Here is a 55141-nt window from a genome sequence, read left to right as displayed (position 1 = left end):
GCAAATATTTGATTATATATTTTCATGTGGCAACACTGAAGAAATGACATTTTGCTACAATGTATGAGTGTACAGCTTGTATAACAGTGTAAATTTGTCAAAATAACACAACACAGCCATTAATGTCTAAACCGCTGGCAACAAAAGTGAGTACACCCCTAAGTGAAAATGTCTCACTAATTAACATTGTAGCAAAGTGTCATTTCCTCACGTGTTGTCACATGAAAAGATATAGTCAAATATTTTCAAAAATTGTGAGAGATACTGTATCTCCACAATGAATAATGAATAGCAACATTGACAAGCTCAGTGTTATTATTTTCAAAGATCAGCAGTCAGAGTTTACCCCCACCCCAAGCACCTTATTTCTAACAGCATCACAGCTCAGCACATGTATACATGAATACATAACTTTAAGCAGGGAAATAGTAAAAGGCTAACTAAGTGGGGGTGAATTTGAACAAATCATCCTAGTGACTCTGAATGTAGAGGCAGACAGTTGACAAATGTTTGGCTCCAAAGTACATTTTTATTCATTTTCTTTTACAATGTACAATATACAAAAATATAGAGTACCCAAAAAATTCACAGTGTCTAAAAGGCAGTGATTAAAAAGTCTAAGGGCTATATTCAATCTGTATTGCAGAGAATGCATTCACGCTAAATGCTGCATCCCTTACAAAAAATGCATTTTGGAATATGTGTGAAACACAAAAATTGCCATCTGATGTATATGTTGTATGAATTATGTTGTATTTTAATATGTGACAGACATTTGTAAATATATTTGGAACAGATACGTGTTTGGAAATATATAATTTGGAAAAATATATTTCACAAGTAGTTTAGATTTTTCTAATTTTTTTGGTACAGAATGTCAGCTCAATTAGAAATTAATTTAAATTTTTATCTCACAATCTGTAACACTTTAGCGATAAAGATTGGACAAAGCCCTAAATTCCCATATCCAACAGCCACGTTTGTAGTCGTGTCAAATAGCAATAACTTGTGAGCAGGACTACAATACCCATCTGACACCACCACCTGGTTGATTGCATAATATGGTCCCGAGCCCACTGATTGGTGTTTTTTCCAACATGCAACAGTAGTATACGTCCAATCACGATGACACAAAGTGAGGGTGTCCGGTGAGTGTCCACAACAATGAATGTACAGTAATATCTGTTTTTTTTGTTCATAAAAAATTGCAATCTCACAAGCATACACACACACACAGCACCTTTCACCCACTGAAATGAGGATACTAATTTTGACATTTGAGGCTAATAGACACCATGATAGCTTAACATCTGTGTGGCTACATTTCTACATTACAGGGATACAGAACATCTAGCCTGGTCCCAGGTTTGTTTGTGCTCTTGCCAATGTCACTGGTCATTGTCAAACCAAGTTTGCATGATAAGCTGGCTTGATAGAACAAACATGGTTGCACTCAAGCTACGGGGAATCTAGGTTGGAGAAAAACTCAAATCTGACTAAACACACCTTAGAGTATCAAACCTCCGTCTCTGTCTTTGTATTCACATACATACGCATTTTTACAACTAGAAGCTTAAAAAAAAAACACCTATACAGTATACATTTTACACACCATACTAACATAAGGTTTCATTGGCCCTAGCATGGAACAACATCTATGAACAAAATAATTCTTGAGCTTTGCAGTTTTCAGAGACACAGCACTTTGTATTCCTCAAATAAAGAATGAATAGGTAGAGAACATTTACAGTACACAAGGCCCAGCGTCATTTAAAGATATAACGTGTATTTGTCTCACGTATGTAAACCATGAAGAACTTTAAAGTGATAGGGGATACTCACTACTTTCACAATGATACTCTCAATGTTTATAGTAACAAATATAACAATTCTTCGCATACAAAGGCATGCGTCCACGCGCGCGCACAATATCAGATTCCGTAGCTAGTGGGACTATCTTTTGCAGATGATTGCAAAAATGTAATCGAGTGAAAGCAGTGCTCCGTGAAGCAGTATTTAGATACAGGTTATGTCCTTATCTGCAGTCATGCATACTGTGCAGCACGCATTTCATCATCGCAACACGACAAACACACGATAATGAAAAAGGGCCTCCCTTAGGGCGCTCCCAAACGTTGATTTGTTTCCGATGTATTTGTCCTGCTTCACATTAGGCTTTGTTATCCAGAAACTCTACCACGTTCCCAATTAGACTAATCAATTCATCCAATTGAAGGGGGTGACGGTGGCAGCTACTGCAGAGTCTTGTCATTGCATGCATTTTCATTTTTGGGTGCAGATACTTATGGGATGTTATCCTCTTAACAGGCCATTGATACGGCAGGTTCAGCATCCTGTTCCCTACACAGTGTCCTCGTTCTGACAATCCCGTCAGGGCATTTGGGAGTCTTCCCACACTGTTCTCGGACCACCCTGTTGAAAAACCAGCCCCCACTCCCTCTTTCCCATTTTGTTATCCAGAACTGTGGGCGCACCTGAACGATTATGGAGGGTATATCCTCACAAATGTGTCAAAACAGAGGCTGGAAAAAGCAAGAGCGGAAGCAGGAGCAGGACAAAATAGTGTGCCCATTATTGTCGCAAAGTTTTGCATTTAGCTGACTGAAATACTAGCGATTTCATGAAGTCGATTTTCAGAAATACAAACTGTCTTAGTCAGCATGTACAGAGTCCTTTGGGAATGATTGACTCTGGTATTCATAGAGGAGAATAGCCTGAATAGGCAACAGCGTGTCCTTCTGTATTTACCTTTGATCAAATGTGAAGTCTGTAGATCGTTTTGATATTTCATATGGCATGGTTTCACAGTCAACCATGAACTACAGTTTTCTGACAGATTCCACAAGTAGTGAATCTCCATATTGGACCACAAGGCTGCTACAGCCCAGCTCTCTCATAAGACTCCAACTCCCAGCATTCCACTTGGTCCAGTCTACTTCCTCTCCTTGAGCTGAGTTGCTGTACTGTGCAGTGAGTAAGAAAACAAAACACAGTCATAAAACAGTAACATCAACAGAAACAATGATACGAAATGAACCTGGGATGTCCTGTGTCAACTGTGGAACCGGTTTAATTCCCAACTATCAACGAGTTCAGGTGCAGGACAGTTCCCATAGAAAATAGTTGGGGAAGAGTCATAATGGATGGTGGGGCATGGAGTTGTCCTGTCTCAACTGTGATGCATGTAGTTCCTGCAAGGTGACTCAGGGTGGAAGGAATGGTCGTATTTGCCCAGGGGTGCTGGGTAATAGGTGGTGGTGTAAACGTTATTCTGGGGGAGGGATGGAAGGGGCGAGAGGGGCGAGGTGTAGAAGTTGCAGCTCTCATCCGGGAGAAGGTTGTTCTTGTTCAGTGTCTGTGGATTACAGAAGGGAACAGGGCTTGGTCAGCAGGAGGGAAATGGGGGGGGGGGGGGTAGGATTCAAAAGGGTTGAGGCACCACCTTATCTCATCTAATGACAAGGCTCACTTATGTGTCCAGTTTAATGGCCCTCTCGGCATCAACCTGTTGACAGATCAGGTGAAATCCCATCTAGACAGACTTTATTCCGTGCCTACAAACGTCTCATTCAATCAAATTCGCACTGAAGCATTTATGCAGTAATTATTTTGTGCACATTCAGCCTACTGGCGGCTTTCTGTACAAACCAACAAGAGACCACATCCATAACGGGCGGTTTCACATTTCAGAATTAGAAATTTGTGGCCATGGGATAGATATGAAAATAAATGCACTGCATTTCCATTACATGACTAAGGCGTGTTTGAATGAATCCCAGCCTAATACCTGAAACCTTTTCAACACGTAGACAATGTCAATCACACACGGTTAGGCTAACGATTTCTTCAGGGGCCTCAGACGGAGACAGAGCATGGAAGAGGTGCCAATCGATGGTAACCGTGGCGAGAGGCAGAGATTGAAATAGGAATGGTGTGGGGGAAATTTGTGCATGTGCGTGCACATGTGTGAGAGGAGATGGATAGTCAGCAGACGTTAGCTAATTGGTTTAGGCAGCGCCACGATTAATTATACACTGCTGTGTAAGTCTTGACCTCCTTTCTGATAGGTTACCAGGCTAATGGAAGATGTTAATACAGGAGGCAGACAGATGGTCCGTCCTCTGGATGGATGAGGAGGAGGGACGGACAACGCCAGTGGCTTATACAGTACATCTCTGCCCGTCCACCTAAGGGCAATCTGGACCAAAATCAGACGAGCGAGTACTAAAATAATCTGGACAATGACCTGTAAAGTTGAAGTCTTGGTATTTAAAGTAGAAATGCATACGAACCGTAACAGATTTATTTTGAATTCTGTTTGATCAAGCCTGTTTGGGGCAAATGGATTCAATGGAGTAGTTCCCAAAGTTCAAACCCTGTGCATCTTTCATATTTGATATAAACCCTGAATCCCAAATCTGACTTGAAATATAAAAAGCTTTTCTCTAGCGGACTGTTAATTTTTTGTGTACACCTTAAGTGGAAGAAGGATTTCACCTTGAACTCCATAGGGGTGTACTTCTCGTTCTTTGGTGTGGTGTTTCCCTTGTAGCTGAGGTGGTTCGGCGTGGTCGGGTGGATGACGGCCGACTCCTGGGGGGGCTTGTGGACCCGTTGGTAGTAAGCATACAGCAGGACCGACAGCCCCACCGCCGCAAAGAAGCATGACGCTCCCGTGGCCATCAGGTGGACCAGAGAGAAGGCTGGAATGGAGGGGAGAAAAAAAAACATTGGGTCAAATATTTTCTATTTGGATTGTGCTTCAATATGTTCGCAAAAACTTACCCGTAATCACCTTTATTTAAGAAGCAAATCTACGTTAAAACTACAGTATATTTAATATTAGTTAATGTACTTGGTGTTTATTTGAGCTTGCCACAATCAGTTGATAAATTGTACAGTTCCAGAACTTCACACCCTGCTCTTCTGAAACTGTAGCCTCAGAGCACACCATTTTTTTTTAAAGGTTACAAATGGTATTGAACCCATGTCTCCTAGGAACAGCTCAAAAACGTATTTGTTAGACTCAAAAGGACACAAACCGCACACTTATTTTTCGGAACGATAGCTGTGTGAAACCAGGATGGCGTTCAGTAGTTTCTGACGCAATGGGAGCGGGCGGGGTATAAAGCATGAGTGGCGCAGAGGGTAGAAAGGGGTGACGAGGTGTCAACCCCAAACCCCTTAATTCACTTACTCCCACAGCCCTGGTTCTTATTCTGTCCAGGTAGAATGACTGCAGAGAAAAACAGAGAAACAGAAGGAGTGAAAGAAAGAGAGAAAGAAGGGGGAAAAAAAGAAAGGAGAGAAAGAATAGTTTGCAATGCAGATCCAATACAGAGTCAAAACTCCCCACAATCAACAATCACAGCCAGTGGTAACAGTTCACTTCAGTGTATTCATTGACTCAGCCTCAAATGACTATTAACTGTGTCCTGGTTAAACAGGACCTGTGTGTGGTGTTGGGGACTGACCTGGCACCTCGTGGGGCTGGCAGCGCCGGTTCTCTGTGCTGTTGCCTTGACATTGGCTGGGGACAGCCTCCCGGTCCGCACACTCCCTGCTTCGGCCCTGCCGCCCCTCCTCGTCACACTCCCCCCACTCCGACCAAACCAGCCAACCACCTGGAGGGAGAGAGGCGAGAGAGGGATGGAAGTGAGTATGTAGTACAAGTAAGGCTGCGTTAAAATACAACACCATATTATAGCTACACAACGCAACTTTTGGATGACATTACTCATGCCCCGTTGTTTAAAATGACGCACTGGCGTTTGCTCTGTGCTACGCCGTTCATGCTAAAACACTGGATTTAAAATCCCATTGGCCTGCAGGGACTTCAGTGCTACGTACGGCTTGAAATGCCGTAAACATGTTCATCTTTGTGTGATTATGACTGAATGTTGTGTGTCCAGGCGTAAGTGGGGGCTGGATCGGTGAATGTAAACGAACGAATGCTCTTCACCTTCACACGTTTGGGTGTTGCATAGGGCCTCTTCGGTGTGCAGACCGATGCAGATATCTCCGCCGTTGGCAGGGGCAGGGTTGCTACAGGTGCGGGTACGCTGGTAGTGCCCACCACCACAGGTGGCAGAGCAGTGAGACCATGACGACCAACACGACCAAGCTCCTTTCACTGTAAACACACACACACACACAGTTCACTCCAAAACTACAAATAATTCCTAGACACTGAATAAATTTTTTATAACCCTTTATTTCTGTTTTCATCCTCTCGAACACGGCCAATGTATTGCCCCTGGGCAGAGCTGGGAACTGTAGTGCAGTGTGGGTTGTTGAATGTAGCTAAAAAAGGGATTTCCAGTCTGCACCATGAGCCATACCTGGGCAGAGCTGGGCGTTGCAGTCCTGGTACTCCACTGGGGACCCGTTGCAGACACTGGGGGAGCTCTTGTCAGGGTTGCCGCAAGTGCGCTTGCGGGTGCGGAAGCCTTTGGCACACTCCTGGGAGCAGGTTGACCACGTCTCCCACTGCGACCACCGGCTGCCACTTAGTTGCCGGCTCAAAGGTCGACCGCCAGCTCCGCCATTGATCTTTGCCAAGTCTTCAACCAGAGCTGAATGACAGAGAGATATAAGGACACACAGAGCGATCAGAGCTTCATTTAGAAGTCCAAAATATGCTTTGCTAATGGCACGGTGGTAAACATGTTCTGTGATCTGATCTGCTTGTGGATTAGCCCAGGGGCCCTGGAGAGGGCGGTACATCTGGCAAGTGTATGTGTTCGCCTTGCCTCGATGCACTCTTGTGACTTCTTATGGTGGCTGGGGTGCCTGTGAGCTCAATCAAGGTAGAAAGCCAGATAGTGTATTCCCTATGGCATGTAGGGATTCCTGAATAAACATCCTGGTTGAGCAAGCATTGTAAAAAGCAATATTACACCACTGGATGGGTTGGAGACATATCTTGACATTGACTGTACCAAACCCGCTTGGGACCTTAATCACAAATTGGATATCACAAAATTGGGTAGAATTAATGGATAAAATGTGAATAAAGTGTTTGACAGTCTTCTGTGACCAACAGTTTAGCAATTAAATAACAAAATTGTATGTGGATTTAGGTGTGCAGAGGCTTCTTTTCAGCCAATGGTATAGAATGTAGGGTAAGAAGACTGTAGGGTAAGATTTGGGTTAATGTGTCCAATATGAACTAGAAAAAACACACATGTAATCTAAATTATGTAATGACTTTAATAATTTATAAAAGGCTTTCTCTTTTCTGTCTGTGTGGTTTGAAACCAGGTCAGCAGTAATATTTCATAAGGACCATGTTAGGGTTAGGCCTGATGTATCCACTTGAGTTCAGACAACTCCCCTGTCAAAGTATTGTATATATACAGTAAATAGTATGTGAATGATATACTGTATACTATATACAGTTCCCTCTGTATTGGGACAATTAGTATATTTTCTTTTGGCTCTGTGCTCCAAAAGTCTGAACGTGAGAACAAACAATTACCATCACGTTAAACTTGAGATTTTTTGGTTTTAATTGAGGGTCAATATTGGTTTCACCACTTATAAATGGCACCAATGGTAAGGTGAAAATTATGTTGACCGATGTATTTGGTTAGTCATACATGTTTTGGCATAAAGAGCAGTCCATTGTTGATTCTAGGCTTTGCGTTTGCGTCTACATTTGGTGTTTCCTATTGGTGCCTGTCAACATTAGAACCAAAGCAATGTCAAGGAAGCCATTATGAGGCTGAAAAGATTAACCAACAGTTGAGGACACCATTAACCCCTCAGACCTGTGTGGTGGGAAATAACACTACGGCTACTATTCAGCCTGGTCTGAATGTATTTAGTTAGTGAACACTGGACTATATTTTTCTTTGTCTAAGGGAAGTTAGTTAGTAAACACTGGGGGTTATATTCAGCCTTGTCTCAGGGTAGTTAGTGAATACTGGCTTTTTCAGCCTTGTCTCAGGTTAGTTTAGTGGCCTGTTGATATACCTTTGATGTTCTGGAGCTCTGCTTGGTAAAGTAGGTGAAGTTATTTAAATTACTCCTTGGGATGGCTTACCCAATCCCAAGGAGTCTGTTACTGGATACGACCGACCAGGCAGCCCCACCCGAGGAAGCACAACATGGGTCTCCCCAGCAGGTAACTTTAAAAACCAGAGGCCCTGCATAATACAAGATGTCAAGCCGCTTTCCTGTGTGCCAGGAACTAGTTCTTCAGAACGGGAGAAGAAAGTTGTGTGTGACAGACTTACGATCGGTCTCACAGGTGGCAGTGCCGTCGTTGGGACAGATACGGGTCTCCACCTTCTTCTTTCCCAGCTGCAGTTGGTGTGGGTCTGGGAGCAGGGCTCTGCAGGTGTAGCGGGTCCTCTGCTCCTGGCGGGCCCCATCCTGGGTCACATTCACCGGCATCCAAGGGGTCCAGGGGGTGTTGCGGCGGACCTCGGGACAAGCCTCCAAGTTACAGGCCTTGTATTCCTACAAGAGAAGTGGTTGTAGGTTGAAGTCAGGGGAGAAGAGGGATGGGAGATTGTAATTGCTTCAATAGAAAGATTTACAATATGAGGATGTGTGTATGACTTACCAGAGCACAACCCGGGCAGGTGTTCCCATTCTCACAGGTCCTGACTCTGGAGTGGACCCCTCCTCCACACTCGGCACTGCACTTAGCCCAGGAACCCCAAGAGGTCCAGACTACAGGCAGCGGGCATGGGCTCTTGTCATTGCACAGCCTACACACACCCCAAACACACATTACGATTGGTGTGTCACTGTTAAAATAGATTAACCACCTTTCTACAATAATGTGAACCAATTTAAAGGACCATTGAATGCTGTGCTATGTAACATACTAAGGTTTATGCTTCAAAACATACCAAAAATATGTTTTAAATGATATTGTTAAAAATAAATTCTATTAAAAGAAATACCTTAAAAGATCTGTAAAATGAATAAGACCTCACATTTCAACTACATTTGTCAGAATATAATTCTACCAGATTAAAATGAAATTAAAATGTTTTGGTTTTCCCTAGTGCTGTTATAGAATGAATATAGCCCTCTGTTACTGTTAGAATGGGAGACTAGCAGAGTGTGTCCCACATTCCTCCCCCAGTCTCACCTCTCCTCCCTGCCCTGTCCTACACATACGCGTCCCCCATGCCGCGGTGAGGGGTTGTTGCAGGTGCGCTGGCGCACTTCGAAGCCGATGCCACAGCTGGTGCTGCACTGACCCCAGGACGACCACGGAGTCCAGCCTCCATTCCTAGATGGGAGAGACACGGAGAGAGATACAGAGTTAGATACACACAGAGAGAGACCGACACAGAGAGACACAGACATACAGAGTTAGATACACACAGAGAGAAACCGACACAGAGAGACACAGACGTACAGTGGATATAAAAAGTCTACACATCCCTGTTAAAATGCCAGGTTCTTGTGATGTAAAAGAAAGAGACAAAGATAAATCATTTCAGAACTTTTTCCACCTTTAATGTGACCTATTACGAACTGAAATCTTTGAGGGGGCAAAATTTAAAATAAAAAACTCACAATTACCTGGTTGCATAAGTGTGCACACCCTTAAACTAATGGTTTGTTGAAGCACCTTTTGATTTTATTACAGCAATCAGTCTTTTGGGGTAAGAGTCTATTAGCATGGCACATCTTGACAATGGCTAAGAACAATGGCAATATTTGGCCACTGTTCTTAGCAAAAGTGCTCCAAATCTGTCAGATTGCAAGGACATCTCCTGTGCACAACCCTCTTCAGATCACCCCACAGATATTCAATTGGATTCAGGTCTTAGCTATGGCTGGGCCATTCCATAACATTCATCTTCTTCTGGTGAAGCCATGCTTTTGTGGATATGGATGTGTGCTTTGGGTCGTTGTCGTGCTGAAAGGTGAACTTCCTCTTCATCTTCAGCTTTCTAACGGACGCCTGAAGGTTTTGTGCCAAAATTGCCTGGTAACTGTTCATAATTCCCTCCACCCTGACTAAGGCCCCGGTTCCAGCTGAAGAAAAATAGCCCCAAAGTATGATGCTGCCACAACCATGCTTCACTGTGGGTATGGTGTTCTTTGGGTGATGTGCAGTGTTTTCCCCATCGAAGATCTCAGTTTGTTTTTCAATTGAACTGTTCACATTATAGGTCACATTAAATCACATATGATTTATCTTTGTCTCATTGTTTTACATCACAAAAACCTGGCATTTTAACAAGGGTGTGTAGACTTTATATCCACTGTACATAAGTTAGATACACACACAGAGAAACCGACACAGAGAGACACAGACAGAGAGAAACAGACATACAGAGTTAGACAAACAGAGAGAGAGAGAGAGAGAGAGAGAGACAGACACAGAGACAGAGAGAGAGACACATGGAGAGAGAGAGAGACTCAGAACATCTGGGAAAGAAAGCGGCATAACACCTGCTGTTCATACATACTGTCCGTGCCCCTCTTTGAGAACAACTTTAATCACTAAGACAGAATGTGTCTAAAAATCAAATTTTTTGCACAATAAAAAATGTCCACCATAAACCCTGAATGCAGGAGAATAGACCGTCAAGAATAGAACCAGCATTACTGAAAGTCTGTCATCATGCTGACTGAGCTAACGCATACAAACATTCCCCAATTTGTTTGAGTGCTTCAGGCTGATGGAGCTTTCCTTGTAATTCAATTGGTTGGAACGTGCTATACTGGAGGTGGCAGTCATTTTGTTTTCAAGTCTCTAGATAAATCCAATTACTTTTCTCTAATAAGGGAAACCTCTATTACTAGACGGGGAGAAGGGTGTCCTTGAGTTCTCTCTGAGAATACGACAACACTGTCTGGCAGATGCAAGGTAAAATGAACCCCCTTTACATTTGTATCACCACTGAACGGCATTGCTGGGGAACTGAAGGGAAATTGTGAAGTGCACTTTATATGAATTGTGATTTGATTCTGAAGCACCACTGTCTTGTTCAAAGTTCTAATTCACCTTCTAATCAAAACAGGGGAATAAGGGGTTTAAATGACTAATGTGAATTTAAAAAAAACAAAAACCAATGCCTTCCAACACCTGAAAGCAATCTCTGGTTACCTAATTTCTCCGTCACGACAATTGGGTGGTGGGGGGTGAGTTGTTGGGATTCATTTGGACCTTGGGTGCAACGGTCAAACAAAGTGACATAAATGCTAATTCCACTTCTGGGAGCTCAGCAACCGGCGGTGGATAACAGGTCTTTAAAACAGTGACGTCACTCCACCTGGAACAGTTGGCCACCTGGATGACAGGTCTTTAAAACAGTGACGTCACTCCACCTGGAACAGTTGGCCACCTGGATAACAGGTCTTTAAAACAGTGACGTCACTCCACCTGGAACAGTTGGCCACCTGGATGACAGGTCTTTAAAACAGTGACGTCACTCCACCTGGAACAGTTGGCCACCTGGATGACAGGTCTTTAAAACAGTGACGTCACTCCACCTGGAACAGTTGGCCACCTGGATGACAGGTCTTTTAAAACAGTGACGTCACTCCACCTGGAACAGTTGGCCACCTGGATGACAGGTCTTTAAAACAGTGACGTCACTCCACCTGGAACAGTTGGCCACCTGGATGACAGGTCTTTAAAACAGTGACGTCACTCCACCTGGAACAGTTGGCCACCTGGATGACAGGTCTTTAAAACAGTGACGTCACTCCACCTGGAACAGTTGGCCACCTGGATGACAGGTCTTTAAAACAGTGACGTCACTCCACCTGGAACAGTTGGCCACCTGGATGACGGGGCCGTTGCAGTTGGATCCACCACATTGCGGGATAGGACTGTTGCAGGACCGCGAGCGACACACACAGCTGGTGCCGGCGCCCTCGCCGTCGTCGTGGTTACACGGTTGCCATGGTGCCCAGGGGCTGAAGCCGCCGTCCTGGGTCAGGTTCCGTACCTGTGATCGGAGTGGGAGGTCAGAGTCGAGGTCAGAGTCGCAGCGGGCCGATCAGAAAGGGGGTCAAAGTGACGGCTCGTGTGACGACGAACCGGTCAGACAGAGGTGTGGACGTGTGTGTCTCTCGTGTGTGAGTGTAGTTCGGTGATTGATTGTGTGTAGGATTGTGTAGGTGTGTGTGTGGTTGTGTGTGTGCGCACATGGTTTTGTGTGTGTGTGTGTGTGTTACTATTTACCGGACACTCAGTGATATTCTGACTCCACTGGCTCATGTTGGAGCTGTCCTCTATTGTCGTGCAGCGCTTCTGCTTACGGTCCCAACCGCAGTAGGGGTCTCTGGCATCCAGGCAGTGGCTAAAGGACCCCAAGGGCCCAAAGAAAGCAGTAAGTGTATGTCAGCAGTGAAAAAAAACTCACTGGCTGACTACTTGTCCTGTAACACAACATGTTAGCTTAAATTAAAAAAAACGAACAAACATAACCCCGCATTAGCTTAAAGCTAACGCAAACAGCAGTCGCCCACACACTTTTTATAGCAACAAAACTTGTCAGTTTAAAGCTAGTGCAAACAACTCTCCCATTAGACAGTTTCAATAGCAAGCTAATTTAAGCAGTTAACTCAAAACTCAATAAAATGAAGCTGTCAGACTCTGTGTGGGGAACCCCTTTGCTGTGAAGCTTAGGAATGCGGTTTGATGACGTGTTTTGACATGCACAGGTTAGAGCAGCCCCCTTTACAGTAAAAGGGGTCATTCTCTTCCTGTTTGTTTATCGGAGTTGGAAAAAAACTGGTCCTGTTGATCCAGCGATCTTAGAAGGCTTAGGAGAACCAAATGCCTGTGTGTGTGTGTGAGTGAATGTGTGTGTGTGCATGTACTGTATGAGAGAAATTTGATGGGCTTGGGAGTAGACACGTTTCCCTGTGAGACCCAAATCAAAACAGGCGTGCGTTAGTTTGGGCTTTCAGCCCAGTGAAAGGCTCTTTTCTCCAGGTTCCAAGAGCCTGTCTTTCCGCAGTAACATCGTTGACCAATGGTGTGTGTGTGTGTGTGTGTGTGTGTGTGGGGGTGGGGGTGGGGGGGGGCTGGGTCAGAGAGACGTACCCCCCAAACCCCCAAGCTGTCAGTCAAAACCCTGCCTCCCGCCGAGTGCTCCAACTCTGGAACAATTTATCACACGGCAGCCCACTGACTACCAGGCAAGGTCCTACTCCGGAGAGGGATGGAGAGACGAGAGAAAAGCAGGGAGGAATAGAAATGTAACAAGGGAGCAAGAAGGGTCAGTGAGAGAGTCGGGTCTGGGCCAAAGAGAGAGACGGGTCTGGGCCAAAGAGAGCGATGTATCAGGAGAAATAGATAGTATAAAGTAACACAGTAGCTGCTCTATTAATATCACATTACAATCCCTCTTGTCCCAGAATCTCTGCCATGATATGCTATATTGACAGAGGTAAGGCTTGCAAAAACAGCAATATGCTGGATTTTAACCACATGCTGCTGGGGGACGTCCACCAGAGACTGCAGCTTAGACCACACCATCCTAGGCTAAAATCCTCTCTTATTCCTTTCTCCACTTCAGACTAGCAATTTCAGCGATGACACTACTCCCCAATGCCGGCATGAAATACTGACGGTAGCGTTGAGCTGTAGCCTTACAGAAGAGCGCACGCGAGACTGGCAACCCCAAAGAGGATTTGTTCCCAACTCGTCTCTCTTAAAAAAAAAATCCTCCATGAAATGACAATTTATCCTTAAACAAAAACATGCAATATTATCCTTCTTGAATTGTGAATGGAGAATAACCAGGAGAGTGTAGTTAAGGTTTTTTGGAGCGCTTTGTCTTTACTCCCCCCCTGCTCCCCTGGTCAACACTTGTAGAATGTGATGCCATTCAAGATAAAACCCATTACGAAAATAAGAAGTGGAAAATAAATTCACAAGAACCAGACAACACAGGACTTATTTGTATTCTGCATAGAGAGCATGACCAACAACACCCTCCCCTACTATAAAGACCTCAGAGATCAGTTCCTGATAATCTGCACTAATATCAGCTCAGCACGTAGCCAGAGGAGTGGGTGACATCCACCGCGCTAAAGCACTCTGCTGACAGGCCGACACCTACAGGCGGCAGTAGACCATGGTCGTCCAACGAGCGACGGGGGGAATGCACGTGTGGTTTCTGACAGGAAACAATCCTACCTCAGTTAGCCACGAAAGTCTGGAAGTAAGTGATTTTGATGACACGGGCCCAATTTTCAGGGACCCTTTTGGCCTCCACTGCGCCCCTTTTCCAACCAGTGGCCAGAAATCTCAGACTACATCTCCCTCCACCCCAGCCTCGCCTCCCCGCTTCCTTCACTCACTTTCCCATCCTGCTCTCCTCGCAAGGAACGCTATAGGAAAGACATCAGTGGAGCTCTTTGAGATATGAAGAAGGTTCTTATGCTAACTATACCCCCTCAGCTGAGTACTATAATAGATTATATTATTAGGCTACCACACTAAGTGAGCTGCTTGCCACACCGAGACAGGGCTCTTACTCATCCATTATGCACGTCACACAGCGTTTCCCTGTGTGGCTGCAAGTCGAGCCGACAGCATCGACGTTTGCCATGTGTATTACTGTTATTATCGATCGCCAGGGGGTGGGAAGGATGCAGTTTCTCTGTGAACTATGAAACAAACAGCCTGCAGCTCGTAACTCATGTCTGCGAGAGCCGTAATGTCTCCACATGCTGTGCGGGTGTAATGAAAGACAACGTAAGCCGGGGAAAGACTGGGTTCTTTTATTCGTTTGGAAGACAGCAGGTCACCTAGGCGTTTCTGACATGGAGGTTGCGTTTACTGGCCGCTGTGGCACCACGCAAGACACTAAGAAACACGATACAATTCTTTTCCCCATCTCAATATGATGTCACACAGTATACATGAACATGTACGACAGAAATATGTCTGGAAAGCAGGACTAGGAAACATTCAATCCCTACTACCACTTCAACTGTGGCCATGTGATGCAATGTGATGCATCCGTTTCCATTCAGATGAGGTCAGTTCACTATTTTTCCCCAAACAACCCCAAAAACCCTGGCACAACCCTCTCTACACGCCACCCCCCTCCTGCCATCTGACAGGTGAACGTGATGGATTGCACACAAAATCTCAGCTGGCACTGCAGCGCTGGCCGTCCCAGACTCTCAGCCCCACCCAGTGGCTCCAACCCCCCACTAGTGCTGAGAAACAGGGGAAGCTCACAAGGTGTTAGCAGTGATCTAGCAGAGGTCAGGTTTAATTAGAGAAAGCTGGATTGGTCACCTACAGCTGCAGCCAATTATACTGGCCCCCTTGCACTACAACGGAGTGGAATAGGGCAAAATGATCTCTCTTTTTTTTTTTTTTTACCCTTTTCAAAACTGCTTGAATTACCAGTTTTTATCCTGCAGGCACCTGTAACTCACCACAAGTGAGATCAATTACACGGCGAATGAGAATCATTGCCTCTAACCAAAATTAGAATAGAGAATAATTTATTTTGGGATTTATTTTTACTTTGAAGTGGGAAATTTTGCAAGGGTTTCGAACTATTTGACTGATTTTGAATACACATGGGTCAAATGACACGACAGGTGTGGAATTATTCATGTACAACTGACTGGCAGAAGTGTCCTGGCTTATTTATGTTAGTAAGGTGTTCTTCTGCATCTCTGTTACACACTATATATATTATACATTCTGAGGGGTCAACGCATACGATTGGTTCAGGTCGGCCTACTATTTAAGCTTCGGAAGGGCGGAGCTTCTGAAATCACATAGCAGTCAAATCACACTGCTATCATTGGCTCACATCATTGGCTGAGTCACGTCATTGGCTGAGGTGGATATAATGTGAAGTTGTAGTAGTCATTACAGCCAAATCCACAATTTCTGCACATAATAACCTGCTGGATGAATCACATCCTGCTACACTGGAGTGCAGGAAGTTCTGGCATCTTTCTATTAGGTCACATGTTAAAGTGTTACGTGTTAAATCTTGTTGTCGTCTCCCCTGCCTGGCATTCTGGAGAATGGGTATTAGCCAAAACATCTTAAAATGGTCCCACTGGGACCCAAGGTTTTTACTGGAAAGTCCATTTGAAGAATCACATTATGCAGTTACTTCATTATAAGGCAGGTGTGTTATTTTTAAATCGGGGTTAGGTAGCCTAACGGTAAGAGTATGGGGCCAGTAACAAAAATACCCCTGGACAGCACTGTGTGATGCATCCTGCAACTTTGAATGAAAACACTTTGCATGGCAGTCGTCTCCCGATGCAGCGGGATCCCTGCTCTACTCTGGATGGTGAAGACAGGATCTCCACCAGTACTCATGCTCTATGTTATGTTCTAAACAGTTTTAATGCATGGAAATTCTGTTTTCCCAGAGGTGTGCTCCAAATCGCTTTGCGTCCCGGATGGGGTTTCATTTAGGTTTGGCCCAGACGTCCTCCTGCAGTTTAGCAACTACCAGACATATCTAATGAGCACCAATGGAGCTCTGCCCAGCCAGACTTTGGGTGCTACTATTTAAAGCACATTGCCACCACTATTTAGCTGTTCTACCATAGACTTCCTCATGCTTCACAAGTAGGAAAGTCTGTTTTTTGTTTTATACTCTGAAACCTACTAACATGGAGACATTCATGTTGACGGAATCACAGTGAGGTTTTGATGTGCTTGTCTGGAAATGGTTTCCTTACCGCTCTGTTTTGTAGCCGGAGCATCTTTCAAGTGGAATCTTCAAAACCCTGTCTTTCAGCCCCACAAACAGCGACCTATCGCTGTGGAGGATTTGCAGGCTCCTGATTGGCTCAGTCTCATCCTCGGGGAGGAGCCTCATCTCCTCCAAATAACACCCCCGCATGCTCTTATTGGTCGTGGAGAGGGCTTTCAGGATTGTGCCGTATTCTAAACGGACAAACAGAAGAAATTAGACCTTTTTTGATTAGACAATTTTTTTCAGAGGCCTTTTAATGTTCTACTCATACAAGAAGCGCCAAATATACATATAAATTCACAGATAAAGCGACCTCACACAGACCAAGCCAATGGTTAGTCCGCTAGAACCAGTGAAATTAATTTCCGGTTATTGCCCAAGGTGTACATGGACCGGCTGTTTTCCTAATCTTTCATATTTCCCCCCCCCATCCACCCCCACCCTCTGCACCTCTTCCTCCCCCTGCTGACTCACCCGTGCCGATGTACATGACATGGTAGAGGGTGTCGCGGCCCTGCACGATGTCCACCACCAGCTTGGAGAAGCGGATGTTGTCCTGGGCCAGGAGGGGATCAGTGGAGACGGGCTGCACCACGTCTGACATGAGGAAGAGGCGCTGGGCGTCCTGCAGGCTGCGCTCCGTCTGGTTCTCCCCTGGGCCCCGCTCCTCCAGGGTGCCACACTGTGAGGACGTGGAGGTTCCAGCTCAACTGAACAGCCCAACACGGCCTTAACATTCTAACTACATTATTAGCAGATGTTTCGTTAAGCCACTGAAGTGACCGAAAGAGCGAGCCGATCACGTGCGGTCTTCCAGGCCAGTCAAAATACAGCACACCCTGCCACTTTCCGAGAACAGGGTTGCCTACCCCTGGCTTGGTTAGTGATTATGTAAAAAAACAACAACAAAAAAAAGGCTCCAAATGTTTAAGTAGTCCCATACCTGGAAGTTGGGAATGGGGTTAGGGGTGGAAAGCCAGCTGGTACGGGGGTTCTCCTGGTAGCGGAAGGGCCCGTTGAAGGCCTGGATAATGGAGCTCAGGTTGAACGCACACACGGCAGACGCGGAGATACTGTTTCTGTGGGGGTGAGAGGGATCCTTTGAGCAGAAGCTGTAGGAAAATCCGTTAAAAAGCTCTCGAAAAAGCCACCCTGTGCTCACGAAAAACCACGACCGGCAGCTTTTCCATGAGCAACTGACAGCTTTTGCCAGTCACTTAGTCATGAGATGAAGAACTGGGACTTATATACCAATTGGTCCGCAGCAGTCAATCTATCAAACCAGAAAGAATAGAGTTCTGTCAGATACAGGAATACACTGTTCATAAAGAACTGTAAGACCTACTTCCATTCTTAGTTAAAAACAGAGCATAATTGAGTCTACAATTAGAGTCATTTATCTATTAAACATAAGTCATTATCGGTTTGAATATACGGTAGAATAATTGGATGATAATTGCATAATGACAGGATAATGATATTTCATTATCTTCCTGTGTTTGCACAGGCCTGGTTGTCTTTTCCTCCTTCTACAGGGCCAGAACAATGATTACTCCCTTGAACCCTTTATACATGAAATCCTTATAGCCATTAGATTCAAATGCAAATTCTAGGCATTTATTGTACAATGAGTAGAGAAAGACTGCCGAAAAAACGACAACCGATAAAAGGCAGAATATAAAATATGCTCTATAGAACGGGTCTCCCCATTTAATCAAATATGTCTCAATAGCTTTGACAGGATACCTAGGAGACTGCCAGTCTGATGGCCAGGGTTAAATCCAAGCCCGTTTTAAAAGATTCTACGATAAAACCTGGCGAAACAGATCCGGGCACGGTTGAGACACCACTTCTTTACCACATCCACCCTCTGACAACCTGAGAGCGTTTCTACTGGGTGTTCCCCGGGGGGATCTCTGCGATCCCCATCACCACAATACCTCGCAACCTGACGTTTGTCTGATCAACTGAGGTACTGTGTCTCGCTCAATACAGCGGTTTTCTATCCTTTTAGCCCTGATTGAGCCAAACAGACTGAAGAGCGCTTGTGGCAGCGAGATAAGCCAGAACGGATGCCCTCGGCCTTTCAATAGGACCATTGGTATAGGTAAGGAAAGTGCTTAACAACGCCAGAATAAGAGGTTGATGGAGGGAACAGAGATTTAGTGTGAAGATCACTGGAGATCAAGTGTAGCCCAGCTGGTTGAGCGTGCCGTTTGCAATGCCAGAGGCTGCGGGTTCGATTCCCTCGCTACTGTAAGTCGCTCTGTATAAGGACGTCATCTAAATGACTAAAATGTCAAATGAAATCGATCTATTGAGCCCTGTAGAGATCCCTGCATTAGAGTTGTGGCGGCACAGGGGGAAGCAAAGGGAACAACTGACTGAAAGTGGGGGAACCTCTGGACAGGAGACTATACACAGATGACTAAACCTGTGGAGGCTATTGCAATGTGTGCCAGTTGATGCACACGTGGTGGAAAAGTGTTTTTTGATGCACTAATGAGATCATGTCTAGTCCTAGATATACCGTTGGGTGATGTTCCCATTTAATGGATAAAATTACACATTAAATTACATGCTAAATGCCACGATAAATGCTGATGAATTACTGTGATGAGTGCACCATTTTTTTTTCATACAGTAGTGGTAACATCATGTGACTCTCTCCATCCCACCATGCATGTCTACTACCAGTTTACCCGTGACCTTGTACACCTGACTCACAACCTGACCTGTAACCCCAGTGACACTGTCCCCTAGTTGTGAGACGGGACAGCCCAAATAAACACAACAAGACAACGCAAACTATATCAAAACGGCTCTGACAAACGGAAACGGTTTGCCACAATCAATTTCCTTTCCAGTCGGAAAACGGCTGAGGTGTTTTGATGTTCCCACGGAAACATTCTTGGCTGGTTGTCCTACGGGCCTCAATCTCCCCGTGGACTCAAGCATCTCTCCCAGACGCTGTTCTGCTTTGTTGAACGGCCAAGGGCCCCGTTTGGCCAGACAGCTTGAAATTACGAGGGAGAATTGCCTCACCAGGTTGTATTCCCTTTCTAATATGTTTCTTAGCCTTCGTAAACTGGTCAGGCTCAACGGGACACTGTTAAGCCAATGTGTAAATAAAGTGAAGAGAACAAAAGCGACTAAGGAGATTGGTGTGTTTGCCTGTGTGTCTTTTGTGTGTATGTCTTGTGTGTGTGTGTGTGTGTGTGTGTGCGCACGCAGTTAATACTGTCTGGTGATGGAAGATGATGTAATGTATCTACTGAAACCCACTCTGGGCCATTCTAAATGATTTTTGATTGCCATTTATTTATTTGGTAGATTTTCTCCTCATTTCATAACCCAATTCCCAATGATGTCCTTGGCTCCTTGCATAACCAGAGCAGGTGTGGAAGAGTCAAAGATTGAAGCATGTCTTCCGAAGCACATCCTGCCAAGCTGTTCTGCATCTTATCACACTGCTTTCTCAACCAGGAAGTATAAGACAGCATACACAGGTGGGGTTTTAATGCATTCCCTGGACAACAACCACGTGTCAGCCCGCCAGTGCCCAGCCCACCACAAGGAGTCACTAGAGCGCAACAAGACAAGCCCTGTCTGAAATTCCACCCCTCCACCCCGGGTAGCCCTGGGCCAAATTGAGCCAAATTGAGCCATTTGCTGGACCACTGGGCACTGTTGGTATGAGGCGACCAAGATTCAAGCACTTGGCTGGAGTGACCCAGCTTTTCTCTGAGTCAGTGTCCCTCATTCATGAAATGTGCGGACGATCAAATTTGATCTTAAAATAATCATACAATCATTTCACCGACAGAGCTGGTACTCATCAATATTATTTTTGTTGTATCCTTTACGATCAAACCCACGTCTGGTTGGAGACCGCGTAAACCAACGTGAAAAAATATGATCACTCTTGATTTGCAATGAGACCATCATGATCATGAAAAACAACAATTGTAACAGACTCAGTATTCAAACATATCACAATATTAAATATTGTATCACTACCGTAGGCTATAACTGTATTATTTATTTCACTTTATTCTGTGTTCTCTCTTCTGTTGTTCATGCGTTTGTAAGGTTTGAAATGCCTTTGTGTATGTAATGCGCTAGACAAACATGCTTTTTCTGAGTCACTCAGGCTGTACCTACATACTTTGCCATCATAAATGGTCGTTATAATTTCGGTGGCTGGCATCTTGATCAGCTAACAGGTCTTAAATTGACGAGTGAGAGGATAAATAAACCAGTGGTTCTGGGTCGAGCAGTTACCCTAATGATGGCAGAGCTTGCTCTTTTAAAGGAATTTGGCTTTGGGCTGACACGCGAAAGTGTTCCGTAACAGCGCAGATTTTGTCATGGAGAATGACCAATGGTTAATTAGCTGTTTCAGTCTACAATTGTTGAAATCTGTCAATTCATAGGTTGCTGATCGCCACACCTGCATACATTACGGGTGTGTCATATGTAAACAAGGACCGGTGCAGCGCATTTTTGAATCCATGACTTTATCTGATTTATCAATCGGATCAAACTTAGAGATGATCGTAAGCCTCACCCAATGTTCAAATCAGATCTTTTCTGAGAAGTTTTCATGAATAAGAGCCATTGTCTTTAAAACACTGCACCCACTCAGGGGCCATAGAAGTTCTACTTGCAGATGTTTAGCGGGAGTTTAGGTGTGTGTGAGTATGTATTCGTGCAAATTGTCTGGTGTTTGTGGATGAGATGTGGTGTGCCTGCGCGCGTGTGTCACTCACACATTGGTGGTGAATATCCCGTAGATCAGGTCCTGCTCGGGCAGATAGAAGGTGCTCTGCAGCTCGTTGTAATAGAACGGGATCTCTCCTGAGCGCGAGCAGTTCAAGCGCGCCTTCATAAACGTGGTCCACGTGTCCTCCAGCAGGAAGCGGCCGCCCACGTCGTTCTTGCAGACCCGGGCCACCCGGGAGAACACGGTCCGACCGCAGTCGTGTTCGACCGCGTTCTCCCTCAGGAAGAAATACGTGAAGAGTCCCACCTCGTAAACTGAGACAAAATGGGGGTCTGGAATAAAAACAGGGGGGGGGGGGGTGTTGAGGAGAGAGATGGGGAGAGATGACAGCGGGGAAGTGTGGCGTTAGACATGAGATGTGATATTCCGTCTCCAACCAGGTAAAGCAGCAGCAGAAACGTCAGCCGTTATGTGCAATGATGGGTAGCGTTCTGTTTCTTTCAAAATCCCACCATCATTAACACTTATCCTCTGTAATTCCTTTCCATTAGTTGCCCCTCCAGCCCATCTGACAGTTCTAATACGTTGCCGCCGTGGAAAATGATCCAAACTCATGAAACAAGCACCGATTATGGATTCTACAGGACCGGCACTGAAAACTTGATCAGTAGTTGGAAAGCCGAGCAAGTAAGTAGGTGTGGATCAATTTCGAAATGGTTAAATTACAAAGTAAACCTAGGTGCCATGTATTCACTCCAAGTAAATCTCACATTGTTGGTCCCACTGATTAAAATTGTGCATTTCTGTAATATTTGTGACTATGAACCATGAGTATGACAAAACATCTTTTTACAGATCTAATTGTGTGGTTAAAAACTTAAAAATAGCAACAAGGCTCCTCCTGGGTTTGCAGTGTCCTGAAGAAACTGAACACAAGGGGGTTTTGTTTTGTTTCTTTTATCTCAGCTGTACTGTGCAGATAGTTAGGAGGCAATAGCCCAGTAAACCCTGGTTAGGGGCAATATTCAAAAACAGCCTGCAGAAGTAAAATCAGGCTTCCATTTAAATTCCAATTTTAGAGTGTTTACCATTGAGCCACTTGGAGTTGTACTGGGCGGTGCGGAGCGGAGGCATGTTGCCAAGGCTACGATAAATCACAGGGTCGCGACCCGAGAAGTCAATGACGGTGGCGGCGTACAGCTCCCCCTTCTCCGTCACCATGGCAGTGGAGTTGTGACGCGGGTCGTAAGGGCACCTCGCCACCCCGTTCACCGTGTCCAACACCCTGCTGAGGTTCCCGATCTGGAAGGGAGGATTGAAGAGGGTGTTAAAGGTCAGAGTCACCCGCGGGTACCATGTGTATCGTTTTGTGTCCAGTGCGATGGAAGTTAGGGGGAGTTTGCAATGCTAGTGCTAACTAGCATAAACACAGTGATTGGAGGTATACGGTGTCTGCAAGTTGGTGAGCATGCTTTATCAACTCCACCACGAAAAGACCAAATGAGGGAACATCTTTTGGAAGAATGGTGTTCCATCCCTCCAGAGTTCCAGGGACTCGTAGAATCTCTGCCAAGGTACATTGAGGCAGTTCTAGTGGCTGGTGGTTGCCCAACACATTACGGAAACACTTCATGTTGGGTTTTCCTTTAATTTGTCACCTGTCTCTCTCTTTCTCTCTCTCTCTCTCTCACACACACACACACACACACACACACAAATAAATATTGCTTAGATCTGTATTTTTTTACATTTGCTGTCATATAAAGTATATTTTTTATATACAGTGTCTTTGGAAATATTCACAATGATGGAGCCCACTGTGCTTCTGGGAACTTTCAATGCTTTAGTAGTTTTGATTACCATCCCCAGATCTTTTCCTTAACACTTTAGACAAATCTCTGAAATCTACAAAGAGTTCCTTCGACTTAATAGCCTGCTTTATACTCTGACATGCACTGGGAAGTGTGGGGCCTTTTTATAGACAGGTATGAACCTTTCTGAATCATGCCCAATTATTTGAATTTGCCTGGTGGACTCCAATCAAGTTCTAGAGATGTCCCAAGAATAATCAAAGAACACTGGATACATTTGAGCTCAATTTAGTGTCATGGCAACGAGGCTGAATGTACAATTGTGTTTTCACCTTGTCATTATGGTGTGGAGACTAATGGCAAAAAACCCCAATGCAATCAATAATGAATTGCGTTTAATTCAACAAAATGTGTAGAGAGGTGTCAGAATACTTTGTGGTATTCACGGCAACACACCGCTAAACACGGCTGTGCCGAGAGTATCAGTCCTGCGTAGTCATTTATCACCGACAGCAGCCTGACTGAAATACAAATCATAACAAGCAGTTATTTAAGAGACGATTTTTAGATCAGTCTGCCTGCTACGTATGTGATTGGTGAGCAGGTGTCATGCTGCCATGGTGCATGTCTGGAAAAAGAGTGAGGTCTGCTTTTTTCGCTTCTTCATTCCTCCTCTACTTCTCCTCCCTTATCCCTTCACACTCTCATGTTAGACCCCACCCCTCCACTCCCCCTCTCACTCTTACGTTATCCCCCCCCACACCCCACCCCAGAACTCCCCCTCTCCCCCTCATGTTTGCCCCCACCACTCCACTCTCCCTCCCACCTGTCGGGTCGTGCAGACGGGGGTAAATGCGTTGGTTCCGCAGGTGAAGATCCGCCGACCGGTGATGAGCAGGACCCGGATGTAGTTCTGACACTCATCCTGATGGGAACACAGGAGGTCAAAGGTTACAGGACTGGGTTCCAGCAGCTGTTCTGACTTATTTGTACAGCCACAACAAGACAGCGGACTTGCCTCAGTCTTTCCTTTGCTTTGACAAGATCGTCTGGTGTCATCGTCTGGCCCCCATTCTACTGCCTAGGGACGAGAAAAGGCCACATAAACTCCCGTGCCAAAAGGAAAGACGTATGTGTGTGCTAAGACATTAATAAGGTTCACATTTAGTGAAATCACTGAGATGAGTGTTAATTCATAGAGGATACGGCAGGTCCGGTTTATATGATGAATGGTTGTTTGCAAAGCTTATGCCAGGTGATAGACACAAATGAAATGAGGCACAGGGCTTGAACAGGAAAAAGTGATGAAGACAAAACATGTTGCGGGGGTCATTTGCATAATGAAATGAACTGCCCATGTGAGTGTTTCGGGGAGAGATGCTGTGACCTTCTCTTTGCTCCCATTAACAAATGACTCTACATTGATGCCCCCGAGCTCTATCACACCAGTACAAAACTTTGTCTACGCAATCAGGGCGACCCAAATACAACACGCACCCCCCAGTAAGCAGAAAACAACATCCGCCTGTGGTTCCCCAACTGTTATTCTGCATATAATTCTCCCCACAACTTTCTACATTGCAGCAGAGTGATGAGAGTAATCCAGCATAAGAATACTAGTGTGCGACTGGAGTGTCATCGCTTTTTATAGAATTTAATTACAGCGAAGAGCGCTGAGTCAGTGCAAAGCCGAATCAGCAATTTCAATAGAGAGGCAGACTTTTTTTGTGATTCAAGTTTGAAACTGCAAATCAAGGTTTGTTTACGCCGTAATTCCAGATCATAAATAACATTCCACGTCTCAAGATCTCAAAATTGCAATTTAATTCAGTCAGCCGCAGTATACAACTTAACAGCACGTTCCAGGTTTTTACAGTTCTACTTAAAATAGCCTTGTGGAAGCTCACTCCTAAAGTCACTCCCAGCAAGTCTTTCCCTGGGTCGCCCCTGGCAACCGAGCACCCAATAATTCTTAACGCTGGGGACAAAGAGTGAATGAACAGCCAAACTGAAAACCTTCCCCCGTGTTTACATAATGGCATTGTGGCCTCTGGTGCACTGGTCCATTTAAGAAGTTGGTTCTCAGACGCGTCTTTCACGGTACGCTCGTTCCGATAGGTCGACCAGCCACATGTCCCACCCCCCCAGCCCGCTCCCTGTCCATCCATTGAGCCTAGCTGATGAATGACATCAGAGTCTCATTGGGACTTTCAGTGGCATTACTGCTGGAGGACAAGAGCCCTTGCTTAGGTACGTGGACGAATCGTGCAGACATGCCCAGTCTTTTATGACCTTTTCATCAATACCCTTCACCTATGAAAGGCACGTCTGACATAATGGTATATTGATAATGGTATACTGAAATTGTAAAACAGTATGTTATATTTAATCCTCTGTGAATTCATGGTCTCTCATATCCATGGATTTAATTTGAGTATGATTCCTAAGCAGGGCTTGATGCTCCATTCAACATGGAGCCCCTGTATTGGAGAGAACCATAGGACATTAGAAACAACGGCCAATGGGCGCAAACAACGGACGGAACTACAGACAGCGATGGACAGACGGGTCATCGGGGGGGAGGGGGGGGGGTTGATGGACGGGGGTGAAGACAGAACAACGGACAGATCCTCAGATAGAAGGGCGTTTGCGTGTTCTAATCTACGGCACAATGGCCGTATCAAAACAGCTAATTCAAATTGATTTTCTGGGGTCTGCTGGATGGGTATCATCCCAAGAAAAGCAATGATGAGGCCCCCGAGGACAGATTTGACGGAAAGTTCATGACTGACATAAAATTGATCCACAGCTATTTGAACAGCCATTAAGAAACGACGAGAAGGGAACCAGGGGAACGAGTGGACTCAACGGGGAGAGAAAGAAAGAGAGAGAAAAAAAGAGAGGGAGAGAAGAGTAAGAGGGGAAATGGGGATAGAGAGGTAAGGAGGGGGAGAGAGAGAAGGGGTGAGGGGGAGGCACAATGACATCATAACACTATGCATCCCTTTCCCTTGTCAACCACACCTAATTAACAACACTTCAAATGGCTTCATCCTGATTCTATTACTCTCTTCTATTGCACATCTTCGGTGTTCTCCGTTTGCTTTAGCGACGTACACACACGAATCCCGCGCCAGCAAAGCCCTTCGAATGTGTGCGTCAGGGCCGAGTTCAACTGGCGAGATCTCGTTGCTGTGTCGTGTTACTACTGGCAGACACCAATCAGCTCTATAGTAATCCGCCACGATGTTGACATTCCTGGCCGGAGCCCAGTGAGAACACCATCTCTACTACGAACAGGCCTCCTGCACAGCCTCTTACCTCCACAGAGGCCTATGTAAAGGAGGTCACGCTCCTGTCATGATTAACTTGGCCTGAGACCTGAAGGCTTGATTATGGCAAGCAAAAGAACAGCCTAGTCCTGCGAATGGCCAACAGCTGCTCCGGTGTGTCTTATCATGGATCCACCATTTCAGGGTCTTATATTGTGGACCAGTATGGAATTTGAAATAGAGTCCTTTAATATAGACCGCATGGAGAAGACGCCATCATTCTAAAATGTTATTTCTTTCTGGGGCTCTGACCGGATCTTATATTTCAGTATTTATGGAGTAGTTATTATAAGGTGAAACCAGTTTAAAAGGGTAAAACATAATATGGATTTACGAAATGTTGAACATCTAATAGTCAAACGATAGCATAATAGCCAGTTATGTAGCGTTACGTTTTTTCTATTTTCTGTTGATTTTGTAGTGGAAAGCTGAGCAGGTCAAACATTACTGGTCAATCCCCATTACCCATAACTGTCCCTCCTCACACACAATTCGTCACGCATGGATTCATCGCTGATGTATGACAAATGGTCAAACCTGTTACGTCAGCACTGTTACTACATTTGTCACTTGAATGTAGCTGGCTGTTCAAAGTTGACCAAACTGGTAGAAATGACCCTTAACCAACCACACCGTCTTTGCCTATGATTTCAATGTACGTCCTAATTCATGTAGTATGCAATCATAGTGGGGGATTGGTTCTGCTTACCTGTAGGAGAGAAGCATTGCTAAGGCTCAGTCTGAAGAGGTGATTTCTACAGGCAGAAGACCCAACATGGCGTCACATTTCATATCAGAAGAAAACAGGCAAAAGTCAGAATTTAAACATGTCCGTTTGTGTGTGTGTGTGTGTTACCTGGCTCCCACAATTAGCTGGTTTCTGGTCAGGTCAAGGGCCAGCTGGGAAAAGTCCTTCACCCCGGGGTAAGAGAACTGTGACATCCAGGGATTCAATGCTGGGAGGAGGCGAAACAACCGTGTCAACATTCGGTAGGTGTGGGAACTGACGCCAAATATTTGCCGGCTCAGGCCCTGCTCTTGCAGAAGACGTGTGACATAACCTCTTGACTTTGCAAGAGGCCTCAGACCTAACCAGCTTCTGTAGATATACCTGCGTATTGGTTATTTCACCGATAAGCAACAAGATAAGTCAGCAGAGAACCAATTCTCATCTTCAACGATGACTTGGCCGAAGTCACGGCGTCGCAAGAGGACAGGACGACACGGAATCACGTGAAAAACAGAAAACCTGTTAAAATTAGCGTCACCTGAGTAACAATGAGTAGCATGTTGACACATCTGTATTATATCAAGGTCAGTGCAACTGTGAGAGCGGACAACTCAAAACCAAAGGCAGATAATCTCTTCCTTGAGCCCTGTGCTGAAGTGTGTGGTGACCCTTATCAGAGGCTAAGCTACCCTGCTTTATTGGACGGATAGAGTATGAGAGCTGGAGACAGGGGGAAAAGAAAGAAATATAGGCCGTTTTGGACGAAAGATGTCTCCAAAGCAATCAAGGCTGGGTTTGTTTTAGTGTTTCTGATCTTAATGCAACCTGACACCCAACAACCAGCCGGATCTCGGGGTTGCACCAATCAAAAAGACTGCTTGATGGGCGAACATAAAGTTCATCCTGAATGACTTCAGTGGGAGAGACAGAGAGACAACTTCAAAACAAATTGGGGAGGTCTGAGACGCGAGCAATGAATGACGTTACCAAGCTGGATCACTGATTTGTGGCTTCAGCAAACCTAGAGGATTTCATTAAAGTTCACCATGTTTTAACAGCTTAAAACAATTGTCACTGAAGACAAGAGTGAAAATCCTAATATTGTATTGAGATAAGATGTATTCTAAAGTGTGAGAGTTTAAAACAGAAACTCCACCACTGCTCTGCAAAACAAAACTGTTAATCACAGCCATTATTGTCTAAAACTTCAAACTGTTAAAACAGACCTTTAGTTCTCTGCCCGTAAAATACCTTTATAAATGCTCCCTCAGGGTAGGAATAATGACAAGTCATCTATCTCTTTTAGGATGAGAAACGGTGCGCTGCATAAAGGTCGGTCCCACTGAAACTCGCACAAGACGGCAACGTTACGTTGAGAAAGAAAATGGAACAAAAGTTCTAAGAGCATTCACTTTACACTATTATCACCCAGCCAGTACAAATGGAATTACTACTCAGAGATTTTGTTCTATGCCACCTTGATGACGTTAGTGCCACACAGAAATGACCGTTGGTTACATTTCAGTATTCAGACACTTCAGTTTAATCAGAATTACCTGTCAAAAGAAATATATACATATATGATTGGGTATATAATTAATCACATGTATTCTTTAGTAAAAGACTCATCCCATTTTTACAACCAAGCGGTAATATGATGTTTGGCAGACAAATGATGCTTCTGGATAATCATAGGTTGATTTAACATGATAATTTTCTCCCAAGACGACACGACCTGCATACAAAATATCATTCTGAGACATTTTGTTCAAATTTACCAGACGCCAATGTCACCAAAAGGAACAATTTCGTTGACATCCCTTGCGCGAGGACAAGGTTTTCCCCAGTTATGGCTTAGGAATTTGAACCAAGGATTACTGGCCTTTATGCTATAACCAGTATGTCATCTGCATCCCCTTGTCCCATTTTTAGGCATTGTGATACCAACTGGACCAAATGAATAGAAAACCAAAGTTACAGTTGTATCAAACATCAATTCTACTGGTGTGAAAACATGCCAAGAGACATTAGAAATGGAAGGGAAAGTGGGAAATAGGGTGGAAAGCCAAGTGGTCTCTCAGACTCTATCCTTAAGAGAGAGCGCGTATAAGTATGGTAATTTAGTAGCCACGCCTGGTCTGGGGATCAATCAGTGACTATGGACCTAACTCCGTCCCTTGGTTCGGTTTAACTAAAAAAAAATCTCAGTGCCACGGCAGACTGTATTCAAGGGCTCTGTCCCTCTCTCTCCCACTCACTTTCTCACTCCCTCACTCCCTCCCTCACTCCGCCTTTCAATTTTCAATTCACAAGAGATAATGGAAACCTGAAAAGAGCTGACTGTGGAGGGTGAAAAGCGAGGAAGGGGCGCACGGGATGAAGAAAAAGAACAGACAGCTCTCTAAGGGAAAAGGCATGCTCTGAAAATGAGAGTACCCCAAGTATCTCCAATCACGAAATGTAGCTGTCTTTCGGTTTCTTTCGGGCCCAATCTATACAGCTGGCTTTTAGGGTAAGAGGAGCGATTTGGACGGATGAAGGAGCAGCAGAATCCTCAGAGGAGGTAGCAGAGAACACACCGGAATGGTCTTGCTATAACAATGCATGGTATAGGTGGTAAAACAGCATTGGTGATCTTTGAAATATGTTTTCCGCGCTTCGATCGAACTAGCCGGGCACAATAAAACCAAATATGGATTTTTTTTTTCTTTTTTTAAGGTAGTCATACAAATACATTCCTGCCCATCTGGCAAAGCAGACAGACTTCGAACGCTTAAAAGAATACGCTCACCTTTGTATGGGACGATGGGATGAACCTTCCTGGTACACTCGGGCGGGGGTGGGGGCCGGCTCTCGAAGTTGACCAACGGCTGCTGGCATAGACAGAGTGGCAGGGAGAGGAGGAGAAGGAGTAGACCAATGGAAGGAAGGGACACCGTCTCCCGCAAAGACATGGTCATGGTTACGGGGCAAACCACGCCCACTTCACCTCTAGCTAGTCCTCACAGGACACCCCTGAGGGAATAAGGACAGAGATTTCAATAAAACACACAGCCAGCGCCGATAGTTTGCAAAATATAGTTTTTACAACCTGCTTAAACCAACACATCCTTAAACCAACAATGTATTGTTTCAATTTTACTTAGAAATAGAGCTTATTTAAAAAATATATATGTATTTTACTTTTATTTAAAAAACTAAGAAAATATGTTTTGCAAGAGGCAAAACACCAACTGTGAGAACGCTGGCTTGGATTAAAAGTATATACAGTTTGTTTCAAAGATAAAAGTGCCAGAATAGACTGATCTGATCATTACACTACAAACCTTGCAGTGACCTGAATATTGACCATTCTGACCCAAAGGCCTTGTACTTTTGACTCTTTACCGGCTGGACAGTTGAAATTAACCTGTCTAGTGTGGCTGAAATTGTGCAGTGCCAGAGAGATCGGCAACAAACACATGACCTTAAAAGCGGGGGTCGAAGTTTAAAACAACACAGGAGTCATTGAGCCGCTCCGCCAATCCGACACAGACAAATGCAGCCTGTCATTACTGATAACTACAAGCATTCATTCAAATGATGCTAAACATCAGGGTGAAGTTGGTGATGTGTGGCCGACCTCTCTCCAAGAGCATTCAGTTCGAGACACATTGTTCCCAGCAAACTAAAGTAAAAGGTTTTACATGGTATATTAAACACATGGAACATTTTCCAAAAAGAAAAAAACTGCCGGTACCTCAACAGAAACAGACGTTCTTCAGCTCTGTTTCCAACACCCATAATACAGACAAACAGACACATAGGTGCATTTCTTCAACCGTGCATCTCTGGCTCGTTCCCCGAGAACAGATGTGGACCCGTCGCTCCTTTTAAAACGACCGAGCAAGCGAAGTGAAAGAGAGACGCTGAGCGTTTGTTGCTGCAGCCCAAGACATCTGCTGATAGGCCCCCAAAGCCGAACCCCCGAGCACACCACAGCAGTTCTCTTGGTACACAGCGGTTCTTTAAACATCTGCATTATCACGCCATCCTCGCTGGCATCTGCAGAGAACATTGGTCTGTGGGTAGGTGCCCTAGTGGGCACACACACACACAAACACACACCTGACTGCAAGGATCCTTCTCCCACTAGCATTCTTGTTCAGAAGCACTGAATGACTGGAGAGTTTTAGTTGTTTTTTTTAACAAGGTTGAACATTACATGTTGGCAATGAACCACAAGAGGCGTTCCACCACGACTGTAATTAATCGATGTTTGGGCACCGAACGGCTGCCAGGTGTGTGTGAGTGTGAGTGTGTGTGTATCAGACTGTCATTCTGGCTTCTGTTGTTATTCATCTTCGGTAAAGAAGGACGAGCAGCCTGCTGTTGACTTGATGGCAGCAGATATAGTAGCTTGCCATGGAAACAACATTTATTATTTTAATTATTAAAGGAACAGAAGTTTGTAGACTATGTCTTCATGTCGATATTTGGAATTATGATTCAAACCTATGGTAGCCTCTTTGGACTAGATTAATTCACTAGTACTGAAAAAAAGTAATGGGTTCTGGTCAACTGAACCACACTATATAGAAAATAAAGTACAGATTGAGATGGGGTAGAGCTTATCTTTCAATCCCATGGGTATTGCTTCAGCATTCTTTCCACTACTGTGTGGCAGACATGTTTATGTTCAATTGTTTTTTTGATTTGTCAATTTAATTTGCCATCTTTTATAGCACAGATCTTTTGGTCACTGCCCTAGCGATTAAAAATGCCAGGATGTGGATTTGGATTTTATATGTACATATTCTAACTAGAATTACTATCAGTTGGTTACAAAATTCTAAGTTTGAAAGCAAGTGATTCTGATGACATGGTACGCAATTTTCAGGGACCCTTTTTAGCTAGATAGTGCCACTTTTACAACCAGCCCAATTTTTTTTTTAAAGAATGGACTGCAACTTCAAAGTCTCTGTTGCATAACGGGTTCTGCATACCATACTTTTTTTTACAGTACAACTGTGTTGTCTTCAGTGCCGCTACCTTTCGTCAACAGAGCAGCTTTGCACGCTAGCTTGACTTGCTAGCAAGTACAAAAAAAAGGAAAAGGAAGTTAAATGAAATGTTTTCTCCTAATATAAATCATGAGACGGGCTCTCTTTAACATGCCTGCAGACCGTAAGCAGAACGATATTGCCTGAAAATGACACACATGGTGACAAAATACATTGTACTGTGGACGAGGCATTAGACGCGGAGGCTAATGACAGACAAAGGACTTGGGAGTAAAGCTTATAATCTGTGTTTTGCTGCTTGATTGATTTGTTATTGCTGGCTGGGTGGTAGGTAGGTCTGGCCTGTGTCTATCTGAACTCCAGAACCATTAGGTGAGGGGCCAAACGAGTGCTGTCAACATCAGACTGGTGTGGACAGAGACCAAGCTTGTGGATTGAGTGACTGGAGTGTGTATGTGTGCGTGCATGTATGTGTATGTGTGAACAAATTTGATTAGATGAATGCAAACAGAAAATGTCCCCAAACTATTAAACTAGAAAAACACAATTAATGAGGCATTTGCAATTGGACAGTGTTCAAATTTGTGTTAGGAATTCAGCTTAGGGTTAGATTTCGTTTTTTGGAGTACCGTTAATGCTAGGGTTAGTAAAAATAATATTGTTCAGGGTTAATTAGTCTTGATTTCCATACGGACATAGCCAGGTCGTGTGTGTGTTTATGCATGTTAAGTCACAGAGACAGAATCAGAGAGCGAGAGGGAGATATGTAATAGTTCAGAGGCCATGATTGACTCCAGACAGGGGGGAGAAAGTCTGGTCTCCTCTGCAGCCTGAGGGGCTTCTAAGGCAGACAGGGCCTTGGGTGGCAAGGGGGAGGGACGTCGCAAGCCCTAACACACAAACACTCCCCCTCACCTTTTCTAATTAGCGTTCCCCGTCCTCCGCTGGCCTTCCACAGACGGTCTCCCCACCGCCGCGTCGTTCTCCCTCCTCTCAGTCTCCAGACCCCCTAAAGTCAGGCCTTTAGTGACCAGGTCTAATCAGCGTCAATGGGCCAGACCCAGCAAATCCCTCTAAAGCCTACTCCTGAACCAGGGTGGTATCTCCGGAGCCCTGCATGCGAGATCCATTCAGATATGAGCCTTTCAAAGAGACGGGGGACATGGAGAGTGTGGTTCAGAGGGGCAGAGACACAGTGCGTGTGCAGTAAGAATGAAAGCGCGCGTGAGTGAGGGGAACAATGGGATATTGAACAGCATGGAGGGTCTTTATGCGGATGCCAAAATCCCCAGTGGAAGTACCGAACGAGACCATTTGTGAAAGATGAGATCTGATGATGAATCTAACTACTGGGTAGGTAGATAGGGAGTACATGCAACACGGTAAACCACCCCGGGGAGATGGAATGAGGCAGCAAAGCGCTGCGTTGGTGGCCTGTTTGGGATAATTGTTGGGTTATTGTACTATGTAAGTAACAATGGAGATGTGTTGCTAACAGTGAGATAATGAGATAAGTCAGTCACACTTTCACACTAACAACATCCTCAAAACCAAGGCTCACTGAAGCCTCCTTATGCCCTTTATGAAGGCTTTGTGAAAGCTCTCCAAATTTCAACAAATTCCTTCTTCATATGAGGCGGAAAGGCTAAATAAGCCTTTCGCCAACTTAGATTTTTTTTTAATGATTTGTGAAGCATTTGTAAAGGGTTGTTTCTGTCTTAAGATGGCACCACAGCTTGGAATGACAAACAAACTAAAGTATCTATGAGACAGTAAGCCAAGCAGGCCTAGACCCTCTATCACAATCGTGTAATTATTTAAGTACATTAGGTGAAGTATTGGCAAAATCTGGCCAATAACCGGTGCTGTAAAGTTTTGATTCATTCTCACTGAAAGACACAATATCTACACTAAGACAACTAATCTGCCTTTATGTTTTCAGAAGGTCAACTATTTCAGTTACTGCTGATTCCTAAAGATGTGTACCTTCCAGCACTATGTTATACATTAGGGTTTGGTTGTCTGGGGCTTGCTGCAAACCTTGAACAAATGCTTTGTTTGGTAGATTAAACGTTAGTGCAATGGAGGTTACAGAATGTAATCAGATAAGTTGAGGTGCACGAAATTGCAAGGAAACCCGAATGATCTAGGAAATCTATACCTGTCAAAAAACCTAATTCTGATAAATGATTTACAGTATATGAAATAGCAACACAATATACACTATTATGCTACTACCTTTTGGCCTGGAACAAGAGATTCTTATCTCAATCTAACCTGGATAAATAAAACAATACAAACCCATTACAAACCCACATTCATAGCTACATTCTGGGACCATTTACCACCATTTACCACAACCAGTAATAACCAAATCATTTCATAATCGCCTCCAAAACTCAAAACCTCTAACTTGATGTCATGTCGTTCTCCTTTCTCTTCAGAAAGGAGAAAACGTGTAGACAACAAGGTATACATTCATACACACCAACAAAGTTCCTCCGTCCCAGGGCAGATTGCAGCTAACCGCTCCTTCCCCAGATGTTTCCCTGTAAATCACTGGTGTGTGTATGGCTTCAGGAAGTCTTTATTGATTTCCTGCCCTAACCTGTTGTTTTGTGTTGCTCCCTGTAATGCTGTAGCCAACGTAGGCCTGTGGAGTCTCGTCTCGCACTCACTACATCACGTCTAGGAAGCTGCTATTACTAGAAGTGTACCATGCAGCAGCCAGACTTGTCCCTGTTAAAACTAAATCCGTCTACAGGCTGGCAAAGTAAAAAAGACACATGAGCAAGATTACTTGGCTAAGCTGATCAGTTAGTGGAATTGTTTTCAATGTTTTACTATTCCCTTAAGGCAGAGAGCAGTGCAGTTACGTTCCTCCAGTAACCTTATAGATGCACACATTTAAGACTACGAGATGAATCGGAGGGGTTCAATCAGTTTAACTTCCCGAACTACCACCTGTTGGATGCCAACTATATGATCCAAGTTGCTCATTTGTTGTGCCAAGATGTCCAGACGTGAGTCTAATAATCCTGAAGGCTGGCTTCACACATTACTCCGGCCAGGTATATAGCTGAGCCTGCTTAAGGGTCCCTGACTCCAGAGTCCCTGAGCTAATGGCTGCTTTCACACAGAAAGCATTCAGCTCAGGATGCACTCTGACGCCTTTGTATAGGTCTTTGTCAAAACTGGGAACTAAATAAGGGGGTAGAGTGCCGCCCGCAATGCACATGGTAACTTCCCTATCAAACAACCCACCTCTCACCACTCAGTATCCATTTATAAATACACCGCTCCACACTCCACTGAATGAGACTGCATTAGACCCTTTTTTATACTGTGAGTCATGTACTTTTTTGTTTGATTTCTGCAAGCTCAAACTGCTGGTACCTACATAACATAACACTATAATGCCAATAGTTTAATTAAAAAATTATAATAATACAATAATTCACAGCAGGCAGGATCCCTCCTTCACCTCGGATTGAAGACACCATGTCTTCACCTGAGACATGGATCAAAGACATATTTAGAAGTTTGAAAACCTCTCTTGTGATGTAAAAGAATGAGACAAAGATAAATCATGTCAGAACGTTTTCCACCTTTAATGTGACCTATAACGTGAACAATTCAATTGAAAAACAAACTGAAATCTTTGAGGGGGGAAAATAAAAAACACACAATAAACTGGTTGCATAAGTGTGCACACCCTTAAACTAATAGTTTGTTGAAGCACCTTTTGATTTTATTACAGCACTCAGTCTCTTTGGATAGGAGTCTATTAGCATGGCACATCTTGACATGGCAATATTTGTCCATTCTTCTTTACAAAAGTGCTCCAAATCTGTCAGATTGTGAGGACATCTCCTGTGCACAGCCCTCTTCAGATCACCCCACAGATGTTCAATTGGATTCAGGTCTGGGCTCTGGCTGGGCCATTCCAAAACGTTAATCTTCTTCTGGTGAAGCCATGCTTTTGTGGATTTGGATGTGTGCTTTGGGTCGTTGTCGTGCTGAAAAGTGAACTTCCTCTTCATCTTTCTAATGGACGCCTGAAAGGTTTTGTGCCAAAATTGCCTCGTATTTGGAACTGTTCATAATTCCCTCCACCCTGAATAAGGTCCCGGTTCCAGCTGAAGAAAAACAGCCTCAAAGCATGATGCTGCCACCACCATGCTTCACTGTGGGTATGGTGTTCTTTGGTTGTTTTTGCGCCAAACATAACTTTTGGAATTATGGCCAAAAAGTCAACCTTGGTTTCATTTTCCCAAGTGCTTTTGGAAGACTTGAGGTTTGTTTTTGCAAACTTCAGCCAGGCTTGGATATAAGAAAAGGCTTCAGTCTTGCCACCCTACCCTATAGCTCATTCATATGAAGAATACAGGATTCTCTGTTGTGCCATATTTTCTCCACTTGATGATGACTGTCTTCACTGCGCCATGGTATATCTTATGCTTTGGAAATTATTTTATACCCTTCTCCTGACTGATATCTTTCAACAATGAGATCCCTCTGATGCTTTGGAAGCTCTCTGCGGACCATGGCTTTTGTTCTGAGATGCAACTAAGAAAATGTCAGGAAAATCCTTTAAATTATGGCAGGTGTGTAATGACTTCTAATTAACATGGTTCATTCTGAACACAGCCACATCCCCAGTTATAAGAGGGTGTGTGCACACTTATGCAACCAGGTTATTGTAAGGTTTTTATTTTTCATTTTTCCCCTTCGAAGATTTCCGTTTGTTTTTCAATTGAATTGTTCACACTATAGGTCACATTAAAAGTGGAAAAAGGTCTGACATGATTTATCTTTGTCTCATTCTTTTACATCACAAAAACCTGACATTTTCAAATGGGTGTGGAGACTTTCTATATCCACTGTATATACATTTCCATACCAGGAAACCAAACTATTGTCTTCACCTACAGTGGAGAGGTAGTTCATTGTGCGGTCCGTTCAGGTTCTTTGTCAGAGTGACCCTTCTCCAACTGAGAGGATGAAAGGGCAACGGACTGCAGAGGCCAAGACATGGGCAGCACCCCGCTAGGTGCCCGGGAGTTGTGAACTTGGGAAGATTAATGAACCAACTAAGCCTGCCACACAACCGCTCAACTAGCCTTTGTTGCCAGAACGTCTCTGGCTGTGCGAGGGGGCGGAGACAGGCGGAGATGTAACGAGGGAGGCAGGAGGAAGGAGAGTGGCTGACCGGGGCGGGACCAAACATTCGGACGCTTTGTCCACCGATTCAAATAAGGGGACAGCTGTCAGTTCCGTCCAGTTCTATTTTACACGGAGAGGTACATTTTCACGGCCACTTCCTGACGTGTACTGACGCGGTGACAAGGAGGCTGACGCTGGGTAATTGGGTTGGAGACTGACAGGGCTGTGCCCGATCTGACCAGGGTTCATATTGTAGACATTTGCTTTCAGATAATGTGGGGGTCTCAATGAGCCTGCTTCGAGAGGCCACGTGGGCAGGGCTTGCCCACAGCTTTTCTTCTCGTGGTTATACTGAACCGGACAACCTCAATCACGCTCAAACACAATAGATGTTCAAAAACGGCTTCGAACCCAGGTGGCCAATCATGGAAGATTGATTAGAAGGCCTTTATGTTCACTGCACACCAACAAATGAATGTGCATACATACATATTCACACACACACACAAAGCTTAACATGGGATTATCAGAGTGTGTGACAGCTCTGTGTGGGCTGTGTTTCCCACACTCCCTGCAGACACGTCATATTCCTTGAGAAAGACAAGAACTCATGTGATGCACTGGGCTGGTTGTCAATTAACAAGACCAGGCTGACACCCCCTCCACCAGCCAGCTCTAGATACATTTTTTATTGACATTAACTGGGGATAACCGTTACAGTCCAACATAGCACAAATAAGCAACAAGATGGTACAATACAACATATACAATGAAGGAAGTATCTGTTTTTGCCACAAGCCTACTCATGACCCGTCAACAAGTTTCATAATAGCATAAATGTATTCAACATAAATCGCGACTTCCAAAGATAGTCCCTCCTCAATGTCTCCATTCCGGATCCCAAACCTGTCTCGGACTTGCGTCAGGGACTCGCAGTCCCCTAACACATGCACTCCTGTCTGAATTTCTCCGCACGAGCACGGACGCTGTCCCACGGGCAACCTGGACCATCTCCCGGTTTTGATACGCAGGGAGTGACTTTGGGTTCGGAAGCGTGTTGTGACTGGCCGTTGATATTCCAGAATGTTGTTCGAGAGATCATGAACACTTAGAGTTGGGTTGACGAGTTGGGTCACACAAGCCTTTCATTTAGATTTAACGGTTGCCATTAGCCTTGCTTTCATTTGATCAATGTCCCTCCCTCCTCCTATGGTCAGGAGATCCCACCACTTTAATAACATAACAGTAGCATGGAGCTCTTTTGATACATGGGGCCTGTAAGGACAGCTTGCACCGCAGCCTGGCGTCACCACGCTACGACAGTGCATTGATCCTTTCTTTTTAACAACAAATGTGATTTACTTTCTATCCTTCACGGCCCCCGCATTCATACTTCCAAAGATACCTAATTCCATGTTAAACATTATTTTCAAACACTGGAATCCCACAGTCACTCTTCAACCTTTTCAATTGCGTCATAGTCACAGAATATTCACATGGTAAGCAAGCCAGCAATTACCTGGAGAAAAGAAGGAGGGTCTAGGGAAAAGATGTTCAGATTGAACAAAGTGAAGCAAGTTCCCAAAAACTCGGATGCACTTCCACCTTTGTGTTCATGCAGATGGATGAAAGTGTCATCATTTCCTAATTTCAGATGTCTTTCCGGTCTTTTCTCATCTGTAAAGAGACGGCAATGAGAGAGTTCCCCAACTGGTACTGACAGAGTAAGGCATCCAATGGTAATGGAGGGTACACTCAACAATTGTCCATGCTCTGTCAGATTCCCAGTCAAATTATGGTTGAATAAATTAAAAAATATATAGAAATAAACAAGACATCATTTAACAGAGCATCCAATCAATGTAATATAATGAATGTTACATCTCTATGACAAGACACATGTTTGGTCAAAAATATTCAAGTGGTGTCTGAGATATATCTTGGATTGTTGAGACTTATTTGCCTAAGAAAGGCAGTTCCTTTGTGTTAAAAGTGCATGTTGAGGGTGATTTTGACACCTGTATACTGGTACACTGAAAGAAATGGAAACCTGAAAAAACAATTCGGGAAAACATTTAACGGATAAAAGAAAATATAATTACTATGCAAATTTCAATGTTCAATTCCTTGATATAGTGCCACCATCAGGCCGATCTGACAGTTATGGCAAGACGCATAATTAACCCCAATTTACTCAAAATCAGGCATGTGGTGTCTGAGATATTGCGCGTCACTGATACACAGTCCCATCAATCCACACAAATAACACGAATAAGAACGGGACGTTCGCATCAGCGCCCTGTGCTTTCAAAGCTATGAGCCACTCCTCTCAGTAAGGAATTGAACTCCATCCAACATCCATCAAAAGGAAGGGCAGGACCCTACTGGCCCCGACCCCCAAATCCCACCCGGAAAACAAAGAGGGTCGCAAAAAAAAAAAAAGCCCTCCTCCCAACTCCAAAAACATACTTCTGGGCTTCCTCAACCCTTGCTGCCCAACCAGGCAGCTGAAAATGCTGTGTTCTTAGGCTACTACGGATAAACAAAATCATACTTTTATTGTCCATATAAGGGTTTCCCACAATTTGTTAGTTCAACTCCAATGTGACTACGATAGCCCTCCCCCCACCCCTCCCCGTCTTTCTGAGGTCCTTCCTCCTCGTGTGAAAGGCTCCACTGTTTGACTTGCCAAGTATCTGCCAATGGTAGCTCTCTTTTACAAGTGAATGGACTCAGTTTAGCCACAGCTAAAAGACACACTAACGCGCCGTGGCCCGACCACAATAGCTGGGTGGGTCATTTGCCAAAGCTAATGATGCTACTTTGGCCAGGCTAGCACAGGAGGCTGGGGGGAGATAACAGAATGCTAAGCAGGAGCACAGCTGCACCGCTCTCCCTCTTACCTGCCTATCCGCAGAGCCATTTTGTGCTTAACATCTTAATAAACCATCAAAAAAGGATAAGATGCAACTAAGACACACAGAAACACAGAGAACATTAAAGAGACTACGAACAGAGAATGAGAGAGAAAGGGAGAGAGATCAAAAATACACACTTGGGGGGTGATATGAAATGTTCACACGGTAGAGAAGTTGGTCAAAGGACACTTGTCCTAACAAATCAGAGTAGCAGAGTACAATTTCATTTGCCATTTTAGGTAATTTAGCAGACACTTTTATCCAGAGAGACCATAGCAGTGAATGCATGCATTTTTTTTTTTACTGGCCCCAGTGGGAATCAAACCCACAACACTTCGGTTCCAAGCTCCGTGCTCCCACCAAACACCATATGCTCCCAAGTGATTTATGGGGACACATAGAATCGGAGAACCTGAAAATCACTCTGCTCCGCAATTCGTGTAAGTGTAACGTAGCGCTACGTGTATGGTTTTTCTATACACCATGGCTGGCACAAAATGGACGCTTTTTTGTGGCAAAAACAGATTGTTTCCCCGCGTGTGGTCATTGTTTAATAACACATGGATGTCATTACAATCTTCTAATGGATTCAGCATGTCCAACATGTAGCCTTTTGCCTGGAGACAATTCCCATTGAATATCTATTATCAAAGCCGTACGTGTATTTAGAGGCGATGTTCTGAGTGGGGGGAGGTACAGCGCTCTCATCGATCCATCCAGGGCACACATCTCCCCGTCCTCTCCCCTCCCCCTCCCAGCAGACAAGGTCAGTCAGCCAGACAGGAGAACAAAGGGCACGGCTCACACAATAGGAGAGGCCCCCGCATTGGGACGCAGATCCAGGAAGTTTGCATTGACAGACTAAAGTGCGTCCAATAACATATATATATTTTTATTTTTTTTACAACGAGGCAGGGTGGATGAAAGGAGATGGGGGGGGGGGGTGAAAGGTGTGGGTTGGGTGGGGCTGTATGTGTGTGTGTTTGGGGGGACGGGACGGTGGGGGTCTGTTCTATCTTAATTCAGTCAATTTCGTTATGCGGATTCCGAGCATCCCTACAGACAAGCCATCAAGAAATGTGCCCCGGGAAGTTCCGACTTCTTCAATTAAACCCGAATTTGCTGACGGAATGAACCCTGATGACCACATGTCCACTGGGGGTTGAGAGCGACAGAGGGCACATCCGACACAAACAACATGGATCAGGCCATGCAGACACGACAGCCCCCCGCTGACCAACGAGGGAGGGGAGGATGAGCCAACTGTACTCACCGGCACAGCATGACCGAACTCATTCTAGGAGGCCTAGAGTGGCACCGGTCAACCCTCCAGACCTCAACCTGGAAGGATGGAGAGGGAAATAGAAAGAGAGACTTTGTAACTCATCAGGCGCCCTGGCTAGCCCCCTCCCCCCCCTGTGAGGGGGTGGGGGGCCCGGGGGAGACGAGGGGTGCTGTCTTGAGCTGCGGCGCATTCCTCGTCTCTGGAAAAACCAACCCGTTAAACTTTCTCCTCAGAGAGGAGGGCGCGAGCGTGTGCAGAAGAGAAGGGCGAGGAGGAGGAATGGCGAGGCGGTGGGGGGGTGGGGGTGGGGGGGGGGGGTGGGGGGCTTGGAGGAGGGAGAAACTGTTCATTCCGTGTCGCAACGCAGGCTCACAGGGACTGCTGCAGTGCCAGGTGTTTGTATCGCGGACGGCCGTTTCTGTAACGGCTTCCTGAGAGGCCAGAATCACATAATCCAGGAGTAACAAGAAACTGAATAAAGTCTGAAGTCGTGAAATGGAAATGACAAAAACTGAATGAAAATAAAAACAACAGGTTGATTGGCCTCTCCCAGGCACACGTTCAGCTGCTGTACCTTTTTGCAAGATAATTAAAGCCCCAACAGTTTCGCTGCCGAAGACAGATTCCAGTCAGTCACTAGATAGTGAAGAACTTATTGGTAACTGATTCAGTGTTAAGCGGTCAACACAGCGGTCACTACAACTCAGGGGGCATTTAAATCAGTAGACGGTTCTGTGTTGGGAAAGACTGGTGTGTTTTCCACTGACCGACTGACCCTGGCTCCATTTCCACCTCTTTAACTGGCTGGAAAACACATTCCTGTCCAGCGCCTGGGACAACACACAGTAGACCCACTATGCAGGTCACATACTGACACAACAAGCGGTTGACAAGGTAGCGTGCCGGAGCAAGGCTTGTGTGTGTTTGACAGCTCAAATTAGCAAAAAAAAAAAAATATTTTTAATGCTTGAACCCAAGGTCTACTCTTAATTAAACTGTGTGTGTGTTTTTGTGTGTGTGACAGCATGCGTCTGTGTGTGGAGATGACTAATACCCTAACCATCACAACAACAGGATAGGGATTAAAAGTGATCCACATGCGCCCCCAATTAAAATTGTTCAAACACTATCAACGTAATTTTCCACGGAACACAAAGAGCAAAAAACAAAGCACGCGCTGATGTCCATGGCCGCTGGTATACTCAGCCCCCCCCCCGATATCAATCAGTCAGATGGGTCTGTTTACCCCTGAGCTGTGTCTGCTGAGGAAAGGGTCACAAAAGATTACCCCCCCCCCCCCCCCATCTGTCTGAACTGGAGGTCAGGGACATCTGGTTGATCGGTATTCTCTTTACCAGGAACCCCAGCCTTGCTGCTCCCCACCTTGTAGCCCTGAGGCAGGGTTCCTCAGTTCCATTCTGGCGCCGGAAGATTTTTGTTTTGGGAAAAACTATGTGTAATCTGTAACCTGCGGATTGAACGCGAGAAGCCCTGACAGATATAGTGTTTCACGAAAACCCTGAACCTACAGGGGACCCCTGCCGCCCAAATCAACCCCCCCCACTCACTTCCCTCCTGCGTTAGGAGAGTGCGCGTCTCACAGTGGGGTTCAGTCAGGTGGTTAGAGATTAGGTGGGTGTTTTCATCCGTGACCAAGTGTGCGCGCATCTGTGTGTGTGAGCATCAGAGTGTGTGTGTGTGTGTGTGAGAGTGTTTGAGGGTTTACAGCGTAAACCAGAGAGTGTCCCTTCGACCCCCAGGAGGACCGGATTGAGGTCAGTTAAATGGCTCCAGCTAAGCGAGGGAACGGAGGAGTGCAATACGGAAACAAACAATACGGGCGTGCGTGTTTGTGCGTGTTCGTTAATGAGTGTCTATGCTGGTGCGTGCGTGTGTGTTAATGTGTGTCTATGCTGGTGTGTGTGCGTTTGCGTGTGTCTATGCTGGTGTGTGTGTGTGTGTGTGTGTGTTTGTTTGTGTGTTAATGTGTGTCTACGCTGGTGTGTGTGTGTGTGTTTGTTTGTGTGTTACTGTGTGTCTATGCTGGTGTGTGTTTGTGTGTTTCGTTTATGTTTCAAATAAATGTTGACATAGCTCATTCCCAGGGAGCACAAGCTAGGAGACAAATAGCATTGGGTTTCAGAGAATGAGTAGAACTCTGATTCTGTAGGTGGACGGAAACCAAGGAGGGAAAGGTGAAGCTTCCTTATACCATTCCAGTCAGCACAGTTAGGTAGACACATGGGAGGGGATGGCTAGGAAAATTATGTTCTCTAACCACCAAAACCACGTTGCTGTTGAATGTTTAACGAGACCATTTAAGAAGGTACGGTTTTCTGCAATCAGATAACATTATGACGGCAACAGTACGCTGTAGGGATCTGTGCTAAAACGCCGTGGGGTTGAGGGTCATGAAAATGAGTCCCACCCTGTTCCGTAGAAACCTGTTGAAAGGTAATTGGTCATTAATATGTGTGTGTGTGTGTGTGTGTGTGGATGAAGGAATGTGTGCAAGTCAAAGCAAGTGCATGTGTGTACATCAGTGTCTGGTTTTCAGGTGGTTTGGGACTTGGTGGTTTGGGTTTGAACGTGTGTGTGTGTGTGTGTGTGTGTGTCTGCGTGCGTGTGCGTGCGTGTGCTTAACAACAACAGAACCTTAAGAAAGAGAAGCCAATCGGGAGGCAGGGCAGCAGGAAGTCTGTTTGTGGTGCACAAATACAACATCCCACTGGGAGTGAAGATGGAGAGGGGGAGAAAGAGAGATGTGGGGGGAGAGAGGAGGGAGAGAAGGAGAGACTCACACTGGAACATTGAGAGAGTGACAAGAGTTGTGGATAAAGATGTTCTCTTCAGTCAAACATCAAAAAGGGTTGGAAAAAGCAGCTGATCTATTCTCAAGCTGAACTCTGTGGACATCCATCAACAGCCGTTTCACAGAGGGACAGACAGACAAGAGAGACCAAGAAATCTTTTCATGCAAGTGGAATTTGCTGCACACTGTCGAGGAAGACAATGTTCTTTTTACAGCCGTGAGTGTTCGAACGACCACTGAGTATCAGAATAGGGGATGGTTGGAGAGAAAAGAGAGAAACTCAGCTATGCTAGAAAAGATGTGCATTTGATGTCATAAGGAATCGGTTCATACCAAACGGCAGGTCTGAATGGTATTTACATAACAGTGGGCAGTTTAGAAGAGTAGAATTTCGGACCAACTTTCAAATAGCACAGCGCAGTAAGGAGGATGAAGACGTAAAGGATCAGGTGCAGCCGAATTGATTTCCCTGATTAATTACTTTCCAAAGCAATTTCCAAAGGTGGTCAATTCATTTAGGCTGGAAATCACCCCCAGCGCTGTGGGGAACAGATACCGAATCAGTCTCATTAATGTGGAAATTAAAGCTGTGCGTGTGTGTGCGCCAAGACTTATTAGCTCTGACAAATATTAGCTTCCTTGTATGAAATGACATTTAATCGGAATGCTAACTTGCCAGTGGTAAAAGGCTGAATGTTTGACCTGTGACACTGATGTTTGTCCTAATGTCTGAGAGGTAGCTAACTGGGTATCTGCAGGACAGGACAGCATGTCCAGATGGTGACACAAACACTTGTGATGCGCCGTTGTGTGCACGCGCACACATGCACGCGCACACATGCACAGGCACACATGCACAGGCACACATGCACAGGCACACACGCGCACAAAATCGTCATGAAGGACTTAATGAAGGAACTAAATGCCATTCCGGAAGGAAATTGCCAAACGCACAAAAAAGAAACCAGGAAAGCACAAGGGCATCGTAGAGCGATCCACTGCTCAAACACACATAATGGCAATTAATGGTGACCATAAATCACGTCAGCGGTAAAAAAAGCTCAACTTGGTCCTTATGCCCAGCGGAGCAGAGGAGACAAATAGGCTGTCCCCAGAGACTAAACCCCTAACCTTTAAAGAGGCGGGAAGCGGGTCATTCATCTTTCTTAACTCCTCTTGGTAGACTACCCCAACCTCGAGAGAATGGGGAGGGGGGGGGGGGCTTTTGCAAAACTTTCAGGCCAACTCCAGAGGCAGAGCGAAAACTGATTTCACAGTGCTGTTGTCATCCCCTTAGGTTGCGAGATAGAGCACAGAAAGCCAGACACTAGGGAGGACTCAATTACAACTTTTGCAGATAAGTCAAACCGGAAATAGGAGAACAAATCCTATAGTCTGATAATGTTAATTACTTCTGTAAGCTAACTGGTAATAATGCTACTTCTGGAAGATATTACTTAAAGCGGACGTTATTAGTTGTTTAAAGCAAGCACGGAGCTTCGTAATGTCTACTATTACTTACAACTACTGCTTATTGCACACATTTTCTCTACAGTGCCTGATAACTTACAGGCTATTTTCCAAACACATTCCAGCACATCATAAACCTGCACAGCCTATTTACACCTGTACAGTCTTGACACTCATCAAAACAACCATTTTGCTCGCTGTCACTAATCAGTGTTCTGACTAGAATATGACACAGGTATTGTTATACCACAATACAACTGAGGCCTATATGAAGCAGGATTTGGGGTTAGCGAGCTTTGATGAAGTTGACGTGAGCATATCTCCCCCACCGGGTTCTCCTCTCACGGAGTGTAACAGGTCTTTGGACAGTATCTAGAAATGCTCGACTCATTTCTACTCCTCAGTCTATCTGCTCTGCATGGACGCTAAACATGTCCCGTTCTGTTTTAGTGCTGTTAAACCCAACATGACTCAGCAGGATCTCAAAAAGACAGGGCTCCAAGAACAACAGCAGCCTGGGAATGGAACAAGTACCATGTTGACACATGCAGCAGCACTCTGTCATGTTTTTATCTGCACATTAAAACGAACATGTTAAAACTATCGCAGCTGTACCTATGACAGCCAATAGACATGTTGTTGGTATTTAACCACCGGTAATGAAGGTAGGTCTCTATCTATAGTCTTGCTCTCTCTTTCCCTCCCTCCCCCATCCACAATCTCTCTCTCCATCCCCCTATCCACAATCTCTCTCTCTCTCCCCCTATCCACAATCTCTCTCACTCTCTCTCTCTCTCTCTCTCTCTCTCCACCTATCCATGACCTCTCTCTCTCTCCCCCCTTATCCATGATCTCTCTCTCTCTCCCCCTATCCACAATCTCTCTCTCTCTCTCTCTCTCTCCACCTATCCATGACCTCTCTCTCTCTCCCCCCTTATCCATGATCTCTCTTTCTCTCTCTCTCTTTCCCTCTCTCTCTCTCTCTCCCTATCCATGACCTCTCTCTCTCTCCCCCCTTATCCATGATCTCTCTCTCTCTCCCCCTATCCACAATCTCTCTCTCTCTCTCTCCCCCCTTATCCATGATCGCTCTCTCTCTCCCCCATCCACAATCTCTCTTTCTCTCTCTCTCTTTCCCTCTCTCTCTCTCTCTCCCTATCCATGACCTCTCTCTCTCTACACCCTTATCCGTGATCTCTCTCTCTTTATCTCCAGTGGTCTCTCTCATTCATTTTAATCTCTAATTCAAAGAGGGACAGCAGTCGATTAGAATTCATACATAGAAAATTGGTCAAGGCTAGGTCAGGGTTAACAGTAAGCAGTCTCATGGCAACTCTGCTTGCCCCTTAGGTCTTTACTTATGCTGCTCACAAAGTAAAAAGATTTTCAAGTCAAATCAAGAACCCTGGCTAAAGAGGATCTATTACAGCTAAAACCCTGCATATCAATAACCTGACAGACCAGAGGTGACTGAGGCATTTCCTTTAGGGGATAATGTAAATACAAGAAAGTTTGACCTCACTTCCTGTCAAAATGGATCTAAATATCGAGCACTTGTCGGGTTAACCACAGGGGGGAAATTGGTCGGACATTGGACCTGATACAATACGTCTGAAAGAACAAGTTATTGACATCTTGTACATCAGAGCTATTGACTAGAGTGTCTTTCCTCTCTCTTCTCTTCATCTCACTCGCTCTTAGCCCTTTTTCACAATACTGAGCCAAGCCTTATTGCCCCGAGCTGTGCTGGCCTTACTCATGTACTATGGTTGATTGAACTGGACAGGACAGAAACATCGGAGTCATCAGAATTCCTATGGTCTGGCACTACAGCATAAGAACGGTATTCCATTCAAATGCAGGCCAGCTGGACTTCCTAGACCCCTTCTCAGGCATGGCTCTGGAACGCCCCCAACCCCCAGGAGGCCTCCACTCACTTTCCTCTCCAGAGGCATCAATGCAGCTCTTGTCCAACAGTATAGCACTTTTCTGTGAGCCAGGGGCCCCGTACACAGAAATATTGACTTTCAATACCTCAGACATTCGGCTTACCTGACTTCAACAAGTGATGCTGTGTTACTTTCGACTGGTAATACAGCAAAAACAAAAAACGATTACACAAACACCGTTCTGTAGACCACTTAGTGAATGACATGGTCTGTCAAGAGTGACCACTGACCACCGTCCCCCATCCCATCCCTGCCCTCAGACATCAGCCATTTATATATCAGGGTAGAGGAGAGCCGTGGTCTGTAGCTGCAGTATGATGCTGTAGTCCCTAGGGCACTAGTTCTGGTGAGGGTGCCATTTGGAATTCCGCTTTCCTGTCTTGTACTAAAATGATTGAAAGGCTGCTTCCATTTTAGGAAGCTTATTAAAAGCAGTATGCCTTGGATGTGGAGGAAAAGAGACTGACGGTTTGTCAGAAGGTCATTCATACTGTAAATATGAAATACATGGTAAGTCACTCCTCTTAAATGTTAACGGGAATGACTCAGGACCAAACGAGGAAGTAATTTTTATCTCGACACGATGAACCTGGTTGTATTTTAAAAAAGGTGAGAAAGGGCATGTTAATTAGGGGTTAATTATTGTTACAGTATGATTGTCGAATGATCTATGTAAGTAGGTGAACTAAGGCAAAAAATATCAGAAGAAGAATGGTAAACAAACATACTCCCTTGTGTGGACACATGGAAGCTAACAACTCATATCTTCTGGGAATGTGAAAGAATTGAGGGTTGTGTTTTCAACTGTTGAAGATATCCTGGAATATATGTCCCTAAGAGTTTCTCTGCTGTCTACATAGTAAATGTACAGGATTATAAGGGGATGTGATTGGTATGTTTCAGATCTGGCCAAAGTCATTCAAATGTAAGACAAGACTGTACACAAAGCAGTATAATAATATACAAATAAAAAACGAAAAATAAACACAAATTTAAGTAAATGCAGTAGGACACATAGGAGTGTGGGATTCCGCAGGTGCAGCCCTTAGATAACAGCTCATTTATTTCGGAAGGTGTGAAGTGAGACAATACTATCGAGCTTAAGGGTCATTTGCAACTCATTCTAGTCATTGGCAGCAGCAAATTGAAATGAGTATCGACCAAGGGAAGAATGGGCTTCAGCAGAGACAGAGAGCGATGTATCTTCCAGAGCACAAGTTGCTATTAGAGTAGCAGCTGTAAAGAAGCGAGCTAAGGTAGAGGGCATTCACCTACAAGTGACTAATAAATAAACGGGTCCCAATGAATTTGGTGTGGAGAGTGAGGGGAGGGCCAATTAACCAGGATGTAAAGGTCAAAGTGATGTGTCGAAGGGGTCCGAGATTACAAAGCAGAGTGGTAAATTACATCCAACTTATGAAGGAGCTTTTTAGCTGAGGATTGGCAGGTTTACAAGCGTGTACTTGGCAGTATATGTGGAGAATACCATGTTGCAGAACAAGAAACAAATTCTGGATTTGACTTTAGGCGGTGGCACGTGGCCAATGTGGGTATTGAGTGAGTGAGCAGTCAAGCCAAATACCAAGATATATGCAGGTGTTGACAAACCCCAACTCAGTCCGACTCAGGGCAAGGATGTTTCTGGGGATGTAGGTTGCAGAAGGCTTCGGTTAAAAAGCACACATTCAGTTATTTCGGTATTAAGGAGTAGTTTGAGGTCAGCGTAGGCATTTTATGATGTTACGTTTTAACCTTAATCGACTGAATGTTGTGAAGTGAATATTTATTAGGATCCTATACACTGCTGTTTGGTTTTTTTTGCCTTTTTTCCCCTCATTCATAAATATCTTGTTTGTATATTGGAAAGTTCAATAAACATTAAAGGGGGGAAAATTACTTCACGATTTGGGAATTTTCCATAATTTCCTTCCCTTAACCACAGTCAGTCAATCTCATTTAGAGAGCTTGTTGTCACTGATGGTAAAGTATTTTTACTTTACTCCTCCATTTGATTCATGATCTGACTAATAATATCCTGTGCTAGGATAGTAGGTTTGTGTCTTCTGAATTCAATGGCCAAATATCTGGTTCTAACTGCATTGAAGTCCAGGTGACACTACAGTGTCAAATTCAGCCTGAATGTCCCCTTTTGTTTATCCTGCTGTCTTCAAAACCATTATCCAAGTACTTCATGAACATTATCTCAGGGTCAGAAATTCTACAGTCCTAGATGTCCAGAACAGCGTCATTGACCTTGGCATAGATTCTATGAGTTTCTGGAACTCTGCTGGAGGGATGGAAAACCATTCTTCCAAAACAAAATTCCCTCATTTATTGTTTTGATGATAATGGCGGAGAGTCTATCTAAACAAATCGGTTCAAAATCTCTCATAGGTGTTTAATTAGGTATCAATCTGGTGACTTCAAAAGCTATAGCATATCATTCACATCGTTTTCATACTCATCAAACAATTCACCGACCCCTCATGCCCTGTGAATGGGGGCATATCCACCCTGGAGGAGACCTGATAATGAACCCTGTTTCAAAGTCACTTTTCTTCTTGCCATCTTGATCCAAAAGCGAGGTCAACTGGGCCTGACTAGCATTTTTACACACACCATTTTATTGGCACTGCTGATATTTTAGTGCCTAGGCCACGTATAAAGACTGACCATTAGTGGCCTTCGGATTGCAGGCTTGCGTACGACGAAGACGAAGAGGCCGGCAGGGTGGGTGCGGTCACAGGCAGCCCAGCGGTGTGGAGAACAAATCTCCTTGAGTGTTGATGCACATAATGACCTGGGTTAAGTATGAATCCTATTGGAATGCAAATTTGATTTGTGGATTGAAATTAAGCATTTGTGTGTGTGTGTGTGTGTCTCTTTGCAAACATCTGCGTGTGCATGTGAGATTGGGTTTTTGTGTGTTGACAGCGGAGCCTCCCTGGTGACCATGTTCCCCAATCAGAAACACTGATGAAACTTAACACATGGATAAGTCATGACAGCGAGCCGCAAATACATCAGAGGCGCTTTCAGAAGCCTTTTTTTTTAGTGTTTTCTTTCCTGTGTTGTTAGGACGGCAGCTGAAGCGTTTGAGCAGAGCAACACAACTCCTTGAGCCCCAAGAACACAGAAAAACAGACAGACAAACCAAGAAAGACAGGCCGGATCAAGCAAACAACCAGACCAGACCGAAACAGAAAAGACAGAAAGACCAGACTATATCGAACCTGACAAACTGACCACAATTACACCTGACTAGCCAATACAAAGCAGAGCCCCTCAGGTCCAAGCCATTTACTCACTTTTGTAATGTACCCTATCAATAGTTACGACATGCACCGACAAGCCTCTCCCCTTTCCGCTCTTTGTTCTGATCACGTTGTACACACAAACAGTGAACCTGAGCAGAGTCCTAGAGCTGCTAAGAACATTACCGAATATCATAGAATGTATAGATCTCTTTTCCCAGTACAGGTCTTGTAGTTGACTTCACTGCTCTCGTCTTAAGGAGTGAAGATGCTACAACTCACATTGGGCACAACTGCCTGTCTATTGCTATGCTTTCAGTGGGTTACTCTTTTTTTTTGTCATGCATCTTATTCTGGAGACACTGTCCCCAACTCAGGAATTGTGTGATTGGTTGGTTCAATCGCTCTAGTACAGGGGTTCTTGGGGGTGGGGGAGGGGTCCATTACTGGTGTCAGACAACATCTGGAGTCTTTTGGAGCAAAACAGAGTCAAGATGCATATAAATCAGAATAAATAAGAGAAAACATTAGGGACACCTAAATCAACAGTTTAAGAAGAAAAAAGAAAGCACTCAGCAGTGGCAAAAAACACAGGGAGACCAAGAAGGAACTCGACCGAACTACAGAGGCTGGACTGCAAGGTTCGAAAACACTAGTTAGGCTCAAAAACAGGATTGCCTAAAAAGTACCTAAAAGAGCCTGCAGAACGGAACACATGGACAACAAAGGAAAGGGAATATCAACTTATCTGTGAAATAAGGTGTGTGTGTGTGTGTGTGTGTGTGTGGGGGGGGGGGGGGGGGGGGGGTATGTTTTAGGCTGCACACTGGAACTGGCTCATTTCATTGATGATGTAACTGCAGACAACCACATCAGGATGAAATCTGAAGTGTGAAGAAAAATCCTGTCCACTCTGATCCACACCAAATGCCTCAAAACACACTAGATGTAAATTCATCATGCGCCAAGACAGTGACCCCAAAACATGCCGCTATAGCTACTGAGGACTTTCTACAGGTCAGAATCTTTCGAATGGATTTAACCAGCCAAGTAAATGGCCCTTTCTGAATCCACACATCTTTCACATACTGAAGATATGTGAAAAGGAACTGAAGATGGCTGAAGTACAGGCCTGACAGAGCATCTGAAGGGAAGACACCCAGTATCTGGATGCAGGCTTCCGGTGATCATCGCAAGCAAAGGGAATGCAATCATGTTCTCACTAATTTATTGTAAAGGTAAATCAGCCCAAATACATTCAGCACCCCAAAACATGTGAACTTCATATAAAATGTCCTGATATTTTGAAAGGGTTCATCCAAAATGGATGAATATACCTTGATACTGCACATGGACTACACAAATCCAAAAAACACTAAACATTTCACTGTCCAAATACATCTGGAGTTCACTATGTAGTTCTAAATAACAGTATATCTGGTGCTCCTAGCATTTGCTCTTGTAAGGAGAACAAACGCCACCTTTTATCCGTAGAGCCCTGCTAATTTCACATTTACAAAAACGACTATGCAAGGGGCAGTCGTTTATGCATATGTAAGCCTATCAAATAATGTGAACTGGACTCTGAGGTAGATCAATTGAGGGAAGCTATTTAATTATCGAGTCATAAATTGGTCTGTTTAGAACAGTTAAAATATGCTAAGGGGTCAATATGAAGAGGACAAAGTAGAGTAGAATGAATACCTGTGCAGCACATCAAATCACTGCCCAAAAGAATATATCACAAAACATACGCTATTGCATATCGCATCTCTTACACCGAGAAATTATATATACATTTACGGAGTACAGAGAACGAATGCTGAGCGAATATTCAAGAAGTAGCCTATAGACACATTATACTCTAGTCGTATTCATGTAATTAGCTTTCAAGTGTCATGTGAACGCAATAAGTGACAGCGCTATTTTATAACAATTTGCAAACTATGACATACGGAGTATTGAGAATTAGGTAAATCCAAGGACACAGGCTGCTCAACTCCGCTCTCTATCGACAATATTTTACATAACTTGGGAGGAGAGTTGCAAAGTTGGGAGCAAAATCAATGTGTTTTGGGCTAGAAGACACAAGAAAACGACAATTCCGTCACGGCCTGCCAAGTGCTGGCGCTTCAAAATGTATATCTGATTATATAGCTGTCCCGTGGGATGACAAGAGCTTCTACGCTTCAAACCTCATGCCTGTCTTTCAAGCCAACGTCTTGTACGCTCAGGCAGCTTAAAATCTATTCAGAAAAAATCTACTGAAAATTACTGTACAGCTTTAAAATAATTTAGGGCACAGTACTTTGACCCAACATATGAACCATGAAATTCCTTGTCTGATAAAAAAAAAAATCTGGTTTAATCTTTATACAGTTTCAATAATTACTTGACATCAATAATCATCCTCTACTAGGTTTGCAAAATGTTTAATAGGGTCACCCTCAAAAATATGATCAAATAACAGCAGTGAAACTTTCCGGAAAACTACGATACATAAATTGTTATTTAAAAAAGAATAAACATAGCATAAACCTTACCTTTTACTACTGGTGCATTTATCTTGATGAAAAAAGTTAGGCTTTCGTATCATGCAGTAGTGGATCGCAGAGCATACTAAAAACACAGTATCCCCACTGTCCGGGACGTGTTCACTCTCTCATCAAAAGTCGCAATCTGCCAGGCTGCGTTCGCAAGCTCAGTGATGTTGCGGGAGATCCCACCCTAGGTGATGACGGGGGTGTTACGAACACACGAATCGAACGAAGGTAGTTTAAAACTCAAATTAAGGGGATTTATGTTACAATTAATTGAAATTGACGTAGCTAAATTTTCACACCCCCTCTGTTAAAAAAAGTAATTATATTCCTGAGTGACGTTTTACACTTTTGGAAAGAATGGTCGCTCTCTATGTAGGGTTTGTGATACAGCACTAATTGATATTGATAACCAACTATTTGTCAGATCAGTTTCTACACAAGGTGCTTTAATATGACTTCAAGCTTTTTCAGTGGTAGAAATATGACATTATATCAGTTGTAGGCTAACCGTTTGTTACTGGTATTTACAAGGGCTTTATGGATAGGAAAATGTATTTAGGTTTTTAAGGATAAAAACCCATGACGCACCATTTCTTTTTCATGAGTTTCCGAATGAAAAAAACGACACAACAACAAACAAATTGACAATGTTTGCAAAGTACAAGTTGGCTTTGATTTTCTCTTTTTCCCTTTTGTTTGCAGAGTCAGTGGCTGCCCTCCAATCTCCTGATCTGTCTCCCCCAGTCTACAAACAAAGACCATTAATGGAAAGATAACTGAATGTGTCCTCGAAAGTCCCCAAAAGCTTTTCCACTTTCATATCCTGTAGGAATATCTATCCCACGCACTGGAATTCCTTTGCCTGTATCAGTGGCTGCAAAACTCCCTTGCAGGACAAATCAAAGCAAACGTTTTTCGCAAGCGATGCATCATCATGAAAGAGAGGCAGGGTAGCAACTGTCCTTGATATGAGAAGAAAACTAAGACCCAGAGCTAACTTTGTGAGCTGTCAAGTCAGCAGGACTGTAAGGCATCAGTCAAAAGTATGCTTTCACATGTTAAGTATTCCCTGCAAGGTAATCTGCCTAGTTCTCCTGTGTCATGTTATTCATCTTCATTGGTTTTTATTTGCCTCATAATGGGGTTTATTGTGACAGGAATCCCAGGTACTCCACTCACCCATTCCCTTACTGGGACCTACTTTTTCTAAAAGGCAGATCAGCAAAAAAGAGCTGAATCCTTGAGTATGAAGCCAAAACAAAGCTCTCCAAGGGTTAGAAAATCAATTTCTCTCACGGCTATTATTCTCTGATTTAAACTGGAGAAGCGGTTTTTGTTGTTGTCTTTGGCCTCACTGGTGTTTGACCATAAGAGTTCACATTGGATGACCCCTTACATAGGTTTCATGGTCTTGAAGGCAATACGCGTATCTGACT

General features: G+C 44.4%; 1 protein-coding gene across 6 annotated transcripts; it reads right to left on the bottom strand.

Annotated features, from left to right (window-relative positions):
• Positions 1–525: 525 nt before the first annotated feature.
• Positions 526–53840, bottom strand: sema5bb (sema domain, seven thrombospondin repeats (type 1 and type 1-like), transmembrane domain (TM) and short cytoplasmic domain, (semaphorin) 5Bb). 6 transcript variants are annotated; one of them, XM_020042490.2, is made up of 23 exons: positions 53706–53840; positions 41666–41733; positions 30097–30320; positions 27432–27531; positions 27285–27330; positions 24262–24324; positions 24070–24168; positions 22521–22734; positions 21479–21764; positions 17650–17785; positions 17181–17388; positions 16690–16897; positions 12191–12308; positions 11770–11954; positions 9131–9274; positions 8594–8741; positions 8262–8487; positions 6363–6596; positions 5984–6154; positions 5496–5645; positions 5219–5257; positions 4519–4724; positions 2875–3376 (listed from the first exon to the last, which is right to left on the bottom strand). In XM_020042490.2, the coding sequence occupies exons 3-23, from the start codon at positions 30263–30265 to the stop codon at positions 3191–3193; spliced, it is 3336 nt and encodes a 1111-aa protein (XP_019898049.2). In that variant the 5' UTR covers positions 30266–30320; positions 41666–41733; positions 53706–53840; the 3' UTR covers positions 2875–3190. The 6 variants fall into 6 exon arrangements, with proteins under 6 accessions (XP_019898051.2, XP_019898049.2, XP_012995279.2 ...); XM_020042492.2 differs by lacking the exon at positions 41666–41733 and having other exon boundaries at positions 526–2984; XM_013139825.3 differs by lacking the exon at positions 41666–41733.
• Positions 53841–55141: the final 1301 nt, after the last annotated feature.

Source organism: Esox lucius, chromosome 22, assembly GCF_011004845.1.
Source record: "Esox lucius isolate fEsoLuc1 chromosome 22, fEsoLuc1.pri, whole genome shotgun sequence".
NCBI classification, from domain to species: Eukaryota; Metazoa; Chordata; class Actinopteri; order Esociformes; family Esocidae; genus Esox; species Esox lucius.
Note: the sequence above shows the minus strand (reverse complement) of the source record. Positions and strands in the feature narration are given on the sequence as shown.

Coding starts and splice junctions, on each gene's coding strand:
- sema5bb (XM_020042490.2), bottom strand. CDS start 30,265: ATGACCATGTCTTTGCGGGAGACGGTGTCCCTTCCTTCCATTGGTCTA. Junction 27,532..30,096: donor TCCCATCGTCCCATACAAAG/GTGAGCGTATTC, acceptor GCCTCCTCCCAG/CATTGAATCCCTGGATGTCA. Junction 8,742..9,130: donor GGACAGGGCAGGGAGGAGAG/GTGAGACTGGGG, acceptor GGGTGTGTGTAG/GCTGTGCAATGACAAGAGCC.